At 42.9% G+C, this 71488-nt stretch overlaps 2 protein-coding genes across 5 annotated transcripts in view; one reads left to right on the forward strand and one right to left on the reverse strand.

The window, feature by feature from the left end:
- The first annotated feature begins 3651 nt into the window (after nt 1-3651).
- On the forward strand, nt 3652-30315 carry ZNF217 (zinc finger protein 217). Of its 3 annotated transcripts, none has more exons than XM_042884937.1 (6): nt 3652-3737; nt 16947-18733; nt 20801-20926; nt 21699-23291; nt 26802-26930; nt 28244-30315. In XM_042884937.1, exons 2-5 carry the CDS (start codon nt 17335-17337, stop codon nt 26909-26911), a joined length of 3228 nt encoding a protein of 1075 aa, XP_042740871.1. In that variant the 5' UTR covers nt 3652-3737; nt 16947-17334; the 3' UTR covers nt 26912-26930; nt 28244-30315. The 3 variants fall into 3 exon arrangements, with proteins under 3 accessions (XP_042740871.1, XP_042740873.1, XP_042740870.1); XM_042884939.1 differs by lacking the exon at nt 3652-3737 and adding an exon at nt 3989-4009; XM_042884936.1 differs by lacking the exon at nt 3652-3737 and adding an exon at nt 4025-4158.
- Nucleotides 30316-37626: 7311 nt separating this feature from the next.
- TSHZ2 (teashirt zinc finger homeobox 2) overlaps nt 37627-71488 on the reverse strand; it is a 211825-nt gene continuing 177963 nt past the window's right edge. The window contains exon 3 of one of the 2 annotated variants that reach the window (XM_042884890.1): nt 37627-46340. The gene's annotated coding sequence lies outside the window, so the exon portion shown is untranslated. Of the gene's footprint in view, nt 46341-68181; nt 68204-71488 lie in introns of those variants that run through there. The other variant, XM_042884892.1, reaches the window with a different exon arrangement.

Below are 71488 nucleotides of genomic sequence, written 5' to 3' on the forward strand. Positions count from 1 at the left end.
CAAAAACAAGCCACAGAACACTGATAAAGCTTTCTCATCAGTCTGTCTCTTTTCTACTCTCAGCTGAATATCTCACAAACAATTTATGAATAGTTTTGTAAGCAAAGAAGTAAAATGATCCCGATTTTACAAATAAAAACTGTGGTGCATAAATGAATACCGTAGAATTTTGTATTCAAACTCATGGCACAAAATCATCTAACAAAACACTTCTGAAATTTGTTCTCTAGCTTTGAGCCATTAAAGGTTACTCTCCGAGCATGGTTTTGAGCTTATCTCCTTAGAAGCAAAAACACTGCATATTTACTTTATTTATCCATTCATGCCAGCATATGGAGAGTTTCATATAATGGTTTGATTGCTCAAGCAGGGCTTTTCTTTTCTTTTTTTTTAAACCTGCCCGATTTTCTGTGCTTGTGAGACAACTTGCCCAAGATCACACAGACAGTCTGTGGCCACACTGGGACAGAGCCCAGATCCCCAAAATCCCGTTCGTGCCCTAACCACACTGCAGTCCATATTTAATAGCTGCTTACATGTGATTCTAAAATTGAGAGCCCCCGTGCAAAAGAACGAAGCTTGACTGATCTCCTGCTCCCAGGTATTGCCTGGATATTTTGCTGCTCAGATCAGTAATTTTAAACAAACACCCATGGTAACTCTCGGAAGACTTAATTTTAGGTAAAGGTTTCCTGTTGCTTGGTCAGCTCTGTTTTCATTCTGTCTGACAGCAGCGTTTTCTGATGTGCAGTAGAGCAGGGCTTGAACAAGTTTACAAGACTTTCAGCACGATTTTTTTTAAAGAATGTAAATTTACATAATGTAATTCAAAAGAACATAAATGCAAATTTAAGTACATTAGGAGTTTTGGGACTGAAACTAAACATTTCAACTTTCAGCAATGTTATTTTATTTTTTTTCTGCTGTTACGGAGGAGATTATCACAACTTTGGGCTTGCTGCCTGGTTCCAAAGTCTAGTTTGGAGTTGGGTTTAATATTGCAGACTGTGTAGTAACATACAGTGCAATACAGTAAACACAGGTCTGTCAGCCTTTCCTGTGTGTTTGCTGTCAAATTTTTTACACCATACATAATGTACCAAGTGCTGAAGATTCTCCAGAAAAGCAGCAAATGTCCCCAGCACAAAAAAAACTCAGGGAGAAAATATGAGATTTATTTTTACAAGTTGGCCCTTGCCTCATATCAAACATCTCCAGTGCCATGTGCATAAATCATGGGGGTCATTGTGGCTAATCTGTAAAAATAAATTGGATGTTTTCAGTTCAGTCATGTGATATGATGTTATATGATGCATTTTGAGGGGAAAAAAAAAAGCTTAAAGATATGCTGAGCCTCTCATTTTTTTCCTGAAACAATCCTTTTACCTTCTTATGTTTTCCATGGTGGTATCATATCTCAGTGGATAAAAAACACACGGCTTCTGTGTTCTCTGTTCAATCATGTTTATGGTCACCCAGAGGCCTGGCTCCAGTGGAACACCCCGTGGCTTTAAGGAGGTCAGCATACTTTACCTGGACGAGCAGATTATTTCAAAAAGGGGTGAAAAATGAAAGGGGAAAAGAGATGAGTGTTAGCATGTCATGAGAACAATATATATTGTAAAATGTGACTCAGAGAGCTTTGCAGGAGGCAGAGTTGGAGGGTGAAAGGAAAGGCAGAAGAGTTTGTTTGTTTGTTTAAAGGTTTTGAGCACTGAACTTGTTTCAAGTCTTCATATAAGGACTTTTAAATGATAAAATCTGCACTTTTAGCAGTCATGACTTTTAAGGAGTCACATGACTCAGAACACCAAGTATAGCAAAACTAGCAACTCACACCCACCTTCACTGAAATTCGGCTTTGTTCTTTCTGCCTTGCTGCCAATGGAAAATAATCGATACTGAAACACACATGCAAGTCCCACTGAAGTTGCTGCTCTTGTGCTTCGCCCTGGGAGTGTTTGTGGAATCAGGTTTGGTTACATAGTACACATTAATGTGCAGCAACTTAGAAAGAAATGTGAAGCTCTTGCAAAAAAAGTGTAATATTTTGCATGTGTGCACAGACGTCTTGTTCAGACCCATCATTCTGCAAAAATCACACCTAAAAAGATCAACCAAAAATGCTCATTGTGCAACAGCCACTACAACAATTCCCTCCTGTATCAACCAGTGGGAGGGCCAAAACCTAATGCCTCAAACCTGTACAGAAGCAGACTAAGGCAAACCCCCCGGTCTCAGTTTGCACAGCAGATTCACAGAGGTATTTTTTAACCGTCAGGAAACTAGTATAAGGGCACACCGTCTCCCTGTATGACTAATTGAAGGTCACAGACAGAGAAATTCTAAAAGTTTGGCCTTATATGCTGTGGTCTTCTTTTCATTAAAAGAATTCCATTTCAAGTTGGTGTGATGCAAGATTCAAATTTACCAATAGAGATATTTCATCTTCCAGAATAGTGTGGTGAGTGTATTGCCACATTCGGAAAGTTCTTTGATTAATCTTTGTACGACATACGAGTGACCTCAATTTCAACCAGAGTAGTGTTGTTCATTTTGGGCTGGGAGAAGTTTGAGGGGAAAAAAAAAAAAAAAAAAAAAGGTAAAAAAGCAAAAATCCACCTACTTTTGGTTGTATTTCTTTGAGAAGTGTCCTCCATCGGGGCTGCTGGGTTTGATACCCGTGTGAGCTCACTAACATGAACCAAACCAACTGGAACAGGTCTTGGTGTGCCTTTGGGGGAGAAGCAGACACGTGGAAACCTCGTCTCTCTCATATCCCATTTACTTGAGGAAGGTGCTAACCTCAGGTCTAGCAGAGATTAAGCACTTTGCCAACAGCATTGTGGATTTAAGTCATCAAAGCTCCTCGTTTTCAACTGGAATAGCAAAAAAAAAAAAAAAGCTACAATTCTTCACCAGGTTCACTTAGGCCCAGTTTAGCATCCGCACCTTTATAGAAGTAGCGGTGCCAGCCCTTGGAGCTGAGTGCTCGTGTCAGAGCGGCACGGAGCACAGAACCGCCTGGCTGTGTTTGCTCTGTTCAGGGCACTTTTCCCAGCCATCCCATCCAGCGCAGCAGAGGCACGCCGCCATTTGCTCCTTTTCCCCTCATGGCATGGAGCATCCTCCGTGCGCTGCATACACGTGTGTGCGATGCTGTAGTTTATTGCCGTGATATTTATTTGGCTTATTGCCGTGACATTTATTTATCACCAAATGTAGTGCTGCACAGCACTCAGCGGCTCTTTGGGCTCCCTCAGTCCGCTTTGCTTCTGGAGGACCCACAGCGAGCACAGGATGAGGCTCCCGCGGCCTACGGCCAGACTGACACGTGCAAGGCGGCGGCGGCTCCTCTGGGGCCCGCATTCGGTGCCGGTGCCGCCCGTCCTCGCGGCACGCCGCCAACTCTGCCATACAAAGGCCGCCCTGCCCGCGCCGCACCGCACGGCCCCGGCCCAACGGCCCCGAGTCGCAGCCCGCCCCGCCGGCAGGGGGCGTTCCGGAGCCAGGCGCGGGGCGGGGCTGGCGGCGGCGGGGAGGGGGGGGGGAGGGGGCGGGGCGTTCGGCGGGGGCTGCCCGAGCAACAGCTGCGGCGGGAGCGGTTTACAAACAGTGCCCCGAGCGCTAGCGTCGCCGAGTCCGGGCTCCGGCGGCACCGCAGGCGGCCGCCCTCGCTTCCCTCCTCCCTCCTGCCCCACCTCAGGATGCCGGCCGGGGAGGCGGCTCAGGCACAGGTGAGGGAGGTCTGAGGGTCGGCTTCCAGCGGGGCCCCGGCCTCCCCCTCCACCCCCCCTCCCATCCCCCCTCCCTTTTCCTCCTCTTTCCCCTCACGCGGCGGCACCTGAGAGCCGTGTGGCTGGCGGGGCCCACGCGTGTGAGGCTGCGGGCGCCCAGCGGCAGCGCTGTCCCGGCCCCGGGGGGGCTGAGGAGGAGGAGGAGGAAGAGGAGGAGGAAGGGCGGGGGGCAGGTGAGCGGCCTCGCCCCTCCCTTGGCGGAGCAGCAGCAGGTAACGAGCCGCTCACCCGGCACGCAGCCCCGCTCCTCCCGGCCCCCCGTGCAGGTGTTCCCCCCCCGTCACCCCGGAGCGAGGCTGCGGGGCGCGGGAGGAGCTGAGCTCCTTTGTGAGCCGAGATGTGCCTGGAAGGAGGCTGTGTAGTAAGTGGCTCGTGGGGCGGGGGGGAGGGGGGGAGGGAAGGAAAAGTTTATCGATCCGTTTTGCCAGCTTTTTTTTGTGCCGTTTGCCTCCCTCCTCTGAAGGCTGAGCCGCGGCCGCGTCGTGGCATCTCGTTTCTCCTCTTATTTACCGCTCTCCGAGGGGAACCGTGAGTTTGGGGTAGAAATAAATAAGCTCCGACTGACTTCTGGAGCAACAAAAGACGTTGCCGAGCGAGGACAATAAAATTCTGGGATATCTGCGGGTTGGGTTTCACTCTGTTCCGTGATACCCACCGGACTTTCTGTTCTGGGTGTGGGGTTTTTGTTTGTTCCCCGCACAGAAACCTGCAGCAGGGTGAGCCCTGAGCTCTAATGAGCCGCCCCCAAACGTGCTGTGACTCCTGTAAGTATCTGAATTGGAGCGTAATAGTTTTGAAGTGGTGGCGAACAAAAATCTTTATGCTGTGTTATTGATCTGCTGCTGAAAGGCGTTTGGATTTGAAAAGGGTTTAGTCTGGGGGTTTTTGTGTGCTTAAAGGTGGTTTTTTTTTTTTTTTTTTTTTTTTTTAGGGCAACAACATTTTTCTGTTGTTGTTTCTGGAATGACCTTGAGAGCTTTAAAACTACCCCAGTTTCCAGCGGTGGGTTTGAGGGGGAGGCAGCAGCAGAAGCACGCAGTGAAAATCGAAAATAGAAATAGGAACCGAAGGAGGTGCAGCGAGATGTTTTCTTATAGAAGTATGTGAAAAAGGAAGTTTTTGTAAGAACGCGTGAAAAAAGAGGAGAGGGAAATAACGCAGTTTCAGATGCGGTTAGAAAGAGAACATATCATTCTTCACATTTTATTAGGCCCTGAAATGCAGCAGTGATATGATCTGGAAGACACAGAACTCAAACGCCTGACTACAAGTTGAATAGCAGGCATTGACTTGCTGACCAGTGCTTCCATGCTCGTGCTGGGGGGCTGGTTTTGTGTCTGCAAAGGTATCAGAGCTCGGTGCTATGACAATGGCTTGCAAATGCTTAAACGCCATGTTTTATTGCTCTTAGGAGCTCTTATTTACTGTAGGTTTGGGAATACGGCTAAGACTTTAATTTGTGATGTCCACACTAAGGTTTAAGCGTTTCCTTGGCTAATGCAGAAGGACGGTTTTAAATAAGTAGGATAAACTGCATTCTTTGGCAGGGGGAGGGCAGAGGGGAAGGGTGGAGGAGGTGTTTTTTCTTCCCCTTTAACTACTTCTGTAACAGAGTCAATATTTTAAGATCTGTGGCAGGAATGTGCCTTTGTGATCACTAACCTTTCTGTGATGTTTCTTTAAAAAAGGAGCAATACTGTAATTCTGTGTGAAGCGTCTGGGCTTTGCATCTTAACTGCTCGAGATCAGCACTGAGTTTGGAGATCCTGCTTGAAGTTTTTGGAGTGATGAATATGAAAAGAGAATAGCTTTAGAAACGTGGTTATTACAGTGATTATTGATTGGCTTGGCCCGCAGCCAAGCAACTCTTCTGCATGCATCAGAGTTGCTGATTTAAATTCTGTAGGTTCCCTTAAAATATGTGGGTCTTCCAGACTCGTTAAACGATATCTGGAGCTATTTAAGAACAGTAGATCAGTTTTTAGTTAAGGCTGTTCAATTATGTCTTCATCGCTTTGGAGTTGGTTGAATGACTTGACATGAGATTAAGCACAACAAAAGAAAAGGCAAGGGAACAACAGCTGCCTTCCAGTACCCGAGCAGCAGCGTTCTCAGAGGCTCAGCGTTTTACCTTCTAGTATTAGGTGGTGTCAGGTTTAAATGTTAATATTTATATGCGTATTTACAAGAACCTCGGGCGTTCTGATAACACATCAGGCACCCGAGTGCTGGCTATTCGTCTTTGGGGGTTGTTTGTCGCTTGCCTTTTTAGGAAAACTATCTTAAGATCTGATACTGAGGGGTGAATTGATCTCATTAACTTTTCAGACAAAAGTAGCGAACAGTCACCACTAGTTTGTACTTGTTTCGTTACTGTGTGGTAAGAACTTTAAGGTGTGTCCTTAATGGCAGTTGACGATTCTTGCTGCGAAGCCTTGTTTATTTTAGGTAGATGTTTTATACAGAATTTCCAGTGGGACAAATTACTCCACTGCCTGCACTCACCCTTTCTGAAGGCTGGCTGTGAGCAGAAGAGAATAATTCTGCCGTGCTGCAATCAGTATGTATTTTTAAATTGAAGTCATTAAGTTTTACTGTGTATTTTGAGGCTTTTCCTACTTCCTTTGTTTAAACATTCTCAAACAGTGCATATCATACATGAATTTGAAGCATTCATATGGCACTACTGAGGCGAATTTAAATTTAAAATGAGTACCTACATTCTCGCTGATCAAAATAGAAAAAGTATTTCTTTAAATAAGTGGATGTTTTCTGGTTTTGACTGTGGTGAGAGGGCTATATTTGTATCTTGTAAACAAAGTTTCACATTAAGTAGTCTTTACAGAATGGCTTCCAGGCTTTGGATTAGAGGTGTTTTTTTTCCCCCCCCCTTCATTTTAAGGGAATATGTCTTTCTTTGTTTAGGTAGCAGCTGGGGGGGGGGACGAGATGTAGGGTGGGGGCTAGGAAGAGGAAGCTAATAAACCTTAGCACCTTTGTCAGGCTGTCTTACAAAAGGTTACTTCATTTTGGTTTCCCCTTTCATGAGATCACATTTAAAAATTCCTTTTGAGTACTTCTAACCTTCAGAAAGTATCTTCCCCTCGCTGCTGAGCTTCCACTTAGAGCTGCGCTGATAGATCAGTATCACATTTTAAATGAACGGGAACCGTGAGTTTCACTTGACTTTCAAAATGGTGATTACAATAAGCTCTTAATTACAAACCCTCAGATTTTTTTTCTTTCTCTGTAGCTAAGGAGCTCTGGGGAAATGCGAAGTAAATTTTAACTTCCCTTTGTTCTTTGGGACTCTTTTGTCCCAACTCTTTCAACCTGAATCTTGATATGGAATTCATTGTCCTAGTAAAAGATTCCATGCACTGTATATGTAAATACACTCCCTCTTTCCTGTGTTATGAAATGTGTAACTAGTACTGGCATATGGGAAGAACGGCCCCGGCCCCCCTTCCCTTCCCTAAGGTAAAATGGGCTAAGCTTTCTTTTCTTTGCAAGCAGCTGAAAGAAGAGTTTGACCTTTGAACTCCCCCTCACACTTCCACACTGCTTTCAGGATGATTAAATAACCGAGGATATTTGCCTGTGTCTTATGCTTATTTATCTCACTTAAAATGTTCCAATACTTAACTGTTGAGGTATTGTCTTTAAATATAGCAAGATAGTGCATTTCGGTTGCAGCAGGGCTGCCATTTGCCAGCTCAGCCCTCTTATTTTTGAGACTCTGGATTTAGAACATCAGCATGCCAGTAAGATATTCTTTCCACATCTCATAATTACATTTATTTCAAACTGTTACTGACTTTTAACAGGCTCTGGGTCATTTCTGCTGACCCTTGACCCTCCTTTTTAAGGTAGCTCTAGTAACAAAAAAAAGTTGAGGAGAGTTTTTCTTTCTGGTGCGTTAATACGGGCGGGGGATTGTGCTGACTACTGTATGCATGCTTTTAGAGAGATGTGACTCATACCACAGGAGATTTGCAACTGAAGACAAAAGTAAGGAAAAGGATATGACCAAGCTATGTAAGATCCTCACTGCGTCGTAACTTTATTAAAAAACAAACCAAGAAAATGCTTTCCTAAGCTAACTTTGCTATTTTTTTCACCTACCTCCAAAATTAGGGCTACTCTGACAAAGGTTTGATTGTTTTTAACTTTTCAGGGGAATTTCCAAATAATCTTGCTTTATTGCTTTTACTGTTTTTATTCTTCTGCCAAACAAGAGGGAAATATATTAAAACTTCTACTGCTATGCTCTGACCAGAGTCACAAGATTATAGTTCATAGATCAGTTGCTTTTCTGATTCTTCCTCCTTTTTTTGTGTTCTTTTTTTTTCTTTCTTTTTGGGGCAGGGGAGGGAGGACAGGACAAACTATGTGCTGCGACAGGGACAGACATGAAATCACAAAGTAAACCAATGTAGGTGCTGAGGAGAATGAGGTATAAATCAAAAATCTGAGACTTACATTGTTTGTGCATACAATGTCTGAGTTCATGGCAGAAGTTTGAATTGTTTATCCGACTGCCTTGAGAATTTCAAAAGAAAGTACAAGAGGAAATGTGGTTAGAATACGCAGGAAAATCTATGTAGTGCTGCCTGACTTAAAGATTTGAGCAGAAACTCGTCCAAGTGAGTAACTGACTGGATAGGGATTTTCACACTCTGAAGATTTTATGCAACTGAAAGTATCAAAGTCTGAATTTGTTTATGTGCAATGAGTGTACTTGCATTTTTCTGTGTAATAGAGTGCAGTGTAGTTTCACATAACTGCTGAAGGGAGGTGAAGTCCCTTGTGCTTACGCTTCATTGCAGTGGTTCATGGGGCTGATGGGGTGAAGTCTTTGGTCAGCTTCTTTCTGCTGCGCAGGTAGGAAGAAGCAAACTAGATGTGCTCCAATTAGAACCATTAGGAGAATGGATATGAAGGTGGTCCAGGTAAGCCACAACTTCTGTTTAGCTCTAATGTTTGTTTCTAACCTTTTACTAGCGGCTGGAAAAAAAAAAAAAAAAAAAACTATACAAAACTTTTGCCTATTTCCTCTCTTTGGAGAGGTCCATTTCTTGTAGATGCTGGCTTTGCTTTCTAGGATAGCTTGAAGCCATGTGTTGGTCATCAGATGCATCCCTTCAATCTTAATGGAGGATAATTAAGGTAATGCTGGGCAATTAGAACTTTCTGAACCTCCATCAATTGGCACTGGTTTCTGGAAGAGCTCCCACCTGCATGGAAGAAATGTGTATTTCAAGCTCATTGCTATTTTTGTATCTTCAGATTTTGGGCCAGGGAAGGACTTAGTAGAAGTGTCTTTCCACCAGACTGTGTGCGTTTTTCCATCTTTCAGGACTGATTTCTGCCAATACGTAATTGTGGGTATGTTTGAAAGTGGCAGCTTCAAAGTCACTGCTCTGCAGAGGGGGGGGGAAATAGGAAGCTGCTGCTGCTTCTGCCAGCACACCGCTATGTTGGTAAGAGTTGGATTTGGAGTTGAAATCAGGTGAGAAGGCAAGGGAAGATGAATATCCTGGACAAAGTGAACTCTTCTCCTCTCCAATTCAGAAATAGAGAAGAATCTCTCTTCCTGTTATTTCACTTACGCTGCCCAAAGGGATGCAAGTTCCCCATAATTGCTTCAGAGGAACTCCTGCCTCTTGAGTAATAAGAAATTAAGTTTAATTTGGTAAACTCAAAGTTTACCACTTCTTTGTAGTGGTGGCTGTTGGAGAGATCTAACATCCCTCTGCCAAAAGATGGAGGGGGGGAGGGGGGGGTGTGAGGAGAGAATAATTTAATTTGCTGTTAAGGTCTCTGAAAATATCCTCTTTCAAATGGAAACCAAGACTAAACATAAGGCAGTTTATGTAAGGTGAAACTGATTCAACAGTAAAAACGTATCACTCACTTCGCTAGAAGTCTTTACCTGTTGTGGAGAGAACAATAAACTGTTTTGTAAGGTAAGGGGTCACTGCCAGTTTAAGTGCACGTAACTTCTTGATTTAATGAAGTTGCATCATCTTATAGCAGTGGTGAAACTTGTCCCAGACTTATTTGGAATAGGATTGCTCTTGTCTTTCAGCCTTTCCACAGCAGGTGTTGGCTGCTTCTTAGTGTCTACAGTCAGCTTTGGTTTTGTGGTCCCTGAGAAATTCTCTCCTACTCAGAGTGGGAGGGGGGGAAGGGGAGAAATCTGGAAAATGTGTTGGAGCAGTGCTTCTGAACTTTAAAAGTCAATACTTACTTGTAGCACTTCCTCCTTTCATGCCAGAAATTGGTCTCTTTTATATTTACTCTTGCTCAGTGGAGGAAAAACATGTGCAAAGTGATGCAAGCTTATATATTTTCTGCTTTGAAAGGAATAATTACATCTTTTGATAGAAGAGGCATTCAGTTCACTGAGGAGACGTGTTCATCTTATCCATCCTCTGCCAAAACAGACATATAGCCTTAAAGAAAAAGGGACTCTGCAGGAAAAGGTTTTTTAGAGAAAGGATATCCTTTGTTTCTGTCACTATAGATGTCTGAAATGGGGGGAGGGAGTTTTCCTAATATTGTTCATCATTAACTGCTAGTTATTTTCCACTGGTAATTAAATTCCTGGAGGAAAGTGATTTGCATATTTGTCTGTCTTATCTGACTACAAAAGAGCTTTAATTCAAAATCTTTCTGAAGCGTGTGTGGAGAAGTGCCTGGATAATAGCACTCCTGCACCCTGGGTGCGTCTGTTTCTTCAGATCTGTTTTTGTGAATTGTCTCAGTTGCGCTGCGTTGGAAAACTCTGTAGCTGCATTGCAAGGATCTGTAATGGAGGGGAAACAAAATAGCCTCTCTTCTAGAGGATAAAAAGAAACTCTGAAAACCTCTCTAAGAATCGAGGTTTAGAGTAACTTTGAAAACTTCAGGCCTGAAAGATGAAGACTAACAAGGGGCCTTGAGGATGTGCAGCATTTAGGGAGTGGAAATTCCAATTTGGGGTCATCTTTTATGTTCTCCTTTCAACCTGAACATCTTTGTTTTGATCTTTTCCTGCAACTGAAACAAACCAACTCTCTTCCTCCCCTTCCTCCCCCTAGGTCTCCATTTCCTTTATAAGTTTTCATGCTAGTTCTTTATCTGAATGAACTACTAACAAACTTCTATTTAAAAAGATTTTTCTATTTCAACACATGGCAGAAAAAAATATATGGATGAGAAGCTACATTAGGTGCACTCGTGCTACTCTGTTAACACAGAAACGAACTGGGAAGTTGTAAAATGATTTACAGTCACAAAGTTGAAGGGAGTTGTTCTTCCCTTCTCTAGAAGGCAACAGGACTCACAGTAATGGAGAGTCGGTTACTGGCTTTCTATAGCATTAAGAAGAAAAGCTGACTACTGCATTCTGCAAAATGAGGCTTTCTATGCCAGTGTTACAGCTTGCCAGTGCTCAGCTCAAGTCATTTGCAGATGGGCACTGGAGCATTTCAGAGATAAGGTCTCAGTCTATGGAACGAAAAATGTATTCCCTAGGTTTAGGGGCTGCTGTTCTTCAAATTGGGACAGGAAGACACCTTACTGTGTGAGATGTGATGTGCCTTTCTTAGAAAACGCCTAGAGATTGTGTGTTTGATGTATAGAAATCCAGGGCCTTGAAGAATCAAGCTTAACATTTCATGTTCTGGGTATCTGATAATTTGACTGATGTTTTGAAGCAGCGGGTGAATTAGAACCTCACAGTGACTTCTTGCTTTGCGTTCTGACTAAATGTGAACACATGGCACAGCAGTGCTGTTAACAGAGCTGTTGTCACTGCTGGGTTCTGCGAATGCTGCACACAGCCTTAGGACTCTGTAGGCACTGTCTCGAGAGTCTGCAGCTCTTGAATATTGTTAGCAGCCACTTGGGGATGTAATTCTGCCTTGTATCCTCTGTGCATGCCAGGTGTGGTGGAACTGCCTTAACTTTATGCACTGAGAGAGGGGGAAAGTGCTAAATAAAATAACCAAGCCTCAACTTAGTTTTTCCTTTAAAAAGAAACAATCTGATGCATTTATACATGAGCTATTCCGTGATCAGTATTGCCCCTGGATGTGGCTGTGCCCAGCTGAATTCAATAATCCCATAAGGTGTTTTTGATTTGCAAAGTGGGGATGTCTCAATAAGGAAAAAGTGATGTTAATTACTCTATGTTCACAAGGCAGAATGGGAGCAACTATTCTGCAAAAGCAAAACCTGTAGATAGAAATACAAAAGGTGCTTCAGTAAGTTGTCAATGGTTTCCCATTAACCAGCAGCAGAGTGTGATCTTTCATTAGCAGTGTTGAAGAGGAGGAACCTGTTCTGAGTGCAGACGTTTGAGGCTGAATATCTTTCTCCTCCTGAAACGCCTTGAAATGTGGGGCAAACTGAAGGAATATGCTGAAAATCAGTGGAGTTCTGTTATGTGGAAGTTTCTCAAGAGAAAGAAACGTGGTTACAAGAGCAAACAAACAAAGGCAGCTAAACTGCAGCAACTGGCTCCCTGAGATTTTGGGGTGGGAATATGTTCCTGACGGTGGGCTACGTGGGACTGGAGCTTCCACAGGATGCTGAAAGAAGTCCTGGGAACCAGTGCAACGTGAGAGCTTGCTGCTGGCCTTGGCTTAGCGGTCTGTTATGGGGTTGCTGGCTGGCTGTCGGAGTGCATCTTGTGTAGTAACTTATCTCTTAGTCGTAACTCTCTTCTAGTTTTCTCACTTCTGTTTTTAAGAAACTGTTGCAGGAACTAGGTGAACTTCTGTAATTGTTCCAGTTAGCTTTTTACAGTTGAACAACTGTTATTTCTGCCAGCACACAGCTAGTGAGGTGTAGTTGTTTTTCCTGCTCCCAGCTATGCAGCTCAGTCCCAGTGCTCCGTGGTGTCTGAAGCAAGAAGTTCAGTGGCTGGACTTTGCTATTCTCAGAAAGGTGTGTCTAGAATTTTTATTGCATATTCATGGAAATTTTGAAATGCAGGAAGTAGAAATGCAATACAATTAGCACTGATAGGTCATTTCCCAAAGAAATCTTTGAGACTGCAACTTGCATTCTTCAGTTGTGTAATTTAATGAAAGTAATTTAAACTTCTCTACAGGCACTTAATTAAAACTTAGCCTGTTCTAATAATCTATTTATATGCAACAGCTTTTTGGTGTGGTTATTAGGTTGTACGGCAAGCATGATGCAAACAAGATGTTCTCATCTGTTGAGTTCAGTTTTTTTATATACATTTTGTGGTGTTCATAAATATAATGGGTATTGCTGTGAACACATTGAAGCATTTGATTAAAGACCACATGGTCAAACATGACTTTTGTGAAGTAAAGCTTGCGAAGCACTCTGGGCTGCCAAAGGATGGAGTTCAGGCAGTGCTGTTAGTGGAGCAGAGCTGTCACGTCTGGCAGTGACCCCACAGGAGGCGTCTGGCGGGATCCCTGTGCTCACTGTTGTTGTTGGGACGCCTGTTGTCCACAGATGGTGGACAGGGACGTCAGAAGGCAGAATGTGAACTCCCTGAAATGTGGAGAGTCATCCTCTATTTTCAACTTTAAGGTTAATCTGTGGCAAACTTACAGCTTTCTCTTCAGATGTTGGAAGGAAGTGTTTCCTGTTTTAGTCTGCTGTTTTGCTTAAGGTCTCTGGCTGTCTATTACCGTGTTCCCATTCTTCTTTTTGTCCCTCCCTCTTTGTTTCCTGAAAGTGAAAGATGACAGAAGCTGCCCCAGGTACTGTGTGTTTGTTTGTGGGTTTTTTTGCCAGTATATAGGCTTCTAAGGCCCAGGTACTTACAGTGCTCTTCCAAACTACTGGTTTATCTGCTTTCAATACAATAATTATAGCAATAATACAGAATTATAGCAACTCTTGCTGTTTTACTGGTACCTACAGTGTTTTGAGGAACAGGAATGTAATTAATCAGCACTTCTGGTCCTCAGGTCCAAGTTAAAATATTATCTTCACTAGGCAGAAGGTGGTTTTCTCTTTAAACAATGGATAAAATCCTAGTACAGATACTTGGTTTATAGTTTAAGCATATATTAGCTAGTCTAAACAATGAGTGTAAAATACGCCCCACTTTAGAAAGCTGTTTGTCTAATCACAGTGAAGAATGAAATAGATAAGACTGCAGTTTTCCAGCTTGTTTTCTGACATTAATAGTAATGTCTTAATGCATTTGCAATTCTCTTCAGAAATTCTACCTGCAAGATTTCCTTTTTCAATCCATAGATGCTAACTCTTGGATAGAATAACATTTCCAAGAAAAATAGTTTCCTGAACTGCAGATAGGCCTTCTAGGTTCTAAGCCAGGAATATCTTGCTCTGCTTTGCAGTGCTGCCTAGAGGGTGAGCTGTGACCAGTCCTTCACAACTGCTGAGACCCTCCTATTGAAAACAGCAAAAGCCTGGCAAACATTCAGCAGCCAACACAGGTTGGTGGGTGTGTGCTCAGCTTTGGAGTGCCATGGGAGGATTCTCCAAAGGGCTTATTGAAATCTATTGATACCCAATAAATTCAGGCAGTTACAATTGACTGTTCTGTCAAACTCTTCTCGCAGTCCATGTGCAAGCTACATGCTGGGTAGTTGTAAGGACAGGTGTGGAGTTTTAGACAGTTAAGTAATTTTTCTACTCTGATGCATTGAAATGAGGTGCTGTTGAAGTAGACCAACTTCTCCCCTCATCTCAGGATGCTGAAATATTGGTCCTCATAGGGTGAGAGATGGTGTGGATTTCTGATGTTCTTCATCTGTGTTTTCACCACAGTGACATCTCTCCCGTTGCTCTGTTGATGTCATAATGCTGCGGGGGGGGGGGGGGCGTAGCAGGGTGGCAGTTGCCGTGCTCTTGGGCAGGAGTGAGGATACAACTGATGGATCTCAGCAGTTCAGTGCGAGGGACTGGGGGCACTTCCTTCCCAGCAGTGCCTGTGACCTTTGTGGGGTATGATTCTTATCCACTACTGCAGAGTATTTACCTGTGTAGGCAAAAGTAAATATGTTAGACTCTGTAAGCTCACTTCTAATGTTTTGCTTAGGCATTCCTTAGAGGCATTTAGAAATCCTTCAAAGCAGCTGTTCGTTTTAGTTTGCAAATAAATTATTTTCAGGCATATAGCCACCATTTAGGCACATGAGCTGTGCTGCAGCATGTTATCCTGCTGTGTAAAAATACCTCTTAAAACTACAGCAGAAATGGAACAAAACAGCAAGTTGAAACACGAAGTAAAACATGCTAAGCAATACCCTTTGATATGTTTTTCCTTACGCTTTATGAAAAAGGAAAGCTTTCTGAGTACTTCAGCTTCAAACTTTTGTTATAGCTTCCCCACCTGCCTATTTAGGGGTGCGTGAAAGCCAGAAAGCCAAAACTGACTGAAAGGATAGGGCAAGAGCAAAGGCTGCAGCAGAAGCAATTCAGAAGAGTCACACCGCAGGCTGAATCTGCCTGCTACAAAAGATTTTTGAGTCATTGGGAAAGGAGGAAGTGTTAATCATGACAGTGATTAAAGAAACAATTAAAAAAATGGGAATAAAATCCCCAGTTAGTGAAGGGATATTTTGGCTGCAGCAAATTCAGGTTTTGCTGTCACCTTCCTATCAGCCAGTGGTTTGGTCCCTCTTTCACTCTCTCTACCCCTCCACCCAACTTCCCCCTGTGCTTCCTGTTGACTTGTGACGTGAGCCTTTGGCGTAGTCTTTGAGTTTTAAGAAGCCAGAAGGGAGTACTCTGGTTTCCTGGTACTCAAATAAATTGTTGTCTAGCCCTTGGTTAGGTGACTGGACAGCAGTATTAGGTTCTGGTGTTGCAGGGAAAAGATAAACACAAGCAGCTGGCAGCTGTGTTGGCATTTGAGTAATTTTTTAAAAAAAATTATCTTTATTGTAGACTCCAGGATTTTCTTTTGTTAGTATAATGGCAGGAAAAGAAGCTGACTTTCAGTTTGGAACTAAAGAATATTCCTAGGACCCAAGAGTAGAGCAGTGCGAGGATAAGGGTTTGAGGTGCTCCATCTACTACTCCTGGCAATGTTTTGCTGTGCTTCCTTAAACTGAAGTGATTCAGAGATTTCATAACTGAAGACCACCCCTGCTGTCTGAATAGAAAAGCTGGAGCAGGTAACCTCAGGTGGGACCACAGCAGTGTAGCTGCTGCTCCAGCTGCTTGTTGTTTATAGCCTGATCTATTACAGGAGTTGTTTGGAATGGTTATCCTTTCTCTGGCTGGAATGAAGTGAAACGTTTCCATTTTCTCTTAAGTAAGAGAATTAATTTCTTTGCCCTAAGAGAGTTATTAATTAATTAATTGTTGCTAGTGGGCTTTTTAATTCTTATGAGTGGAACTTGTAATTAACTGTATCATAGCCCCTTTAAAACTTAGGGAATTTTAAACTTTCATTTTGGAGTATAATCAAACACACATTTGGTGTTGCATGCAGTTTGAAATGGGAAGCATTTCCTTTGCAAGTGCAATAGTTGGCCTCTTGGATGGTTTTTAAATACTAAACTAGTGCTCAAGCAACAGCATCATTAGACTGAAACTTTGAGATGATCTAATTGCGGCAGGGGTTGTAAATCTGCAGACATCAACAGCTCTGAGCAGTGGTATTAACAAAGTTCTTAATACACGGATTTGTACTTAATGCTTATTTTGTACTAGAACAGCGAGTGCTAATTCCAAGCTCTCTAGTCTTGGGTGGGAGAAAGAAGGGATTTTGCTCAACAGCCATTGCTGAACAAACAAAGTTTTACTGTGGCTCTAAATTCTGGTTTCACAAGTTCTTGGAAGGTTACTTTGGCTCGCTTCATTTACTTGGTAGGGGTTCAGTTGATGTACATATTGAAATATGGTTTAAGCAGTTTCATGCAGCTGGGTAAGAGCAGGTTTAGAACAGTTACTGAAGTATTGCTATTACATAGCAGTCTTGAAGCAGTAGCCTAGCTAATGGAATAGAGGAATGTTTAAGACAGCTGTTTATTTCCACTCTGGTATGTAGAAAATCACTGGAGTGTCTTTTAGTTGTCCCTCATTGATGCTTAGCAATGTATGCCTTCTCTGCTCGAAAGCATTCAACGGTTTTATTTGGGAGATATCTTCCTTTTCTTTTGAGAAGTCTTACGGATTGCTTTCTCTCTTCTTCAGGTGCTGGAGTTCTTTGTGGCACTGAACTTGCCCTCGAGTGCATTTTGCCCAATGCAACTATTTTAAGTTTTTGTACAGAAAAACTAAGTGTGACTGACTGTTTCTGCAGACTTGAAAAATCAGAAGACAATTCAAGAAACCTCATTCGTGTCACTGAGAGAAGCAGTGATGCACTTTCAGTGATGTGTTAACACAGGTAAAAATGGAAAAGAAATAATCTTTTGCTCCTGGAAAAAAATCTTTTTCTTGGCAGAAGACTTTGAACTTAGCAGACTTGCAAGCACATGTTGGAGAACTTTACAAGTGTCCTTATCGTGATCAGTGAACATCCCCCAGAGAACTGAAACCTGACATTAAAACACGTAATAGGGAACAGAACGTAGGAAACATGCCAACTCAGCCTCTCTTGGCATATATGGATGGACTGGATGGAATAGCCAGTACTGTTGGTGCACAGATGGAGAATAATGATGCCTCAATGACAATAAAAGGAACAAATACCATTTCTTACAAAAGCTTGCAAGAAAAATTTCTTATGCAAGCTGAAGGATGTATGCCTCTGGACTGCATGTTTTGTGATGAGACTTTTAAGCATCCTGAAGAACTTGGAAAGCATGTTTTAACTCAGCATAGGCCTACTCTTTGTGAACCAGCTGTCCTGCGTGTTGAAGCAGAGTATCTTAGTCCTCTAGATAAGTGTCAAGTAAGAACAAATTTGCCTTCACCAAACGATGAAAAGGACAGTGAAGAACTTAGTTGTGAAGTTTGTGGACAAACGTTTGATGAGGCTTTTGATGTTGAAGCACATATGAAAAAGCATAAAGATTCTTTCACATACTGGTGTAATGTATGTGGAAGAAGATTCAAAGAGCCATGGTTCCTCAAAAATCACATGAGAACACATACTGGGAAGCCTGGTTCTAGAAACAAGCTTCAACAAGGTTCTGAAAGCCCCATCACAATAAATGAGGTGGTGCAGGAGCATATAACTGAAAATGTAACATCGCCTTACAAAATCTGTATGGTCTGTGGCTTCCTATTTCTCAATAAAGAGACTCTACTTGAGCACAGTAAGGTGCACACCAAAGAATCAGTACCCAATGGCGAAAGCCCCCCGGTGACCGGTGATCCCAATCTGGAAGAAACATCTCACAGAGAAGAGTTTTTGCGATTTTTGAACTTAAGACCAAAAGTGGTTCTGGAAAATGACAAATCACAAAAACCTGTGAAATGGATTGCTGAGCTGGATCCGTTCAACACATATCAAGCATGGCAGCTGGCTACCAAAGGTAAAGTTGCAATTGGCCACGGCCAAACTAAAGAATCAGGACAAGAAGGAAGCACAGACAACGATGATTCATGTTCCGATAAAGAAGAACTTGGTGAAATTTGGAATGCAAATAAAGGTAGCCAGACTGAAACTACAGGGAAGTCAAAAGTAAATAAAAACAGCAGTTATACAGGGAATAGTAACTTATACCGACACAAACTGAAACATCCCAACAGTGAAGTGCCTTCTATGGAGATGGATTCTAAATTGTCCCAGAACAAAGAGAAACCAACACACTGTTCAGAGTGTGGCAAAGCCTTCAGAACATACCACCAGCTAGTCCTTCATTCTAGAGTGCATAAGAGAGACAGGAGGACAGATGGGGAGACTTCAGCTGCTTCAAGGTCGTGCTGTACTGATATAATTGCAAGCCTAGATGAAAATGGAACAGTGGAGCGAGTGGAAGGAGGATCTGAAGATGGCTCTGAAGACGGGCTTCCAGAAACACTGCATTTAGGTGAGCTGCATTTTGAGGCATGAGATTGAAATAACTGTTATTGTTTGGGAGCTGTTTAAAGCCAAACAATGCATCCTCTCTCTTGATGACCTTTTCCAAAACTTACATTGGAAATACGAAATAGTATGGTGGGGGAAGGGAAGAGGAGAGGAAGAACAGGAAAAGGAGAAATATTCTGACACAAGTATTTCCAGATCTTTGAATTTGTGTTGGGCCTTCTGGCAGGGGTGGTCTGGGTTTCTGGAATTATTGAAATACTTCCAATAACAATCTGTCTAGAAAAATTGTATTCCCCCCACCAAGACACATACTTCTACTGGGTATACTGCATATCATTGCATTCTTGTACAGCACATGTTTTTACAGGTAGTATTTCTGAACAAGTCATTGTGTGTTTCCCACTTGATTCTGCGTCTTGTAAGAAAGGGCAGGAAAACGTTCAATGCTCAAAATCAGTGGTTATTAGGATCCAAGAAGTAAAGAATAATTCCAAGGTTTTTCTGCCCATCCATAGGTCGTGTTTCTTTTGAATAGCTCACGTGGCAGGCCGAGTGTCAGGACCTGAAACTTCTAAATTAGTTGTTTAAGGATGTGCATATGGACTATTAATATGTGTATGCAAGGGGAATATACTTAACTCCTCTTCTTGGATAGAACAGATAAGCTGTATGTTACCCAGGGCCAATGCTGAGCCTCACTTTGCTAGCACATTTTTCTAAGGCAGTGCTGACTGATTCCTTAATTGAAAAGTTTGCATGTCTGTGGACAAAACGGAATAGCAAGAAGGCATGTAGCTAAACTCGCACTGCTGTGTGACATACTTCAAGTCTGCATTTAAAGAGCAGACACTTGCATAATCGCTAGAAAAGACAACGTACAGAATGTCCTGGCACACAAGACTGAGTTTTCTGTTTCTGGTAATGTGCTGCCCTTAATGTTGCCTCCAAAAACAAAGGAAAAAAAAATATTACCTAATGTTAGCTTGCTTGTTTTGTTTCACAGCGCCTTATCCAAAATGAGAACGGCCTTCATTGTGAGATGCTGAGTCATGCTTCTTGAGACATTATCTGTTTGTTTGAAACAGCTCTGGCTGCTCTTGGCCACGGTTTAGCCACACTTAGCATTTCCAGTATGGAAACTTTCCAATGCATAGTAACTTTGGAAAATCATTTTAAGCTGTCTATCATGTTTCTAACATCTTAGTTAAGCAAAACGTTTCCTTCACTTTCCCATTTTCTAGCTTTCTAGTTAGCTTTGATTTGGATACTTAAGTTGACTTGTTTGGCAGTTTGAGTTGTAAAAACATCAAGATGTTGATTTGAATGGCGTTTTGTGTGTGAGTTCTCCCCTTGTTAGGCATTGTGCTGTGCATGCCGCCCTCCAGTGGTAATCGCTATCGCTTGCACTTCAGTTTATCAGAGTTAGGAACCACGTGCTCTGCAGAACCAGCAACCCCTGCCACGTTCCTGTTCGTTAGAGCTTAAGCATTCACAGTTCTAGTGAAAGGTTACTTGTTGAAGCCAAGCTGGTGGTTCTGGGCATGACACTTCACTGACTGCAGATTAATATTGCAGTAAAGGTAAAAAAACAGGTGTCCTCTCCACTTTCCTTCTGCAGGACAACATCCTGTGTTGTCATGGTGCTCGAGGCAGGTTTCCAGTCCAAATAACCACGCTGTGCAAGTACTCCCCTTTATGATAAGAACACAGGTTTTAACAGATATGACTTTCATTCAGGCCATTCTCCAACAGTTTCTCGTAGTTTATTACAGAATTAAATATTTTTTCTATGAGGCCTCGTTTTACATCTTGTTTGTTCTGTGGGGCTGCTTCATTTCAGACACTAACCACATTGGTCCTTGGCACAGCTGGAAACCTTCTCAGCCATTTTGCTTTCTAAGTGTACATCAGTGCAGAACCAAAGATGCTCGCAGATTGCAGGAGTTGGCAACAGTTCTTCCTTTTGTTTTTTCCTTCATAAAGACAGCTAAGATAGTTGCTTGTGGTTTTGAAAGGGGCTACAGACTTGCATTTGCTCTTCATAATGTAGCTATATTTTCTCTCAAAGATAAAAATGAAGATGTTTTGGAAAGAGCAAAAGTTAAAAATCTTGGAGCCTCCAGAGAATGCAGCTATTGTGGAAAGTATTTTCGCTCAAACTATTACCTCAATATTCATCTCAGAACTCATACAGGTAAATGGGCTTCAGCTTTATGGGAGGGGAAGGAAGTGATGAATCCAATTGGATGGGATGTCTGGTTTTGGCTAAGTAAAACAAAAGTTGCCTTCAAAGTTATTGATTTTAAAAATAAAGATTAATCTTAATGCTGGGAAAAAGATCTGATGTTAATTTCTTGAAAGGAGTTTGTTATATACCTAAGTGTAAATCTCTTTGGGGCCAATTATATTGTACTCCTAACAATACTCATTTTAGACCTTAAAATTCTTTCTGCCTCTCATGGTGTAGTAAGAACACAGAAATACTTCCAAGTATGAAGTTTGTCTGTTAGTTGCTGCTACCTGGGGAAAGAGCTGTGTGTTCTTCAGTTAAACTTGCCTGTAGCCAAGCAAACTCATTCTACTTCTGTTAATGTATGTCCGTGTTTCTATTGAAACAGCTCTATCTATAGAACTGTAACATTTGTGTTGTTGATTAGCATACCTGCAATGTGATCAAGGGTTATGTATGCATTTTTGGAGTTGACCCACAGCTGTGCTTGCTTATTTCTGCCAAACAGAGCTACCACTCTGCATAGGGAGCTATCTTCTTCATAACCAGAAGATGTCACTGTAGTTAGCAAAAGCAGTAAGACAGTTTTTCGTGGTTTGGACTCTGGGGTTTAAGATTACATGAAAGGGGGAAGAAAAATCTATTTTATTGTTCTAAAGTCTAGATTATTTCCTTGTTTTTAATTGTACTCGAGACTTCAAATTGTATCAAACTTACTGATAAAACTGTGTTTCAGGTGAAAAACCATACAAATGTGAATTCTGTGAGTATGCTGCAGCACAGAAAACTTCACTGAGGTATCATTTAGAGAGGCATCACAAGGACAAGCAAGCTGATAGTGCAGCAGATGTGAAAGGTGACAGCAAAGCTTCATTGCAGAGTCAGGAGACGGAGCTGTTTCTGGTTGCTGATGGTGCTCAAGAAACCAAAAATTTGAAGAGGCTTTTTGATGGTGCCAAAGATGCTGAGGGCTGCCCACCCACAAAGCAGCAAAAGGAAATCCTGTCCTTGAATAATGCAACAGGCAGCACAGTCCTTGTAAGAATGAAAAATGATTCTAGGGAATCGATCAAACGCTCAGTTTGTAACAATTTGAATCAAATGCATGAGAATGGGTCCACTCCTTACTTGGAAAAACTAAAGTCTGAGAAGGAAACAAAGGAAGTTCAGCCCAGTGCTTCACATAAAAGAGAGAGAGAGGCTTCTGTGGAATCAGAGGGAGATGATGTCCAGTATGTTTGTGCTTTTAAGGATGGAAAAAATACAACTGATGTACGAGAGTGCTGTGAGAACTCCAAACACAAACATGTGGTGGATGCTCAAGAAATGCCCTTGAACTTATCTATTGGGACTTCACAAGAATGTTCAGTGGTTTCAACTACTAGAGGCCTAGTACCCAGCACCTGCCCGTTTTGTACCTACAGAACATTCTACCCAGAAGTCCTAATGATGCACCAGAGGCTGATGCATAAATATAACCCTGACACCGTTAACAAAAATGGCTATAGAAACAAGGCTCTAGCTAAAGCCAGACGCACTGGATGCCCTCCTGCCCTGCTTGGTAAAGATGTGCTTCCTCTGTCCTTTAATCCTAACAAAAGTAAGGCCTCCCCATCTATTCCACAAAAACTGTTGCAAACGGGGAAATCCAAGCAGTGTCATCCTCCCCAGAACAAAGTCTCTCTTTTTGCAATGGCTGATTCAAGCAGCGCAGCCCCGAGTAACCTCAAGTTTCATAAACAGCAAAGTAGTATTGGAGCTCAGGCAAATAATTATAGACAACCTCAGCAAGAAATGCACTCCAGTTCCAGTGGCTCTCCGGTACTGGACAGAGTAAAAAGAGCTGAATCTAAAATGAAAGCTCTGAATGTCACAGTGTCTCAGTCTGGTGCAGTAAGCAGCAGTATGAATGGGGCTCTTGACTCTCACCTAAACGAATCTGCCTGGTCTTGTCATCGAGGAAGAGACTATCTTTGTAGTAAATCTGTGGGCAATGCAAATCTAGAATATGGTGAAACGTCATCTAAAAGAATGAAACATAGTGTGGTAGTTATTGAACAAAGTGACTGTGCAGTGGCTAATTACAGAAGATATGAAACGAGCAGATTTCGTGTTGCAAACAGATATGCAAATCTGCTACCTCAGGAATGTTCTCGCACCAAACCTGCATCCTCTGTTTTGCCAACCAAACAAGGGCTTCTGAATTCGGATGATGCTGATCCTCCTAAAGTACTGACTGTTCTCAAACCTTATGAGCCATATAGCTCTGGATCACTTTACAGTTCTTGTGGATCTAGCAATGGCCAAGTCACCAGCTCTACAGTAGAAGGTACTGTATCTCCATCCTAGTTCAGTTAGATGTCTTTGAACTTTGTGAAGAAAGGTGTATGAAATAATAAATGCACAGCTACAATAAAATAATAGAGAAAATCAACTGCTGTTAACATTTCGTCAAGTGCAGTCAGTGCCTGGATTTTAAATGTAAAATCCAGGTTCAGCAAACTCCCGTCTTGGGGAACTAGGCAGGTAAGGTGTGAATTTTAAAGAGAGGTTTAAAATTCAAGTTCCACCTCCCTGCCTACAGTCTCTAATATCAAGCATGTACTGTTTGCTCATTAGAGCGCTCAAGACATGCTAACTAATCCAGGATATAGAACAGGCCTTTCTGCTTAATTTACAAGAAGTCTTGGACCATCTGGAATATTAATAGAAAAAAAAAAAATAGCTCTCGTAGGTAATTGTTTCATTCAGTTACAGAAAAAGATGTATTAAAACCATAAACTATGACGTAAATATCATACTTCTGTTGCTCAGTGGGCTTTTGTAATGTTTAGGAACAGAATGCTTAAGACAACAGAGTTCTGCTATTCTATTATGGCATCACTGCACTAAGTAGTGAGGCTTTACTGTGGAAAACTCTTAATGTAGTGAATAGTTTGTGATGTATTTGGAAAACCTTCGTGCTTTGTTTCTTAGTCAATGTTTTCAAAAGCTTGAGGAGGCCAAGGTTAAAAGATGCTAGGTGATGCTTAAGCAGTTGTCTGACTTTCTAGAAGGTTTGTGACTGTCAGCTGAGGACCAATATAGGCTTAGCCTCAAATATAGGAATTTGAATTTTGAAAGGAAGATTCTGTTGTAGGAATGAACAGTATGGATATGCATGCTCTGTAGCCTTAGGGTATCTACTAAACTCTGAATATTCTTGTTCTCTAGAACAGCAAGGTCATTTCTGAGATAACAAGCAGAGTTATGCTACCTTAGGTCAGAGCAAAGTGAGAGACACTAAACCTGTGTTTTGTTATGTGGGGAAAAGTCTATGCACCAGCTCTGTTCTGTGTGTGTAAAGGCTGGGGGCTTACTAGTGAGTTATGGAAAAATGAAGGCAAGTGAAGGAAGCTCTGCTTCCAGACTGGGTCAGGAAAGGACATAGGCAAAGTTAGCATCACTTTGGACTTATTGAAACAGTTGTGAAAGCATTAACTCCTAGTTTCATCAGGTGTCATCTGTATCAGATGACCTGTGCCATTAATTGCCTTGAGGAATGTGCAATGAGCACTGGGTCACACATAGAATACACAGGGCTGGGCCCAAGGACAAATGTTACTGCTGCCTCTTGATGTTCCTAGTGATCTGAGGGGATGAAATACTCTTTTCTTATCTGGGTGCAGAAGTGGTGCAGAAGTCATTCATGCAGTTGTGGAATATATAAATAACCACTGATTAAAAAGCCTGGCAGAATGCTAGTCCTTAAGGACCAAGTAGAATGCTAGTTTGCATACAAGCCAACTGACTGAGGACTTGTGCTTTGTGACATGGCTACCTGATGAGCAGAGGACATTCAGGATTTTTAGAGAATTCTCTTGATACTGTATAAAGGCATGTTAATTTGAGTTTAAAATAAGAAGGGGAAAATAAAACCTTGTAGCTTCAGCTGTCTTGATAAGTCTGTACCTTCATGCACTGGACATGAAGGGTCAGTATCTCTCTTCTCTCCAGCATTATCTTGAGGATAGAAGAATTTCTTCTCAAGGCAGCACTCTTAGAGAGGTTGGCCTGTGGAATTGACAATTGCTGCAATACCATTTTTAAACAGTGACTTCATTGGAATCCACCTTGTTCTTCTTCTGAAAGCTACACCTGTCAATCAGAAAAAATCTGTGGTAGGCTCTTCCTCTTTTATGGTACGAGCTTGGAGACAGCAGCTTGTAGTCAAAATTATAGTCGTTGTTTCTTGTGATTTAGAGCACTCGAAGCTGTACCTACAATCATTAGACAGCGTAATTGTCATAGAAATAAAGATTTCACTGCTGGTTATGCAGAGCCATCTCAAGGCAACTTTTCATGGTTGTTACTGATGTTGGGAAGACTTGTGAAATAAGACCCTTTTGATGGGGGGTTTTCTTACAAACTTCCAGAAATGGCTTGTGCAATGAAACATTGGCTCTTAGGTCTAATTGCCTCTCTTTCCAACCATTCTGCCCAGAAGTACATGAATGAAATCAAACCTTGATGATTTTGAAAAGGTTAAGGCAAGGGAATTTCTCAGCATTAGACTTCTAATATGGTTGGAGACAGAAGAGCTTCTGCAAATTCTTATTTCTTCAGTTTAACAAAAAAAAAATACAACTTGGGTACAACTGTTTGCCTAAGAGTTGCAATTCCATGGAGGTACTTGGTATTATATGCAATTTAGGTATTATATGCAATTTACTACATGTTTCTGTAGTCTTAATCAGCCCTGGTGATATTATAAGAGCACGTCAAAAATCTTTCTCTAAGGACCTGTGTGCTTATGGCAACATTATTTAGGTCCTATGAACATGTTATGTTGCATGTTAAATGCAGGATCAAGTTGTCATGAGAATGTGTTCCACTTGGCAAGCTTGATTAAAGCATGATGCCTTCTATTACTGCTTGTAAGCTGTGCCACTCTGTATTGCCCTGAAGAGACAGAAACGTTCTGAAACCACTCAGTTTGTGTTATTTTCAAATTACTTGCCTTTGCAATGGCAACATGCTATCAAGGATAACCTGTTGGCTGATTGATCTGGCAGAGACTGCAAATTAAAGACAATTGCTCATGACACACTCCAATGGCTTTGTAGATTCTGTTGAAATATTAATTTAGCTTTGCCATTTTAATTTAATTAAAGCTTGCTAGGTTTTTTCAATGCTGCATTTAAAGCTTTCATGGAATATGGATGGCAGTTGGGCTTTTTGTATCCTGGGAGGGAAAATGATCCTTGACTTTCCCTTCATTTTATGAAGTACTTCTTGACTGCTTACTTAAGCTACAAAGACTTGGTTTGGAGCAGGCATTGATTTCACACATATAAATCTGAATGAATGATTGTGGGTAAATATAAAATTACCAGTGTACTACACTGAAAACTGCTTAACAAAATCATTCATGTTACATCATGTTAACTATGTTAACTAAGGTAATAATGTAGTACCCCTGTCTTCATTTCATGTTCTATTTTCAAACAGATGCAGGAAATGAATATGTAGGATTCATATGGTATGAGGTATTCACTTCTGAAAGTGGACCCTACTGTATGATGAGTTGAGCACAGATATCTTTTGCAAATTACACCAGCAAAACCTGGCATGATACGTGCATGCAAACAGCTTAGAACAAGGTTCTTAAATTACAGCTTTTCTTGTTCTAGTTCTGGGTACTGTATTTCCCATAGCTTCTAAGAGGACAAGGGACAGCTATGCACCTTGAGCCTTGCTTGTGAGCTGTGTTCTGGGTGCTGACAGAGACCTGCTTCCAGCTGAATGTCTGACCAATCAGATTATCAGGAAATAACTCGTCTGAATTTATTTTTGTCAGGAAAAAGATCAGTGTCATACCAACACCTATCTAGCAGTGTGCTGCAAAAGCGAAGTTATGAGAGTTTCATTGGCAATGCACGCTTTCGACCAAATGACAAGAAGACTTGATGGTTTACTTCAGGAAACGGTAAACAAACCTTTTGAACTAACTGTTACTTAAATATTGCATCAGGTACTCATAACATCAAACGTTGCTGCTTGAGTGTGATGAGAGGTTATGAGAGCCTGAACCAGAACATCTGAAAATGCAAACTCTCCCTTTTAGAAAGTGAAGCAAATATTCATGTAGCATTAGTTATTTTGAATACCCGTAATGGCATAATTTGTGTTTTAAAAAATAATGCCTAGATGCTTCCTTCCTAAAAGAAATTGAGGTTCTAAAAAAGATCACTGTATCAATTAGATACAGTGCCAGTGGGAAGTGTTCACCAAAGGGCTTTCCCCTTGTGTCAGTATACGGGGGTGGGGGAACAATGTGGGGAACTAGAAATGGGAGGACATCCCTGTTATCATAGCTTGTGAATCCTCTGCTAGTTCTTGAGAGGTTGTGTTGGTCAGTTCTTCCTGAAAATGGAGGCGTTACTCATTTTACAACTTCAGAAGATTTTGCCTCTAACAAGACTGCTGCTGGATTATTTCATAGAGAAGTAAGGGTTTCCTGATAGCTCCTTGACAGTTTATCCTTGTGTGCTGGTGAGGTTGTTCCAAGTAGCTTTTCCTTTGTTTGGCAGAGGGATGGGTGTAGCCTCTGAGGGGAAATAAGTCAAGTGAAAAGAATTAGCCTGGTGTGCTGAATTCCTGTGCTTCATCTCTTCAGTTTGTAGCTGAATCTCAGAACTTCACAATTCCATTGTGTTCACAACATTCTTAGCTGCTAAGGAGATAAGCAGTGAGTAAGTCTATAAATAAATATATCCGTGTGCTCTTTCTAAGCTGGAGCCACGGATCATTTTCCTTGTTGAAACTTAAGCAGATACTTCTTGAATGCTACAGCACCTGGGCCAGTGTGCAGTCTTTTCTAAAAAGATACTTACATTCTAGGGAAGCAGAGCTGTCTGACCTCTAGCTGACAGCTTTTAAAATACTTTGCTGTTTTTCTTGATAGTCTTCTAATTTTGCTGCTTTTATTGTCCCCACTAAGCGTTTTTTTGCCTGGTTCTGCTTTTTTGGGGGGGGGAAAAAAAAAGCTAACTCAATTTCAGTGTCTCAATGTCTGCCTGTACTCCTGCTTGGAGTTTGAGTGTTCAGAAGGAGACTTGATTGCCAGTTTTAATTTGTAATGAAAAACAGGATAGACTGTATATGGCAATAATAATTTCTAAGTACATTTATGCAAGAGTGAAGATTATCTTCTTTCTTTTTAAGGATGCCTTCTCCCTCACAAAAAGTGTTATGCTATTTTCTAGTTCTATGCAAAACCCTATTTTTGATTTGTTCCAGGTCTTAAGGACACAAGTGCATGTTCTATGGAGTTATACCTGCAGTTCATCCCTTGAGGAAAATGAATGGTGAAAGCTACTGAACTAAGCTGTGATTGTACTGTATATAAAAACACTACAGTTCTATAATATTGGTTCTGTTAACATTTTAATACCAAATAGCCATAAAAGGTAGTCTAAACAATGGGTTATGAAGGTGTGTGGGGAATGTACGTCTTGACATTGACTTGGAGTATTTTTCATTAGATTAATTGACCAAATATTAGGTAGGAATTATATTTTTACATACTTGAGCGCTGCTGAAAAGAGTTTCTTTGAAAGAATATATAGTCCTTGCACCTCAGGTAAACTGTAAATACAGAAGTTGAAATCCTGTTGGTTTAATGCTCCTTTTTCATAAGGGTGAAAGTTTCTCATATGCTGTTTTTCCTGTTTAAACAACTTCCAAATAAACTGTCTGAAACTGTCCAGTTCATAAATGTTGTGAACATCAAAGCAGTGGTGCTGACATTATGCTATCTGCCTTGTATGTGCTGAGATCACACTGTGTGCTTCCACAAGAAGTACAGCGATCTGCTCTTCTGGAGCTGCTTCCAGCTTTATTCAAAAGCGTGGATGAGGCGATGCTTGACATTGAGTCTGTCAGTGTGGTGTTCCCGAAACACGGTTGGGTTCTTGGTTTGGCATTGGTTGCTGCTGTTCAGAGAAGCTTCTTAAATGAACCTCTATAGCAGAAAGTGCTTAGGACTTGCATGAGACGCGATACTAATCTAAATGTTTCAAATGTTGAGTTTTCTACTAAACTGCATTTAGAGGAAAACTACTTTGCACCTTTGTCCAAACTTTACAGTCACAAACAGGCTTGCAATATGAATACAGGATCCACAGACTTCAAAAAGGGATGTGGCTATGGTGTGGCCTGCTTGACTCTGCTTGAAAGCTTCTTAATGTTGGTTTTTAGCATCTGCTGGGTGTTTAAACAGAGTAAGGAATAAACTGTTAATGGGAGAATATCTCCTTTTATTTTTTTGTGAAGACAACAAGAGTTTTTTCTAATGCACATGCAGTTTATTTTTTTGTAAAGGGAAGATGGCCAGTTACCAGCCAGTAAAGCAGAACTGTTGTGTATTTTGACCTTCATTCCTAGTTACTTCTCATAAAGCCTGTAGTAAAGAGTTAATTTCTTCTGTATCTGGCTTTGACTTCCATATATTTTTACTAAAACAAACAAAAAAAAAGAATTTGCACTGCTTGTTTTGCTCTCTTCCCTCAAACAGCAAAATGTAAAATAGCAAAACCTAGAAACTCTTGTTTTTTCATTATGCAACTTGAGATGTTCCAGTTGTATGTCTTAGTTCCTCAATATGGGACCTTATTTTAACGTCGCTGTAAACTGGCAATGTAATGAAGTGCTGTGTATCAGGAAATTGTACACTATTTTACCTTTCTTCTGTTCATAAGCTGAGCCATATGTACATAATCTAGATTTGTTTTCCTAGTTTTGCACTTTTATAGCCTATTTTTTGAAGACTGATTCACTTGGAAAATGGTTAATCTATTTTTTTGCGTGATCTTTCCAATGAGTCTTATAGAATGCATGCTGTAACTATCATCTATGTACCTTACAAGGTTCTGTGGTTAAAACACGTACAGGGCTGTATTAAGATGTCTGAGTAAAAAGACCTAAGATGTTTTTAATCTCTCTTCATGCTGGTACAGTTTTCTTCAAGATTTTTTGGTAGAGATCTTGAGGGTTAAATGGAAAAATGACCGTGGAGGCTTATTTCATGGCAGCACAGCCCTGTACTTCGGAATACACTTTGCCCATCAGTATTAACTACTGGGATACTACTGGTTTTGTATGATTCTTTGGAGGTAACAGTGCATATATGGAGGTACAAATTGTTGATTTTTCTTTCTATGTATTTATTTCATTCCATTTTGTTTTAATTGTTGAAACCGGAAGTTGTCAAGCAGTAGGAACACATTACTCATTTAATTTATAATGTATTTCACCTTAGTTGAGTATATTATTACATGTGGATGTAAATATAGACTTGGTGTTTTGCAAAACTGGTTTCTGTGTCTTGCTTTTAAAGGTTGAAATTAGCTGGCTGGAACTTCGTATTCCTTTGACTTTTCCATCGTATTCAGACCCCCGTGGGAAGGGGAGAAGGAGGACCTGCCAGTAACCAAACCCAAGCTCATGTCTGTTCAGTTGCTCTTATGAAAATACTGAGTCACTTCCCAGAAACTCTGGCTGAAGCATAGAGAAGTCTTAAAATAATGAAGAAATCTTTTGTTTCTTCCCTTTGAAGGAAAACAACAGAGAAGAAATGGAGTTTTTGTATGCATTCATTATGGTAATAAGTGGTGAGGGCATTAAAACTTTTTAAGCAATATTTTTTAAAAACTTTAGGATTTGTAAGGGCTTAAATGTTCTGGAAAGAAATAATTCTTGGTCTGACGTGTTCTTGGAAGCTGAGTAAGATGTCATACCTCAGTAACTCCACTGACAACATCTGAAAACCAGATTGAACTGGGGGGGGGAGGGTGAGATAGATGGAAAAGGGTTGTCAAAGGCAATTTGTCCTGAAGAGAGCTCATCAGGTAGGCTCCCCTATATAAATAAACTGCAGTTGAGGGCACGTATCTGACTGACCAGTGCCTTGCTGGCCTCACAGTTGGAGCTTTTGAGACTTGTGTTGGAACTGGCACTCGTGGCTGTGGTCAAGTTTGTAGAGAGAGCCTAGACTAATGCCTTGACTTGGTGAAAGCATTGCTGGTAGGCAGAACAAGAACTTCAAAGTGTGCTCTTAACAAAACTGTCATCTGTGGATTGCTTTGAGAATGGTGAGTTCTGTCTGTGGTGTACAAAAGAGGCTCGTGGAGCCTGGCTTTTAAAGGCGTTCAATGGGCTGAGGGTAACAGTGCTGCTGAGAAACTTCTGAGCAGTGCTGAATGAAGCGTGGCAGGGGGTGTAAGCACAGATGTGAGCTTTGCAAGTCATCTTTACCATTAACTATGCTTTTCCTTGGTGTTCCAAGTATGCTTTTGTTCCCTGTTAGTAGTTTCAGGTAAGCTTTCAGGTATCAAATGCCTACCATTTTCTGAGCTACCCCAGATGCCAAATGGAAAGTAAAACTTGAGAGCAAATCTCACTTGCTGCCTGAAGAGGGGATCTCTTAAAGATGTGGAACTGGTGCTTCAAGTCTGTTTCATCTTTAAATGGTGAGGGATTTTGGAGACTTTTCCAGTGTTAGTATGCTTCGTTTGTTTATGACTAGTGAACTTCAGCGTTGCTAAAACATTTCCCCATTCCTCTGAGATGTTACACCCAGTGTAAGTTGGATTAATTGAAAAAGGTTGAGGCTATTTTTTGGCGAGCGAAGGCCAAAACAGTCAAAAAAGAGATGGTGAGTAAGTCTAGAGAGTATTCTCACTATTGGTGTCGAATGAAGCTGCTCTAGTTGGGGGGCTGCAGAGTAGTGCTTCTGATTGGTCTGCTCTCATCTCTGTCCTTGTGCCATGGGGAATCTCATGGTCGCTGGTTTTGTGTGATATCCTGCTCAGTGCTGTTGGTTTCCTCCAAGCAGTGTCACTGGAGGACTTCAGCTACTGTCTAAAATGCCTGAATGCATAACTGAGGAACGGTGTTTCTCTACAGTGTAACCTGTCCAGATTGGCTGGGTGGTAGCTCTAATTATAGACGTATGAGGGACTTTCCTTCTCTACTTTTAATGAGTTAACAGTAAAAATACACTCAGACAACTAAATGTCTTGAAACTGAGGAAGCAAATTTAATTTTTTCATACAAGGAAGATCTAATATTAAATCACAAGGCAGTTCCTTGTTCCCCTTTTTAGCAAAAGAGGAAAATATGCAAGTGTGTTACTGAGCAGATTTCTCTGTTCATTTGCACACACTTAAGAAAAGTGCATTTAATTAGGATTAGCAAGTCTCTAAATTGCAGATGGTTCTCAGGGGAAAAAATAGTTATGAGTGTGTTCATGACATTAAAATCAGTACATTTAATTCAATTTCATCTTAATATTAATTCATAACATCTAAAGTAGTAACTCCTACAGAAGATGTTCATGTGATTTTAGGATTAGTGGAGAAAATGAGATCTAGCATTTCCAAACATGTAACAGCATGATTGCTCTGTGCAATTATGCAGATTGAGTACATGCCAATTACAAGAGTGCCCATCTTGACGTGCACTGTTATCTGTGACAAGGGCTGTTGTATGAAATGTGGCTTTCTTAGTTAGGGGTTCATTACCAGTAGATAATCTGAGGCCAAGACTGGCTGGTGAGAAGTGCTGCAGAAATCAGTAGTTAATAGGAACTGCTGGTGTGTAACTCCAGAGAGCTGTCTGGGTTGGGGATGGTATTACACAACAAGATATTTTGTCCTTAATGCTTTTTTAGACTGCCACACTGATCCTGTTCTGATCGCAGACTCAGAAGTACAGCATCTCTTCATTTAAAGAGAGAAATGTAAGGCTGTGGTATCTTCCCTCATCACTTCTTCTCAGGTTTATTACTGTACTTACTATCAGTGAGCTGTATCTTTTAGCACAGGTGCATCAGCTTCACATTTGTTCTGCATGTGTTGAATATGAAAGCAAAATATATTTCAGTCCTGCTTGGTCCAGAACTGAAAGAACCAAAGTGTGGAACAGAAAATCCTGGATTTTGATAATACTGCTCCTTCTGGAGTTTTCCCCCTTCTGTTTCTGTGGAGGCTAGCTCTAGTTTGCAATACTCAGTACTGTGGCTATCAGCTCTCAGGCTCAGCTGGGCTCTGCGGCTCCGAACTCTTCACAAGCCTTGAAACTGGTGATGGAAGCGTGTGCAGAGGCCCCATCTCGAGCCAACAGTCTGGGCCTGCTTTGGCACGGATGGTCAACTTTTTGCTTGACGAGGAAGTTTTTACTACGACAAAGTTCTGGGCTTCTCCAAAGAGGATGTACTTTCCAGGTTCTTCACTCTTCAAAATCCCCAGCTCTTTAACGTCGCCGGGGCTCAGTGCAAACAAACCAGTAAACTTCTTGCTCTGCTCTCAGTCCCAAAGCTGCATCACCTTCCATTAGAGGAAGAGGCCTCGCACCTTCTATGAGAGCCCTTCACCCTGGGTGGTGTCTCCTGGAAACATTCATTATTACTCCCCTGGCTTGTTCTTATTAACAGTGGTAGAAGCTCTAGAATGGATGAAGGGATGGCTTTCAACAGCATTTTGACTAAGGTAACAATGTGTGAAAGACAATCTTGTTTCCTCCTCATGAGAGCTCAGTGTTTGAGCATTAGATGGCAGTGTTAGCAAGGAGGAGATGCTGAAATAAGCTTAACGAGAGCTCAGACAGCAGACAGACAAGCCAGCTAGGATGGAAGTGTTACGTGTCCTAAGGACAAGTTTACTTTGGATTCCTAAATTAATTAGCAGTTACACAAAAGTAGGTGGAAATAAAACAAATGAAGATGCCCTGAAAAATGCCACACACTGAGGAAGATGTTGACCTATTTAAGTAGTTCATGTAGCACGAGTGTCAGTGTCACCTGCACACTTCACCAATGAATGAGACGAACCAAAGAAAATCTGCAGATGTGTAAGTGTTGTCTCTGACTTTCTCTTCTCACCCTATCAATATTTACTGAAATGTGCAGATCTCTATGCAGCAGATTTAGAGCACAGTTTAGCTGCTGGCTACCATTATTTTTGACTGCTCTTATAATTAAATGATGCATTTTATAGCAGGGTACACATCACTGAGACATTTGTCTGGGTGAATCTTTAATATAGAAATATTTTCATGAGCAAATCTGGTCTAATAATTGTGCAATACTTTGACATTTAAAACTAATTTTGCACATATGAAATGTCTTCATTCATCCTCCATGAATGCAATGACCTAATGCAATTACTGATTCTTCATCCTGTGAATAATCGCTTGCAAGGAACCTTGTGTGACTTCATTCCTGCAACTGGGGAAGCGGCGGCAGGAGGAGCCTCACCTGCATGGCTGCGGGCTGCCTGCTGTCCTGGCAGCTCTGGAAAAGCAGGAGATGGTTTTGGTGTAAAGCAGAAAGTGCCCTTCAAGTTGTAAAAACAGTTTTCATTTCGTCAGGAGTGATGACATTTCAGTTTAGAGTTCTGATCTATATATGTATGTATAGATCTTTGCACAAAAAGTTAATTAAAAACATTTCTAAATAAAGCAATTTTTAGCAAACTCAGTGACATTTTAATGTCAGAGTTGAGCATAAATTGTTCAGGAAAATAGAAGGTCAGAGCAACTAAATGAAATTAGAATTAATTCAGAATAACACTTTCACCAAAGTCAGATTTTTTTCCTCCTGTGTTCTTTCCATAACCTCCATGCAGTCCCAAAGCATTTCTGCCAGCAGAGAGAGTTACTTTCACGTCTGTTTTGCGTTCTGTTAAATGAGGAGAAATGGCTCTGCTCTGCAGTTATCCTTACTGTATAAATCACGTTTTCCAGCCTCAATTTTTTATGTAAACATTTCAGATCGCCCTCTAACTGAAGCCCTGTCACGGTGCCCCTGTGCTGCTCATGTTTGTTTGCTCTGGGCCTCAAACAAAGGTGGACTCACTAAGATTTCGCGTTTCTTCACTTCTGTTTCTTTTTGATCGATGTTCATTGTTATGTTTACATTTCTTTTCTCCCTTCCTCTGCAGCTGATACTTGAAGTTACAAGGTAATTGAGCTCAACGTGTCTATTCAAATTGGATCTTGTAAAACTCTCTTTTAGCAGAAACTAAATGTGGGGCTTGGACCTTTGACAGAGTTTATTTTAAGATTGAAACAGTTCTTTCCCAACAAGAACTGTTGTTTTCCTATTCAACTCCAAAAGCCTTCGCTGATCATCTTTAAAGCATTAGCACAATTGTTTACAGATGGACTTGTATATCAAGTGTTGGCTTTTCCCTTTCCCTAACCCCGCAGTACTGCTGCTTGTCTGAGCTGAGGGGCTGCTCATTTTCCTTATTTAATCACAGTCAATTCTGGGATGAGGGTAATGCAGACCTATCGATATTTCATTAGTTACTGCAGAGGAACAAGCCAACAAACTTCTCCAACGCTTGTAATGCTGTTCAGTTCCTGTGAACTAAGTGGAAGTACTTGACTGTCCTGTTACAAATAAGGGTTTGGTTTTTTTTTGTAATAGCAAGTGATTTGTGGCTCTGCAATTATAAAGCTCAGTTTGGGACACAGCAGTGATTATACTGCCTGCTGAACCCGCACTGCAAAAGCCAGATTCAGTAACTGGCTGAGTGCTTTATAAATAAAGATCAGTGATAGTCAGCCACCCAAAAGCGCTGTGTCCATTAAATCCTGCTCATAGCCTGCCCTGTGTCACACAAAACCTGGGCTGCCTCAGGCATGTGCTCCATCAGCAGTGGTTGTAGCACTGGAAGGGCTGTGGGCCTGGTGGCCCCTGCTGGCATGCTGGAGCTGGCCAAGCGCTGCTCGGTGCCTGGACTTCGCTGTCAGCCCATCTTTACGTTATAAAGCATATAAATATATATATAAATAAAGGGGAGATGGGATTAAATTTATTCCTGAATTGTTGAATAATGTAATATACGTGTTGTACATAAAAGGATCGCAAACCACCTCGCCTGATTCTCCTATGAAAACGCTTAACTTTTATTAAATCCAGACAGTTTTAAGGAGCGGCAGAAATGAAAGCAAAAACAGCCACTGAAACAGCTTTCAAAGGTGCCCTGTAGCCAAAAGAGCCACCTGAGAAGCTGAAGGGTTGATTTTGTTTGCTTGTTCTGTTGGAGCGTATCACCAATAATTAAAAGGAAAGATCCAAGTTCAAACTCAGGATAACTCAGCGCTGTCTCCATGCATACGGAGCCCTGCCCTGCTCAGGGGGCGCAGCCCCCAGCATGGACGAGGTCTGGCCCCTGGTTGCCTGTGGGCTCACCCTGCAGCTGGGTGCTGGGTGCTGTTCGGGAGCTGGGGTGCATTCCTGCAGGGCTGGCGCTTCACGGAGCTGTAAACATATTTGCAGGCAGTGCACCGTGCAGGTGAGACTCCCCTCAGGCAAGGAGTTGGCCCCAAACCTATCAAAGATGCCTAAAGCATTAACTGTGCTTCACAGGAAGGCAAGTGGCAGAGGACCCTGCGTGCTGGAGTTAAGTCAGAAAGGCGAGACAAAGCCCCGGGGAGCGGTCTGCAGGGAACAAACCTGTATTGGCAGACAGCAAGATAAATTGGATGATCTAATAGTCCTTTTCCATCTCTAAGTTTTATGATTCATTTGTTATTTTAGCCATCTATATATATTTTTTTATTTTACCCTAGAGGGGTTTCTTGAGATGTGTGCAGTATATTCCTTTAAAAAAAATAAAAATCACAACAACAACCCATACTGCAGAATCCGAGGCACTGGCTCGTAACTGCTCTTGCTAATGACTGACCCAGAGGGCAGGAGTGGGAGAGTGGCCCTCGTCCTTTGGTGCCTGGGTGCAGGATGGGCCTTGGGGCTGCAAATGGGAATGTGATGGGGCAGCAGTACTTGGCTCTGAGCGCTGAGGGTCGGAGGCTGGGCAGGAAGGGAAGGATGGTGCTGGCTGGGTATCCCTGAGCAGGGCTTGGGGTCAGGAGCAGTGCCCGGGGCCGTGCCGCTGCCTCCGCACAGCTGGCTCCAGGTCGTCTCCTGTTTCATCACCCCAAGGAGGAGCGATGGCAATTGCACGCAGCCAACAGGTGATATGTACCCATGATGTACCCATCACAATTTAATGCGTGCAAGTCTTGGGAGTCTCTGCCGCGGCTGGCCTGGCCTCATCTGCAGTAAATAACAGGAGATGGCTCGTGCGGCATCGGCGCGAGCTGCGGAGCTGCGGTGTGAGGCATCGCCCGCGTCGGAGGAGCGTTACGGGGAGCAAGGGAGTGCTTAGGGAAACTAAGTGTTAAACAGAGCCATCCGTCTGAGGTGGAGCAGTTGAGAGAAGGGTATTTGGTATCTCAATCATGCCTGCTTTATGGCTGGCGAGCCCTGGATTTGTGTGACAGCGGCCCAATGCCTCGCTGTAGATTACATCATAAATAACCCAGGCATGGAGTGGTCAGAGGAGCCAGATGAGGGAAGGAGAAGGATGTGCAGAAACAAACTCAGGATGGTGTCGCTAGATTTTCCTTTTCCTTTTTTTTTTCTTATTTAAGATTATCATCTAAGGGAAGGGAGGCTGCTCTGCACCATTGGTGAGTTGCACTAAAACGGGCACATTCCTGTGGTTTTCACTCCCGCTGCCTCTCCAGGTCAGTCCTTTTCTTCTCCGTACAGAAAGAAGGGAGGGAGGGAAGAAAGAGAGAAAAGAAAAACCCACACAAAAATCAATCCATCAAATGTCATTACAGATTTATTAAGCCTGATGTAGAAAGACTTTTAACAGTAACATCTTCAGAAAGCATAAAAAGAGCACTTCTGTTCAGTCTTGTGCTTTGAAAATCTAAATATATTTTTATCATATAAATAATTCTTTTCATGTTTTAAGTGCATCTGTTTTTTTCCTTTTCAAATTTCCATTTTACAATTGGCCAAAACTGAAGTCTGCATCGACTGAAATGAAGCCATTTGCAAAGCTAATGATGTTGTGAAGCATGTCTATGGTGAACCGTATCAGCTAGATTTCAGAAAGGTAGTTCAATGAGTGCAGCATTAAAATGAGGGACAGCCTCCAGCAAAATCATAATTGAACACACCCAAGTCCTTAATGTCTGCAGTTGGGTTTCCTGATGCAAATTATGATAACATTTCAGATGTGAGCAGTCGCTTTCCAATAGCTGCAGTGGAAAAGAGACATTTTATGCCACAAAGGAAAGAATTACCATGTTTAAAAATGTAAATAATATATGTATAGAAACCTTTTTTATGGAAATGAGGCATTCAGGATTATGTGAACAGTTTGGGCTATTTTTTTTTTCCTTTTAAACACAACAGATAAAGATGTGTGATCTATTATTCAGGGCTTTAATTACAGTTCTAAAACTGCAGTGATTTTACTTAAAAAAATAAAAATAAAAATCCCTGGGCATAAAAAGTAACGTTTTCTGTGGTAAAGTTGAGGGATTCTTTTTTTTTAACACCCATTTGCCACGATAAAAATACAGGACACGAAATCACTATTGGGAGATTCCGACGCTTGGGAACCATCCACACAAATACTTCCTAAACACGCTGGAATCCAGGCGTCCTGCACATCAGCAAAGGCCTTCGCTCAGTAGGTTTGCCCTGATTTAAATTTAATGAGATACGTGGTCCTGATTGTTAATAATCGGTCTGGGGGAACCCAAAACAATAAAAGCGGTAATCTCCTCTCGTATAAATTATACAAATTTACGGAGCAATCAACCAGATATATATTAAAAAAAATATATATGTATCATTAACATTTTCAATTTGCTTCGTTTACGTCGGTGGCAATAAGCAAGCAGTCGGAAGCAGCGCTGGCAGCAGGCCGGGCGCTGTGCGGAGCTGCACCGCTAGGTGGGACGGTGCTCCAGCACTGCGCTGCTCCGACCGCTGGTAGCGTCGGAACGGAGTGAAACATGGTTTTGATTAAAGCAGCCTGTTGGCTCAACGATCTCAGTCATTTTAAAAACATCCTTAATGTGGAAGAGGAACGCTGCGATGTCAGGAACGGCCTTGGGGCCCATTATAAACAGCAACAAAATAAATAAGGGGGAGAAATGAGAGGTCATGAAAACGAAATTAAGCTAATGTTTCAAATTTTGACAATTATGAATAGTTCCTCCAAGAAGACATTAAAAAAAAATAATATTCAGGCACTATTAGATAAAATACAAAGAGAATAATTGTACGTGTATGAGTTTTCCCATGGGACAAAGCATGCTTTAAAAGCAAAACTTGAGTGAGCTTTCCCCTCTCCCCCCACCCCCCCGGTACAGCCAGCAGTTGGGCAGCTCTCATGCAAACACAGCCTTGCTTCTCTCAGTTCCTCCAAAAAACCCATCCCTAATTCCTGTTTGAGCCATTAAAGGTGACGACCAAGAAGAGAAACAAACAAAAATTACAAGCATATTTTCTAGAGAAAAAAATAAAAATAAAAATCCCCTGCTATGGACCAATGTTTGTAGGAAACAGAAACAAGCAGATATAACAAAATCTGTGTTCAGAACATGGCAATATAGTTAATATATACAAATATGTACAGTATAAAAATGCATCGAAGGTGTAACTTTCCATCCCAACAAGCTGCAGTGCACCACGAAGAGCAGCTTGCCCCTCCGCCCAGGGACGCAGGCAATGTATTCTGTACAGCATGCGCTCGTCTCAAAATCAGTGCAGCAGCACTGCAACATTCTACGCAGAAGTCCCCATCAGTCCTCCTTGAAAGGAATCCCGTTTGCGTTGCTCGTATAAAAAATGCCTTTAATCTTTCATTTTGCAATTTGTTTTATATATACACTTCTTTTTTAAAGAGAAATAAGCTCTTGATTCATTTTATTATTATTATTTTAAACAAAATGCTAGAACTAACACCACGGGTCATGTATGTAACCTGAAGATGCTGCCAATAGGGAACGTACCACACACCGCAAGCACTGGGGCACAGCAAACCTGAGAGGTTCACCATGATGGCCATCTATGCTCTGATTTAAAACCAGGTTGGATCTCTTACGGTTTGTGCTGACGTATTCAAGATAATAAAAGACAAAACAAATGCTCCAGAAAAAACAAACAAACAAACAACAAAACACCAAAAAGACCCTAAGAAAGGAAAGGACAAATAAGAGTGCCTGAGCACCGGGCGGGAGGGAATCTCGTACCGGAGACATACGACAGTTAAGTACCCTGAGCCAAATAAGAACTGTTTAGCTTGTCAGCTTTTGCAACCTGTATTGCACATTCCAGCATTTGCTGTGCTCTAAAGCCAAAACATTGCTTCGTCTATCCTGAAGAGATCTGCAGCTTCGCTCGGTGCTGAGTGCAGGTGGGCACAGCTATGGAGGGACCCAGCGGGGCGGAGCGCCATGGCTGCGCTGCTGCACTCAGCGAGGTTTTATTTCCATTTGCGTTTTAAAACGTCCATCTTTATTTCCTGCTTTCTCATCTGAGATGTCTATGGAGAGAATTTGTCGTCTTTACTCGGAGGAAAGCTAGGTGGTGTGACCTCAGCAGAGCCACCCGACCTGCTTGGGGTGAGCGTGTGAAGTCCAGCAGGGCTTTCTACAAAGGCCTGAAGCCGTTTCATCAGCTGTGAGTGAGGACAAACTGGAGGTTTATGACTGCGGTTGGGCCCAGAGGTACCATTGCTTTAATCTTTAAAATACTCTCCAAGAAAATATTGTACAGACACTTTGGTACCAAAAAGAGCAGCGCCAGCTTAAACTTCTATCTACTCTTAATATTTTTGCCAAAAAACACCGAGCTGCCAAAGCGCAGGCTGAAGTGTACTGGGATAGAAGTGCTTCTGCTGCTGTAAGTCGTCCAGCAATGCAACACGGGCTGCACTGCTGTCTAGTGCTACAACTGGCTTCACACTGGGATTCCTACCAGTGTAGTCACCTCGACAAGAAGTTTTTGCAGTCACTTCCCTGACATAACTGTACAACTTCTAAGTGCAGACTGTGCCTTAGATTTAATCTGCGCCAACCCAGAGACTGTTTGCTGAAGCTGTTTTCAGAACCCTCTAAACACGTGAGGAGTCCGAGGTGAGGACTGCTCGGACTGCGCTTGGCTCTTGTGAATAAACCGAACCCAAAGGAAGGAGTTACTCTGGATTTACACCACACAGCTGCATTCAGAATGTGACCACGGCTCCTGGCACACGGTCACTTGCGAAGGTCTGACTGCAGCTTCTGCTGTCCCCGCTTTTGTATTCCCTCGTTTCCCCTCCAAAGACATTTGGAGAACAAAACCCTGCACTCTGTACTTGTGGTGTGCTGCCATTACTGCAGGAAACTGCTTTAAGAAAAGAAGGAAAAGGAAACTGCAGGCAGCATTTCTTTCTGTGGTGGGTATTTATTCAGTGCCATCAACAGAAAGGAGTGTGTTGGCTTCAGGTGCTGATGAAGCAGCTCCTTAATTTGGTGACACATGACTTGAAATCTACCGTTAGATGCATGTAGTTTTATCCCTTACAAAATCTGCAATGTTTCTGTCTGTGGCCCAGAGTGTCATACATAAAAAAGACTCAGTTTGTACCTCCTGGTGCCCGACTGAAACTGTTCAGCAGTGTTCCTGAAAAGTCATTTGTTTTAGAGAAATTCAGTAATGCCTGGAGGATCATTTCCTACAGCAGATGGGGTGGGAAGAAGGGAAGAGGCAGCAGGTGGCTCACGTGTGAGGGCAGCAGGAAAAGCAGCCAGCAAAGTCGCCATGGACCCCATAGTGACTTTGTAGCCCGAAGAGAAGCTGTCCCCTGTCACTTTGTGTGGGGCAGGCAAGAGGAATTACAGCTATGCAGCTCCCAACCACCTCTTCCTGGGAGCAAAAATGATGCATCGGGATGTGCAGGAGGATGGGCACACAACAGTAGTGGTTTTTCAAAAAATATAGAGGTGGTTATATCAGTTCTTTTGCTTGGGGACAGATGGCCCTTAAAGCCTGTTGTAATTGCAATGTATTGATTGGGAATCTGTGATCAATACTGTCTTTATGGAGAGAATTTTAAATATAAATTGCATCGTATATCTGTTTGAGAAGACAAAGGCTCTGTGTGACAGAGAGCCACCTCCACGTCGCAGGAACACTTGGACCAGCTGGAGAGTTACATTGGGGATGGGGACACGGCCTCAGCCCAGCCTGTCCCCAAGCACTGAGCAGAGCCCCACTGTGCTGGGAAGAAACGTCCATGGAAACCTCTGTCTGCCACCTTTGGCCATCTATTTCCTCAGTGGGTTTGGCTGCAGTGTCTTCTTCCTGCAGGACTCATCGCAGGGCCAGCTGGCACTGGGGACAGACTGCAGGCAGGGTCAGGCCGTTGGTAATTAGCAGGAAGAAGCACCCTAACAGCAAATCCCTCTGGGTAGCACTTACCCAAGGGCTGCCCCGAACCCCATTGTTTTTCCTGCCTTTTCTGTACTCAGCCCTTCTATCACAGATTGCTGTTTGTTTTCTGTGCAAAGCCCATCTGTGCCTGCACACCTCATCGGGGATCTGCCCAAGGGGCAGAGGGCACAGAGGATCAGTGGCAAACAGGGCGCTTTGTCACAATGTGATGGATGAAAGAATTGAGACTAAAACTTAGGAAAACAGCGATTGCCCTGCAGAGGTGTGAGCAGGCACCACAGCCTGCAAAGATGGCTTGGAAGGCCTCAACCCCTATTGTGTTAATATATAATTATTGATTTTAAACACGACTTCCTATATCCTCCGTGATCTCTAAAAAAGCTCGGGAGGTCAGTCCTGTAAATACTTTCACAAGTAGGTAATAAAAATCATGATGAAGTTGCACTGACAAGTAATTACTAGGTAGGTTTGTTAGTGGATTCTCAAAGATTTTTTTAAACCGACAATTATTATTGCACTAATGACAGCCATTTTTAAAGTTAAGTGTCCTCCTTCTCAACTGAAATAATAAAGGCCCGGAAAAACACCTGAGACTGATACACTGGAATTCTTATATATTAGGTTCCAAAGAGATGCTAATTTTGTCTCCCCCTTTTAAAATAAAATATATATTTTTAAGGTGATATGGCTTTTTTTGACACGTATGGGGGCAGGAAGGGAGTTCTGGTTTCTGAATAAATCTCTCAAAGCAGTGTACAGAGGTAACAATTCTTGCTGCTTTATTGCAGTGCAAGAGCATAAACAGCTTGGATACGTGGTGTATCAATATGCCACTTGTTAATAAGCAAGGACGTGAATCATAAATATTCGGCTGTTTGATCACCAGGCTTTTAATTAATGTTTTGATGATCTCCAATAAGAATAAAAGTCAGAGCGATAGATATTGAGTAGATACGACAGAGAAAAGATGCAATGATTTTCTATGTTACCTGATTTATATGACAGATAAACTATCAACTCTTCCAGTTTCATACAGAGAAAGAGAGAGGAGAGACGTACATTTTCTTTTTTTATATCTTATTGTAAAAAAAAAAAATAATCACTTAATTCAAATGTGTATATAAAATGTTCCCAGAGGACAGCGATGCAGGCAAAATAATCAAGGTTTAGCACTGTGTAATAAAGGTTTGTGGCCAGATTTTAAATGAAGTAGCTGTCCCTGCACTTGCCTGTGCCAGAGCAAAGCTTCTTGAGCAAAACAAGGCGTGGGGCGAGCCAGCCCTCCCTCGGTGGGATCAGCCCCGGATCCACCGTGCTTCCAGCCCTGACAGCCAGAAAGCCCTCTCAAATGAGGCGGTGATGGATGCTGGCCCCCCTCCTCACCATGAGCACAACCACAGCCTGCTGCAGACACGGGAGCACCTCTCTTCTGCCAAAGGTGAGCAGCAGGTGCCCTGCACAGCCCCGATGCTTGGGCTGGGGGTGCCCTCCTGCAGCTCCGGGTCACATTTCTGTCACGGCGGAACTGCAGGACACCAACCAGTGGGCGCAGGAGTCGGTGGGATTTTCATCCATCGAGGGCCAGAATGAGGCCAGCAGTGTTCTAACACCTACAAAAGCTCAGGAGAGGAGCGGGGATGGAGCCATGCTGGCAGTTTCTCCCAGGTGGCGTTTTATTGCGGCGCTGCTTTTGGGTCTGTGCTGCGGGCCCTCACCTTGTGTAACTTCACTTAATAACTCTGAACTGGGCTGTGCAATTTAACAGCTTCTGCAGAGCTCGATGCTAATGCATTGATTTTGCTTTAATAGAATTTTGTTGTCAATGGACGGCACTCAGCACGGCGCAGGCTTCAATCTTAACCCATCTGAAGGCTCTGCTCGTTTCCAGTTGAGCTCCGTTCATTTCCAGTTGAATAGGTTAAGCAAAGACAGACCTCACTGTTCTCAATTCACTTTATGATCCTCCCATCATAAAAAATAATATCAGCACCTTGCTTTTCATGTCAGAACTACATTTGAGCTGCTATTCCCTATGCCCATGAGTAAATCCCATAAAAGCCGCCCCGTTGTACTGTCGCTATTTTTCCTTGTGGATGATTGATTGATGGATGAGTGCTGACACTTCAATGAAGCTATTTCGACTGCCATCTCAATCCGATGATGTGAGGGGTATATTTTCTGTCCATGCCTCATTACTTCAGAATGACATTCCTGGAACTTCATTTACTTTTTCCCTCCTTCCCTCAAGCGCCATATTTTTTCCCATCTAGGTTATGCATGCCATAAAAAAAGCAATTTGCTATTATATGTGGCATAAGGGCAACTCTTTCCCTAGGAGGTAAATAAGAAGGGCCTTTTTTTTCTCCTCCATGTCGAATTTAGGGATCATGTCAAAATTTCCCAAACATCTCCAAAAGAGGCCCACGCGCAAAAGCAAGGGGGGATACAGTAAACACATTCAGTCCGACGTTGTGAATGCTGCACTCGAATTTTATCCTTGAATGTCTAAAATATAATAGTAGAAGACAGCCCAAAGCCCTCTCTCTTGCATGAGAAAAATCCAATTCTCAAATTGTGCCCAGCGTACTTTGAATATTTCATTCGCGACAGAGTAACGGTTTGCAACTGGATCCAGGCACATCTTGCCTTTGAGACTCAGGAAAGCTCATTGTTAAACGCAGAGATGGATTTGTCTGCTGCAGGTTGCTCCAGTTGCCAGGAAAAGCTCGGCTGGAGCAAGCAGGGCTCTGCAGGCAGTGCGTCGGGTCGCGCTGGTGGCATCAGCACACCCAGCCAGCTCTTGTGAGTTGACTCGGGACCCGATTTTAATCTGTGTGATACAGTATTCCCGTTAATAATAATGTATAATTAAGACATCCGTTAAAAATCCATAACGTTAATTTAATGGAGAAAATCTAATACAGTTCTATTGGAATTTTTACGTTAAATTAACTTTAACGGGCTTTTAATGGATGTCTTAATTAGATCTCATTATTAACGTGAATATTCCACAAATTAAAATCGGGAGCTCAAAGTTTTAATGAAAAAAGTTAGGATTTGAAGTTGCCATCCTCAGCCCTTCCCCCGGGCCGGGCCGGCAGCCCTGACCTCCAAGCAGGCCGTGAACCCAACGGGGCTCCATTGGCTCCGACTCAGAGATCTGGATTTGCACGCACCTAACTGAGAAAGGACTTGCACTGTGTTATCTTATATCTATATATAGATATGTGCACAGTGATATTTATATATAGATATACCTACGCTCACATAACGCTCAGCAATCTAACAATAGTACTTCTCTCTAAAAACCACTCCATCGCACGTCCCGTCATAAACCGTAACGGAGATTTAAATATATATATATATATATCTGAGGAATAGAACAAACTGACAATAATCCATTTCAAACAAATCTTTGGCAGCAACATGGTTAAGCGTAACTATTTGAACAACTTGCACAGAAGATTAACATTGTTCAGAGGTTTTTTGGCTCAGAATCTGTTTTAACTTAATAATTCTTGTACTTACTGTGATGTATTGATCCCTAGTGCAATGACTGGATTGGGCAACCCAGGTGCAACAGTAATAGCTGCACTGAATAGAAACATTTCCTTTAGACAAACTATCCCAAAGGGGTTATAAATAGGAAATGGACATTACCATGAAAAGTAAAGCTTCCAATGTGACTGCATCTTGTGTAGAACAGTTGGACATTAAACTATGAAGAATTTTTTTTTTCCTGTCAAGTGTTACAAATTGACGAAATAAGTACATCAATGTTCTCAGTCATTATCTTACTTCAGTGGCACTTTGTTTTAGTGACAGCAAAAAGGGACAGTGGAGACCAGACAGCCCCAGTGCAGTTTATCAATGAAAATCTAATATCGTCCATAAGCAGGAGAGTGGAAATCAATACTTCATTACCAAATTGTTAGTGAGGATGAAGAAGAATAGCTGGAGATTTTTTGGCAGTCTTCTCGGTCCGGGTTGCTGTGAGTTCAATGTCAGGATTGGGGTGATGCGCAGAGACGGGCTGGGTGTGGGAGCCTGGGCTGGAGAGCTGGAGCTAAGGCATTCGTCCTGCAAGCAGAGCAAGAGGAACCAGCGTTACCAAGATTTTAACCACATGCCCAGATTTGATCGAATGCGTATTTTATTCAGTGAAATTGTAGAATGAAGCTTTGCTTTATGCCATGCACCCATAGGCTCACAAAAAGGCAAGGACATGGAGCTCACAGGGCTCCGAGCACCCAACTGAGCTGCAAACGTCCCTGTTCACTGCAGGGCAGTTGGACCAGATGACCCTTGAAGGTCCCCTCCAACTCAAACGATTCTGATTCTCTTCTGTGACCCACAAGTCCTCGAGTCAGTGTGCCAGCTCTGCCAGGTGCTCTGAGCACATTGCTCTCTGCTGCTCTCTCTGTTAGGTTTTAACTTGGCTCAACATGAAGAGTTTCATCTTACAGCTGGTCAAGGTCATGCTCTAAAATCCTCGCGGTGACCTGGACACCTTGGTGTCCACCTTGTGCTTCAGTTACTGGGCTATCCCTGAGCTGTTTCTGCTTGTGCACCTCCCCTCCCCAGCATCCACCTTTCCTTTTCTGCATTGCCTAAAAGTGCTAAGTGGCTCTCCTTGTGACGTTACTTCCATGTGGAGATGGAGGAGGCTTGCCTTACTTAATCCAAGATGAGGGTTTAAAAGTTCAGCTCGTAGCTGAGTTCTGTTTTGCTCATAACCTGGGAGAAAAATACTGAGAAAAGCAGTAGGGAAAAAAAAAAAAGAAGGAAAAATAGGGTGAGAAATGAGGCAAGCAATAAGTGGAGTGAAAGTCAATCTGGAGAGAGAGCACAAGAAAGAAAAAAACAGACCAGTAGCGGGCAAAGAGAAATATGTCACTGAAAAATATATCTGTTCAAGGGCGTGCACACTTCAGCAGACACAACTCAAATCCTGAGGTGCGTTCCATGTATTCCAGCTAAATCAACTGGAAATTCAGTAGCAGCTTTTATGTAAGTAAAACAAACTGAGCTTTACAAAAAAATTCCAGGTGAAAACGAAAAAAATCCATTGAGTCCATGCTAATTAGTTAATAATTTGGTTTGTCTCACAATATCCTTACACCTTCAGTTCTCACAGAGATGCTGTTTTGCACTGGCAACCCAGATCTTCAGTGGAGAAACTGGAAGGAAAGAAGAGGCGTTGGCAGCTAAATTTGAGATTTTGGGCACCTGAGAATTCACGGAAGTCCATTTGAAGCTGAATACCTCAGATCATTATTCCCTCTTACACACACCAAAAGCAGTGCGTGCTGCTGCTTTAAAATGCTGCCAGTAGGTTTCAGAGGTAACGCTCCAGAGTGTTCACACTTAGCAAAGTCATGACTTGCACTGCGCAAGGCTCTGAGCGCAGCCTGCAGAGGTGCCACAGGCATTTGACTTTTTACCTTTCCAAGTGGGTTTTGCAGCCCATGGCATGAAGGAACACTGCCATAACACGGCGCCCAGCTCCTGTCCCGGGCTGCAGCACAAACTGTGGGCTGGTCCTGCACAGTGATGTGAGGGCCGTGCTGAACCAGAGCTGTGTGCGAGCAGTAACTGCTGGTTAATTCTGTTCTGCCTCTGGAACGTCGTTAGGACAATTAAGCAGCATGTAGTAATAGTGAAAGTGCTCGTGTGGGAAGGAGACTTGGTTTGAAGCAAAGTAACTGCAGCACGATGGCTCCCTGCCAGTGGGAAATATTTATCAAGAGCTTTGATTGGAAAACTGAACAGCCTGCCTCCTGCTGCCTCTGCTCTTCAGTTTGTCCAGAGGAAGGTCCTGAGGCTCTGGGGTCAGACCTGCTGTACAATCAGCTTGCTCGCAGTGCAGGGCTGGGATGGCACGGCCCATGGATGGGGCATGCAGAGCATCCAGTGGGTCCTGCTGTCCAAGAGCTAACACAGGGCAGTGTGTACTGCCTGCACACGGGCTGCTGTGCCTCAGTGCTGCTCTCACAGCCACCTGCAGCTCTTGTAGGAACTTGGTGGCTTCTGTGCACCTGACTGATGGCAACGTCCATGCGTGACTAAAATTGACGGGGAGTGGGCACTGATTTCAGTGGGATAACTGTTCCACCCTTTGGTCTTTTGCCCAACCCAGGTCTCCATCCTTGGTTTTGTTTCTTTTCTCTTTTCTCTTTTTTTTTTTTTTTTTTTTTTTTTTGCATTGATGTCACTGCAGGCTGGGATGGGACTTTGAGAAATTAATTAGTGCGAGCCCTAATCGATAAGGGTCATAGTTTGTGTATTTCATTATCAAGTGTCTCAGAGATTCAGGCAGTATGCGGGGAGTTTGTCACCCGCACTGTGGGGCACCGCGGGCTGGCGCTCAAACAGCACTCGATGCACAAAGTTTGTTGCTTCCTGGGCATTTTGTGTAATGCAGTTCAACACCGTGAGAAAACTCTATCACTGAAATTACAGTGTGAAAATGTGATAGAGGGACTTCATTATGCCAGTCTTGTGCAGCACAGGCTAAATATCGGATGGAGATATTGAAGTTTAGCTTTTCTTTAATAATAATTACCAAGCCATCAACACATATATATAAATATTTTATTATTTGTTAATTTCCAGATCTTTGCTAATAGCATCTTATCATCCTGTGTTGGTTTAGAGGGATATATGAAATGACAATGTGTGTATAAATAATCTGTGATCCACCCACCAAAGTCCATGGGAGCCTATGGCTCAAACCCTTTTCCTGCTGCAGCTGTCCCAGCAGTAATAAACTGTTGGACTCCTAAAAAGGCCAAAGAGAAAGACACACACAGTCCCTTTGTGGTTACCAAACACGTTATCTCTAGATGTTATTTCTGACCTACTTTTGCTAGATTTTTACAGCAGCAGAAAATCTATTCCTTAAAGAATCATCCTCATGTTCACAATAACGAGAGAGGGAGAAAAAGTGAATCTGGGTGTATTTGATTTCATTTAGGACCTCTCCCACCATGAATTACAATATTACAGGCTCTAAATGCTTTCTCGTTACCCATAATTATAACTAAAATTATATCAGTCTAAACAGTAACTACTCAAATGATTCATCCTGATTGTAAAGAGCATGCTCTCTAAGTTGTGCCTGCCCATCCATTTTAAAGCCTTGCAGCAGGAACAGCTTTCCAGAAGGTCATTTAACAGCACATTAAATAAATAAATAGAACATATTCATTTCAGCAAACGCATTCTATTCGGAAAGGAGAGCATTTTGGGAGAGGTAAGGAGAACCCTTGTGAATCCTAATCCTGGTGCTTCTTTGTTCTCACAGGGCGCAGCGCAGAGCCCAGGTGCTGCCAGCATGGAGCAGCTGCCCCCGTGCTGTGCAAGGAGGAGCAGCCAGCTGCCAGCACAGCCCACCGTGCTCACTGCAGGGCCCTGGGCACTCCTGTCCCTGCACAGTGCACTGCTATACGTTGTGATGCTGGCCCCTGAGCTCAGCTTGTGAGAATGCGGGACAAGACAGTGGGAAAGCAATGCTGGCTCCAGCTCAGATGTTCCCGGGGTGTGTCTGCAGAGTACAGAACAACACCAGGTGCTGGGGGTTAGAGATTGCCTGGGATGGTGGAAAATGCATTTAATAAAAACCAGAGGCCACTGAGCTGTATTTGTCTCAGAAAACTCTCTGCTGAAGGTACTTTGCTGAGAGCTGAACGCCAGAAAGAGACCTCCAGAGTTCAGTAGCCCTGAGATGATCAGAGCTCCTATCTGCAGCTGTTGCAGAGCACCTCCCTGCAGAATGTCAGAGCAGCAGTGTGACCGACCCAGCTGGGCTGGCCCAGCGGTGTGGGGGTGAGAGCCAAATCTCACCGAAATCTGACAAAAGAAAACTCTGGCATTTTCCAAGGTTTTTCATTTGAGAAGTTTCTGATGTCTGTGCAGGTAGCTTTGTATGCCTTCAGTTCCTCAGCTGTGACCCAGGTTGAGGAAAACTGTTAAGCACATGGCAATGTGCAGGGAGCACCGTGCAGTGAGTGCAGGGATGGAAGCCACCCTGCAAGCACTGCATGGGGCTCGGAAATGCTGCCATGTGGGGCTGTGTGCGCATGTGAACCACTGATGCCACCTGGGACCTCAGAGAGATGTGTGAACTCCTCTGCATACACATTATATTCTATGTAGTAATATAAAAGGATATACTTTGAAATGGGAGAGTGTATACATATCTCCAGACAAGAAGGAGCGCTGTTGGAGCCACTGAGTGCGCAGCAATGCCTGGGGTTTGCAGACATCCCTGAGCAAATACAGCCAGATCCTCTAAATCCACCTGAACAGCACTGGGAGTGCTGACATCTGTCAGCCTGAGCCCTCCCAGGTGGACAGGCTCTGCAAAGTGCTGGGAGAGGATCTGGGAGTCTCAGTGAGATGCATCCCCCAAAAGGTCCCCAGGTTTTCACAGATGTGCAGGGAAACCCTGGCCTTGGGGAAAGCGTGAGGTTTTTGCTACTTGTGCTGAGAGAGAGCAGGGTTGTACCCTGAGCTCACCTCAGTCCTCAAGATGACATGAGGTACACACGTGTTGAGCAGCAAAGAGGAGCACACAGGAACTGGATGGGTACAGAGCAGCACCCTGACATGGAACTAACTCCTGTGCACACAGACCAACTCCATGTGGGGGTACCAGGAAGACCACGGCCTTGGGAAGGGAAAACAGAGAGAGAACATTTATGTTTTTGTTTTCTGCTTTCCTATAAATAAAATACAGTCATCAAATCACAATGTATTTGAGAGCACATGTTATTGACAGCCTATTCTTGGAGGGGAAAAAATGCGGATTTTTTGGCAAAGTTTCTCTATTTGCTAAAGATTAAATTGTTCATTGTACAGGGCACCATCTGCCCTTGGAGAGAGATTTAGTTGATGGCAGCTGCAACCAAAGTGTGGAAGATAGAGCTGAATTTCTGGTTTCTTTTCAACTAGCAACTGTCATTACAGGTCACATGCAAACTGTGTCATTTTCTGTGACAAGCAGGTTCTGCAGACTAGGGTGCTCGCTACATTTTAAAATGCCACCTGTATGGATCCCAGAAGAGAAATAGCTTTTGTAATGCACCTTGAGAAAGGCGAATTTACAGCAGATGAGACAAAGCAGGTACGGCTCTGCCGGCCGCGTGCCTGCAGTGGGATGCACGGCAGCACTGCCCAGGGCTGCGTGGGGCTGGCCGGTGTCAGGCTGTGCTGATGGGTGGTGGGGAAGCTGCCCCAGCTGGTCTGGGATGGGCAGATGCTCAGCTGTCTCTTCAGCTCTAAAGAGAATTTCTCAGTGATCAAACTGGGGGCAGCTGTGGGTGGCCCCAATCATCGAGCTGCACCATTCCTGTTTCTAGATTCAGTTCACAAGCAAGGGGAGCTGGGAGGTGCTGAGTTCCCGTCTTTGCTCTCAGAACTGTTTCCCACAGCTTGTTGCTGTAGGAAGGACCTGATACCTCAGCCCCTCACACCGTTCCTGCTCTGCAGGAGACCTGCGTTCCCTTTCTGAACAGAATGGGAGGGGAGAAGTTAGGAGCGCACCACTATGTTTTATTAGGACAAAGACACAAAGCAAAACAAAAAAGCAAACTCAAACCTCTTTCCTTTCATCCTTGCCTAGCTATGAAAGTGCCTTCACATTTCCAGGCTTGCTGACAATATCTCAGAATGGTACATCACACACAGCCTCCTCTGGAACAGCAGACATTGTCAGCGCTGCGAGACAACTGCTTTCTGGAATGTACTTCACAAAGATTCTCTATAAAGCACTTCTATAGAAAAAAGGGTATTTGAAATTTCTGAGCCTCAGCCTTTCAGACAAGGATGAGTTCTGGTTAATTTTCTTCTGATGACTTCCACATTTTCTGCAAGAAAAACAACAGTTACTATTGCCTTAAGACAGACTGAACCAGTTGAAACATGCCGAGATAGAAGAAAAAGATTTCATGCGAAAGAATTTGCAGGACATAAATTCGTTCTCATGTTTATTCTGTTCAAGTTTAACTTTTGGTCTTCTAGAACATTTTGTCATGGTAAAACTGGATCGTGTTTTGAAGCAGAAACTGATAGTGCTGGCAAATCTTTAGTAAGTCTGGTCTGATTACATCGACATTTTTGGATAGGAGCACAGATTTTAATGGGAAGACGGTTCGCCTTTCCAGCAAAACACTGAGCTGTTGGTGCACCTGCCCAATGCAGACCTCCTTCCTTGCAGGGCCCTGCTCTGTGCCTTGCTCCCACAGAGCAGGAGCACTGCAGGCTTCAGGCCGGCTGCAGGCAGCTGCTCCCCTCGACCCAGAGATTGCTGAGCACTTTTGGGATCAAGGCCTTTCAGCGAATGCTGAGAAAAAAACATCAGAGACTCTGCCTGTTTGGGTGATGTTCTGCAGAGAGCATGGATTGGTAGGAGAGGAGGGCAGCTCTGTGGATCAGCGCACAGTGTGCCGGCTTCCTCTTTCTGTGTGAGGAACCATTTACAACAAAATCCCATCTGAAAACCCAAGCAGTGTGCCTGCTGCCCGAAGCGTAAATCTCCGCCGCGGTGCTGGAGCTGCACGTGCTCTTCTGTCACTGATTTATGTACAGAATCTATCACACACCAGTTACTTGAATTAGGACCACGGGGAAATGGGAATCATTAGAGAGTCGTGGAAACTCCAAAGCATAAAGAAAACTTCTCTGTTTGTCTCCTCGTGATGGCTGTTCTATTTCCCCTTCGTGCACCGACAGCACTGATGAAGCAATGGATGCTGTAATCCGAAGCAATTGCTACTGGGGGCAGCATCATTAGGGACACAAGCGTTGTGTGCAGCACTAGCTGTGGATCTCCTGGTTGGTGCAATGTGTTCAGCAGTGCTGGGAGGCAGCCAGCACAGCCCGGATCAGGGATCGCACTCCTGGTTGTGCTGCCTTGCTATCAGGGCGCCTCGACGAGCCAGGTAAATTAGACTTGGAGAGAGGGACGCTGCATCTTTGAGTAATGAGGCTGGGAAACAGGGAACACATTTTCCACTAGCTCATGTCTCACTGTATGGCATTCCGATTTCGTGACACTTCATAATAAATCATTGCTTATCACTCACATGGGAACATAACATGGTTCAAGTTAAGATTCGTTAGTGATTGTAAAGAAGAAACATGAATTGCTCTATATCAGGGCTTTTTGATCATCTTTCTGTCCACTGCAGGCATTTTTTTTATCATAATATTTACAGTAACTGTTGTTTAAAACATAAATAAAAAGGAAAAGAAAGGGCAAAAAATGTGAATAATGAAAATAAATTTGTCTTATTTATGTGTTTATGTAAGCATTTGGCAATTACTTTGCACAGCAGCTTGTATTCAGTGTCACAGGCTGCTGCACCAACATAAGTTTCCAAAGCCAGGATTTTAAATATATATATGTATGCGCACATATAAAAAAACTCGGAATGCCAATGTATTCATGTTCTGGAGGAGAAGGTTCTAGCAGAACAGGAGATCCGGGAACCAATTAGCTTTACCACAACTATCAGGGGTGGAGGGCTCTGATGCCTCCCTGCAGGGCTGCTCCCCAGGGCTGGCAGCACAGGGCTGGGACCTGGTGACACTGCAGTGGAGATGAGGGCTGGACTCAGGGTGAATCTGCAGCATTTCTGGTCAGCCTGGTGCCAGGAAACTGGTCAGCGTATGGGAGAGCTGAGAGGCAGGGCAGCATCGGGCATCCCTGCTTCTGCCCTGTGAGATCAGGGCTGGCAAGGCGTGGGTTGGAAGGGGCAGATTTAGTGGCTGTCTGACTGGACATTCAGAGCCTGCCTTTGTCCTTCCCTGAGCATCACAGCACTGTCATGGCAAGTCAGGCCGGAAGGTGGAAAACTGACGGTGTCACAGCTGACATCAGCAGTGCTTTGGGAGAGAGTAAGCTTGGTATAAACAGACTGACCAGCAGAAGGAAATGAGAGCTCCCTAATGTAAAGAACTACTGCAAATATGCAGAAATCCTTCACCAATAAGAAGATAAAAACACAACCATGATCTTCTTCTCTTCCATTACAAACAGTTTTCTTTCTGCTTGGTTTTTTTTTTTTTTTTTTTTGACCTTTTCTGGTTGATTATGGAGGGGTACATAAAGCTGGGACCAACAGATAGACAAGCATTAAGTCTTGACCAAGGAAAAAAAGATGCATTTTTTCTAATGTATAAGATAGAGTCTTAATTTGATCTTATTTGAAGTGGTGCAGTGAATGGGATTATTCACCATTTATTTTGGCTTATACTAAATTGGAATTTTTACCCCAGAAGCTTCCTGTAATTTTTGTGAGTGGAACTGCCTTTGTCAGCGTTCTTAATATTTCCCTATGGAAATGGTATTAAAAAGCTTGTCCTACAATCTCAGGTTTTATCCTTGAGAAATCAGAATTTAAGTTAGATTTTTTGTTACTGCTCCCTTTTCTGTAGGAAAACAGCCAGATAATAACCTCAAGTGGAGCCCAGAACAACACAGAGCATCTTCAAAATGTTAATTCTAACTGCAAACCACGCCTGGGTTAAAAACAGATATTGAAACTGGGGAATAAATATTTGACAATGCTGTTAAGGCAACTTTGCTAACGATTTTTGAACAACCTCCAACCGAGGTCTAAATGTCTGCAATATCCATAAACAACTCTATACTATCCAATTAGGGAGACAAAGACATAGAGTCCTGTCAGGAAGATTTGCATGGCTAAGTGTCTGAGATCACAGAGACGATGAGGGATCGTTCGGAGTGATGGGGGATGCGCAGAACGGATGACTATCATTACGATATTACAGAGGCTTACACCTTCCCAATTACTGGCAGGATTCATTAATTACTGCTGCACTTCCCTAATAGAATCCTCTCTCTTTGGCTTATCGCTACCTTCCCTCTGTCTACGTAAACCCACAACTCAGCAGTCGATCACCTATGAAAAATTAGGCGGCGTAGCTTCTCGTGGCCTATTTAAAATGAAAAGGCTACCGCAGAAGAAATAAGGAACGCAGAAAATAGGGCTGTAACGCAGCTGTGCGGGAGCCACAGAAGCGGCCTCCAATGGGTTGGGAATGCTCTTTTTATTCAACTGTTTGAGAATCAGTGGCAGCTGCAGAGAGAAGCATCGTGGTAGGTTCAAAAGCACGGTGAAAGCATTTTCCACAGACACACACAGACACAAACTATAGGCAGATTGCAGAGTGACAATTACTTCAGGCCTGCTAGGCTGAAGTTTCACAACTAAGATTGGTGAATATTACACGGGCTCGATGCTGTTGCAATTGACTCAGCCCCATTAAAGATAATGGTGTGAGCATTTCCATGCTGTCATCATGTTACTATCAACAGCATTATCGGTATCAACTGCTTTTACAATTATGCACAATGGCTCTCCCTGCACAAAGACTTAGCAACCACCAAACTGGCTTTCTTTTTAAATACACTGAAAAGAGCGTAGATTTCAATCCTTCATCTGTTCACTGATGAAACAACATTTCCAAATCATCACTGATAGCATTTTTTTCCTCCCATTCTAAGGACGGCCAACTGTTCTCAGCGATTTCTATTACATTTCCTACCTATTATTTCATGTAATGGCATTCCTTAAATTTTAAATTAGCTTTGAAGAATAAAAATAATTGAATTCCTGCTGTTTTGTGTACATAGAGGGTGACAGGAGCTAATGTGATAATTTAAACTGTAAATGAGTCTTCACTTTGTGTTCATTAATTACAGCTAATTACTGAATTACAAACCTTCTTGGTTAGGCACTGTTATGTATTCATGTAGCATGTTGGATTTCCAGCTGGTAGAAAACCGTTTTATAGACTTACAATCTGACACACCAAGCTACCACCAAAACAATTCAGTCTGAAAAATAAAGGCGGGGAGGGGGGCACGGATCTGCTCTCGCTCTTTGAATTGAGTGAGTGATGAGAAACAGCGTGCAAACCCCAACCCCAGGTGAGCAAGCATCTCGTGTGTGTAATCATGAAACACACACAGCACCTGGCACGGGGAGACAACGATTCTGAGCTGCCGCTTCGGGTGGAGAGCACAACTCTGCTCTGCTCACTGCTGCTTTACACCAGCACTGGTTCCTTGTTTCAAGCAGAATTACTCTCTTTATAAATAGCAGTGAGGCAGAAACGAGGCCCTTGCAAATGGGGCCAGTGCTCCCAGCACCATTGCTTCAAGAACAGCAGGGCTGTAATATGGAACTGAGCACCCAACAGATACGCTCTGCATTCCGCATGTGAGCGCTTATTGTTCCTTTCTGAAGGGCTGTGTGCAGTGCCATAGGGCTGCCTTCAGCATTTACTCAACATTTTCTGCACTGAATTGTTCTGTCCAAACCTCTCCTCTGGATACTTTTGTCTGCTGATGTTTTGTATTGAAGCTGAATGCACCAGTTGAAGTCTCTCTCTCTCTGCAAAGTGAGCGTGAGGAGTCCCACAATGACAACAGCAGCCACGTTTGCATTTTACATGCTACAAGGCTCAGTGCCCAGAGAGAGAACAGTGGCAGGTGGCAAAGCAGAAACCAAAAAATTCACCTACATTCCTGACAAAGACATCGACTGAAGGTACAGAGGTTTCCCTTTTATCAGCACTTGCCTTTTCCACTGGTTTCATACGCTCTGCTCTCTTAGCACAAGGAACAGCCACCCTCTGTGCTCATCCCTGTGCCCACGCAGTGACATTTGTGGCAAAGCCCCCCCAGCCAGAGGTGAGCAAAGCATTGCTGCTTGCTCAGAGCAGCAGAGATAGTGAGAAACTATTGAATCAACTAATTCAATTAAAACTCTTCAATTAAATTACTGTCTGACCCAAATGGTCTTTCAAACCTGGAATTGAGAAGACCCAGATGACAGGTCCTGTCCCACGGGGCTGACGTTGGGTTGGAAAGCAGATCCTTCTTGGAAGAGTTCCGTGTTTTCTATGGCCAGGGCTGCAATAGTTTCACTCAGTAACAAATAAATAGCAAGAATGGAAGAGCCGGATTCTCAGCTGATGTAAAACTCTGTAGCATCATTAATTCCAGAAGAGTTATGTCGATTCACAGCAGCTGAGGATACGGCTCAATAGGTTTGTAATAACAAAGACTTTGATGAGAGGCCCCTGAAAGCAGTAACACTAATGTGTGACTGCTCACATAAACACCAGCTCAATGACAAGGCTTTTCTGCCTAAGAACCAGTCTGTGTCTTCAGGTTTAATGATAAGTACGAGTCTTTTGTCCTCAAATAATCGTTTTCATCTGTAGAATGGCAAAGTGACTTGTTCTAACACCAACAGAAATTCAGTAGTAGTCTTAGCAATGGGATTCATGCCATGTCCTATTCCCTCATCACCTTCTCCTGCTGTGTCTTCTCTTTTGGGGTACAAAAAGACATGGAGAAACCAGGGGAGAGAAGATGTGCAAGCAGGAGTTCCTTCTTTTCCTGTGGATAGTAGCTCTCTGCTACCTCATAATGATAATGACTTTCATTAATCTTCTGTAGGTCTTTCATCAAAGGGTTCTTTTTACTCCACATAGGCAGAGGCCACTTAAATGTGACTATATATGAAGTAAAAATGAGAATTCTTGATATCACATTTAAAAAGTGAAATAAGAAGGAACACCACACAGTACGGTACCAGCAGGGGCTCAACACGACTGAGGAGGTAAGTCATCGACACGACTGTTCAGTAAGTCATCAGCCACCACTTCTAGGCAGTCTCTCACCCAACTTGTTTTCATGTCTCACTCCTTTTTAATCTGACAGTTTCCAGCATGCAAATTTGCACTAAAAGCAAGCATTTCAAATGTGCCAGAGAGAAGCAGGGGCCTCACACCTATTGGGAGATTAATGCGCCTAATGCCCTTTGGCTATTTTATTTTTATTTTTAAACATAAAGGCTGATTACTCCATTAGTTGAACAACTTGGAAGAAATGACAAGGAACTAACAAGAGAGTAACACTGTATTTTCTATTTATTTTCTTCCGTTGCAGCCGTGCTAATTAGGAGTAGTTCTTGATACAGAGCTTTGGGGAATGCTGATGAGAAGCACACAGAAGGCTGAAGTGCCTCTTCTGTGCATCTCGGGATGAAGCAAAACACAGCACCCTCTCAATTGTCATCACCCCAATCTCCCACACTATCTCAGCACTTGGAACACCACAGCACTGGCGTGGCAGAGGCTGGGAAGCCCGGCCTTTTGAAGCCTAAACCCTCACTTTGAGGTGAGTCACATCATATTAACTCGCAGCTTATCATTACAAAAAGATGTGGTTTTCAAACAGAAATATCAAACCTACTTGGTGGTGGGAGATGGGAGGGAATGGGAACGTGTCTCACGAGGGGACAGGAGCTCAGAGCTGCTGCACATCCTGTGCCCGCAGGGAATGGGCTGCACTTGTGGGAGCCATTTCTCATCATCTGTCATGGAAAATTCTGCCTCTCCGTAGCCTGCTCCATTTCAGCTCTTCAGATGGGCCAGCTCCAGACCTGGGGAAAAAGGGAGAGGGGGAGACGGCCCCAGCTTCCTCAATGCCACGGGCAGCTTTTCCTTCAAAGATTTTCTCCTGCTCTCGGACTCGGGAAGAGGTCGTGGGGATGAGGGATCCGAGGGTGGAGCGGCACCTCTTTCCCATTCACCAAGGTTTGATTCTCTTTATGAGCATGATCCGCCAATCCGTAATCAAGGGTTAATTTCACAGCTCACTGCTTCATCTAGCATAATATCCATTCAGACTAATTAAATCTGTCTAATAATGTGAGTGTCTTTGTCTTTGTTCTTTCCATTCTTTGTTTTACACCCTTCACATCTCATCTCCAGAACTACACGCCATCACACTCTGCTTGACAAGCAGAATCCATCCCTAAAATTAAAACATTCCTGACCTATCTGCGATGACAAGGCAAGCAAGCTTCACAGCGCTGCGGCCCATGAAGGGAGCTGACACATTTGTTTTTAATTTCAAAAGAGTAGAAAGTGAAGATCTGACCCTGTCAATCAGGCCCTGTGACAAGTTTAATCATTGCTGCCCCACAAAAATCACGGCTAAATAGGAATGCAAATAATGTATCACAGGGCTCTTATAAATGCTAATCAAGGAGAAGTAATCAACTGACAATTTCACTGATCTCCTTTCTGAAGAAGTCAGTCAACGCACTGTCTCTGGACCACAAAGAGAAGAAAAGACAAAAGGCATAGATGCCGTTTCCCAAAAAAACCTATCCTTTTTCAGGGCTTTCTTTTTCTTTTTTTACAGAGAAAAACAGAGAATTCACTCTTTTTGATCCTCTACCGAACTTTAAAGCAAAGCTGTTTCTCAGGAACTTGAACAGTTATATGTCAAGTGTACTTTATTAACAGTACCCTCCCAACCCAGAGACAGCACTTGGAAACTTCTGCTAAAATAAAAATCTTCATTTGTCTTTGTCATTCATCCATCTTCAAAATTCTTTCCCATCTTAACAGCTTCTGTCCTCTACGGGCAATATATTTAGTGATAGATGAAGTTTTACAAGTGGAAAGCTAATAGTTGAGCTCACATTTTTTTTTCTAGCTGTTCCTCTGTCTGCTAAAAGATAGAAAAAAAAAAATCCTACTTGGAATTTATTTCAGCATAAAGGCTGTCTTCAGTACCAGGATTTTCTAACTGACTATCCTTTTACGACCTTTTAATGTGGTAAAGAACAGACACTGCAGGCGCGATGCCAGCCTCTCACACATGAATTCTGCATGGCAAGAAGTCAGGGCTGAACCCACGTATGGAATGGAGAAGGAAGCAGGACAGACAGATGCACAAGATTTGTAATGCTGTTTACTGTTACAATTTCACTGTGGTTTGCTATGGTAAGCTGTGGTTCACTGTGGTAGGTCCTGATGGAGCCCATCAAGTGTTAGAGTCACTGTATTGGCACAGAACAAAAGGATATGGTTTGGCCAATGAAACTCAATGCAGGGAGATGTGAGTAGTATGAAACTCAATGCAGGGAGATGTGAGTAGTATGAAGACTGCTGCAAGAGGTAAAGTTCAAAGAATCTAGTTGTTTGAAGATATTTGTTTATTCATTTATTTATTTATTATTAAACTACTTCCCCACACTGAGCCAATAGATAAAATAACTTGAGAGGAGCTTCGGCAAAGAGACAGCTACCAGCAGGGCATTGTAAATAGAAGTCTTCCACAACAAAACCTGCAGCTTTACAGCCCACGACAGTCAGCCACAGCATGAACATAGCAGTGAGAGCAGCTATGTCAAAACATAGGTTCCATCTGCAGGGCTGAGCTGCAGGGCCCAAGGGCTGGCAGTGCCCCTGCCCATTTGAGCTGATGGCTCTGCTTTGCTGTGTATGGAGAGCACTGTTATACATGATTGCAGATATCACCAAGCCCACATCATCCCAGCCACTAAATCACCCTGATTTACAACTGAACGAAGAAAGATGGGGACACTCTTTGGTCACTCCCAAGTTTGCAACTGCAAGAAGCTTTGGGGCAGGCACAGCAGCTTCTGTGCCACTTCTGTGAGCACTGTGATCCGGGCTCTGTCACACAGAGCGCGCTGCTAGACGGAGATGTTCCCAGCCGCTAGCTCTCCGTAAAGGATGTATGAGGAAGGTGGGAGTAGAAAACAGAAAAAGAAATTGTAAAGCACTTTGCAGTGTCATGTCACTTAGCAACAACCTTTTCTACTTCACATCAACACTGGTGCAGTAGAGAGACTGCACAAAGCACCCGTACTGAAATCTGGAGTAAGCAGCAAGTGTAGGAGGGCAGCAAGGAGCTCAGTGCGAGCTAGCCACAGAGAGCTCTTATTTAGCATTTGAGAGGTATTTTACTTAGCCTCCTTGAGCTAGGTTTTCTCCTGAAGAGCCTACAGAATCTAGCGATGTCTAGTATCCAGAGGTAGCAGAAATTCCATCAGGTGCACCACTGATTGAAGGCAGGGCCAACCCAGGGGAACTCAGCTGCATGCAATGTACCTGAGTGACCAGAAGGGCTGGAGCCAGGATCCACCCCTTCCCAGCCCTCATTTAAGGGTCGGCAGTGAAGGTGAGAGGATCTCACTGGAGATCTCTGCATACCTGAGGCCTTCCCAAGGTAAGCAAACCTTTTTTTCTTTGTTTCTGCATCCACAGCTGCTGTATTTGGGCTTGTCCTCATTTGCTACAGCCAAAGATTTTGCCACCCTCCTGTTATTTCTATACTTTCTGTCACACTGTAGTGTTACACTAGGCATTGTTAATCTTCTGAATAATATTGCGAAGCAAGTCATACAAACAATCCTGGGGATGGAAACCAAAACTCAGCCAGCTGTTTCCCAAACATCCTCCTCATATTTGATCTCCTTTCTCCTCTCTGTAGGCTCAGTCTTAGATGAATGTCAGTATTTGTCTTGCTTGCTTCAATTTCCCAGCTTCTTCCCTGTAGGATTCCCCCTCTTCTCTCCCTTTGCTTGGTTAATGTTAATAATAAGGTCCAGACTCCCAATAGTTCCTACAGAATGTCACTGGATGGCTGCTTCTGGCTTATTACCAGGCATCTGCATCAGGTGTAGAGCTCTTCTGGGCCCTGACAAATGGAAGAGTGGATGCCTTTCCTGTGAGGTGAAGTGGCCAAAATTAAAAGAATGGAGAGAATCCTCCTTGGAGAACCCAAGGAGACACCCTGCAAGTTCTAAAGGGGATGATGTTAGGCTCCTCTCTACTTGATTATATCACTGGTCATCATTTGTCTGGCTTCAAAGAGTTATTAGCTGTTCCCACCCTACTAAGTGCCATCTGACTGGCTGAAGGGCTGATCCTCAAGAAAATATAAGGAAACTCATTGTCTGATTAAGGAATTCACAGAGCTACTACTCTCTTACTCAGGAAAATAATGAAATTGCAGGAGTAAATTTGAATATTTGCAGGGCTTATGGTTGTTCTTTTAAACATAAAACTCTTGCAAACTCCACAAAATGTTATATAAATAGAGCATCATTTTGCGTCAAATTAGTAACATGCATTATCTAGCAGCCAAGCAGTGATGCTTATTGTACAATTCTAAATCATCCTAATGGGAAGAAAAAAACAGAATCCATCACTTTGTGGCTGATTTCCTCTCCTTGCAATTGCAAAGAAAACAATAACAAACCAATGTGACTTTTGCACAGTGAAAGCTGGGCATTGCCAAGTGACCAAAGCACATCATGGCATCAGGAGCTCCTGAGCACTGCTCCTGCTGTGTGTCCAAAGAGTGGTGTGTGGCTGAAAGCAACCATGATGTTATTCCCATATTCCTTACTTTAGGGTTGGAGAGTGACAGCTTGGTGGTTTTTTTTCTCTTTCCTGCAGTTTATTAGACATCATCATATACACACACATGCTATACCTTAATTTTAACCAAGCATTCAGCACTTGTGAGCATGTAGGAATATAATTGGTGCTAAACACATGTTCAGACTAAACTGCTAATCAAGTCTGCCTTCATCCTGCCCCAGAACACATGCGCACACAGACACTTGAACTCTGAAGGAATCTTGCCAACTAGAGAAGAGACTTATTTCTTACAGCTGGGTTTCATTTTTGCAGCTGCCAAGTAGCAAAGGAAAGTAATGCTGGTGACCAGGCCAGAGTCTGTGCCCTATGTGCAAGACTCCTGGGAAGGAGGGACAGCAGTACTGTGTGCAGCCTTCTCTGTGCCAGGATGGAGAGAATCAGAGCATCATGAGCTGCCAGGTACCCATACAGAAACAAATCCAGGCCTAGGCTCAGCAATAAACAATTGCTGCTCTGGGACGGCTCTCACTGAAAGCTCTTTTGGGTGTGAAGCCGTGTTGGGAACCCACCCACTGCATGTGCTTGCATTGTGTCATTTCATATCACCATCAAAATCGACATAGGCCAACAAATGGCACCAGGCTTTGAAACAACCTCTCGTTGCAGTCAGTGCCCATTTTAGGTGGGCTTAGGTCTGCTCAGTGCCACAGTGCTCCCATGGGTGCCCAGCAGCTGACCTGGGGCACTGGGACTCCAGAAGATGATCACAAAGGTAGAGGTGCTGCTGCTTTATTGTCTTCCTTTGGCAGCCTGTGTGTGACCTTATTTACTCTGTTATCAACTTCTGGACGTGGAAGTGATGATGAGAACAGAAATCCTCTTTGTTGTTTCCAGCCCAAAACAGAAACTTGTCTGAGAGGGGACATGAGGGCTGGCACAGCTCATTGCAGTGAAGGGAGTGCAGCATTAGATATTGACATCCATCATCTGGCCTGAAAAAGGAAATTCTGCAGTAAAAACCCAAGTGCAGTTAGCAGCATATCTCAAGCAAACAAATGCTATTATCCTACATGGAGAATACATTAATACAGATGACCGTTACATAACACACATTGACACAGCATAATAATATATTTACTCCAAGTAGGCATGTTTTGACATTGCACAAGCTGTGTACAGATGCCTGGAGAACTGAGAATTTTTATATTTTTATGGACTGTCTTTAAAACTTAATTTTGAAAAAAGAGGCGGCATTGAAGGGAAGTCATTCAGCCCATAAGACAGAAGACGTCGGTTCAGTTCTGACAACTTCAAGGGAAATTCAGAGGTGCTTTGCTCCTGTGTCTAGAGTAATTGAGCCATCATCTCTGTGTCTGTCAGATGTCAGTCATTTAACTTGTGCCTCAGCTGTGTGTGATGAATTGCACAATGAGCCAACGCCACCATCTCACGATCCGTGTTCTAGCTGTGTGCTCCGTATGGGAGCAGGAGGGGTATCCTCAAATGAGTCTGCATAGTTTCTAGCATGAAAAAGACTAAGTCTTGATTATGGTCACTAAGCACAACGAGTCATTTTTGCTATTTAGGGCGTTGAGCTGTTTATTCTTGAACTACTTATTCTAAATTCAATGGAAGGAAATTAATATTAAAAAAAAAAAATAAAATCTCTCCTATATTGCCCTATGGGAAACTCATTTACTGTAAAAATCCATTGCTAGAACAAAAGCTTGATAATGCCCAAGTGAGAGTCAAATCAACTAATTCCATAATAAAATAAAATGAGGGAAAAAAATGAGACAGGAAAAACAGCAAACATGGTGAAAAATGATCTCAGCGCTTGGTAAAACCAGCCTTGTTCATTACTGCTTTCCTGTAATGCTCAACTTTACGCTGCAAATCTATCTTTCGAGACTAGAGTCACTTTTCACAGAAGCCTGTCTGGTGCCATTCAGTATTTGGTGCGCTCTGAAGAACGCTGCAGTGAGCGATGCTGGGGGGGCTTGGGGGGATTGTGCTCCTCCATGTACAGCAGGTCTCCTCCTCCAGAAATCTCAGGTTAAGGGACCAATCTAATCCCTGTAGTTCTAAATCACAGCCCAGAATGCTAGCATGCTGTAAACCAACATTTCTTTATCAAAACAACACACCAAAAGCAACCTTGTCCTCCTTTTTTCTCTTACTTTAAGCTGATTAGAAAGTTCTGTAGTTGATTAAGTTCTGCAGAAATTGGGCTTGTGATGAATCATTAAACAAAGACATTTTTTGTACAGCATTAAAGCCTCAAATGATTAATTAAGGGCACAATGCCAAAACAAGTGTCTTTGTTTAAAACGCAGTGGACAAGACAGGCTTGGGAAAGTTGATGTCTTAAGTAGACGCCACAACATGTTTTTAATTATGTTCAGGAAGAAGAACAAGAATGGGAATTGCCAACTGTTTGGAAAGATAACTTTTTTTTTTTTTTTTTTTTTTTAGAAGAAAGATTAGAATAAAAAAAAACCAACAAACAGAGCATTATTGATTTAACACAAATGCCATTTGTTGGGCCTTTTGTAATTTCCTTATTAGTGTCATCATTCTGGAGTTCATATGCTCCCTTCTGTTATAGCATTTGGCACACGTTCAGCTCCCAGCAATATGATACAGTAAACATTCAGCGACTGCTCATATTAAAATGTTTTATTTGTTGTAACTGTACCAATGATCAGGCAGCGCAAGCCCTAAATTACCCCAACTGTTCCACGAGATAATTGGGCAGGGAGGATCTAGTGACCATTCCTGCATACACATGTGGCACACACACATGCACACAGTGCGGAGTGGTGCTCTTGGCTGGAAACAAAACAAGGAGTTCATGCAATGTCGACTCTCCACAGCTCCCTGTCAATGCATGCAGACTGCTCAGACATAAGCTCGAATCAGTGCCTGCTCGCTCTGACAGATTTCATTACATCACTCTGCTTGGGGAGATCCCAAATATTTTTCTGGATTCTATTTGCTAAGAGCTCTCTGAATGGGTTTTATTCAAGAGATTGCTTCAAATGTGTTCTGAATTCATGAAACACACTAATCTTATGTTTTTAGATATGGAAAATGGTTTTGGACTCTCCACTGAAGAGGAGCTTGGAAAGGATTGTGGTGGATGGACAAAGAACACCACCCAGAAGTCTGCTTACTGCCAGGAAGAAAATAAAAGAAGTAGTGACCACAGTGGCAAAGAGTGTGAAGGGATGTAGTTATAGCAAGGCTGACACAAGGATCCCTTAAGACTCTCCAGGTAACCTTGGGATTGCTGCTGCCTCCTCTCCTTCTGTGTGTCCAGTTGTTACCTGAATATACACAAGCAAGGCAAGGATCTCTGTAGCCCAAAGAAAGCCATATATTGAATGCCTTTTTTCCACACTGAGCAATATCAGGTATACCAGGAGCCTCTCATAGAAGAGCTTCTTCATTTCTTAGGAGTCTTGTTCCAGCCCTGATCTTTATGCAAACCTCCCAGTACCCTCAGCAGGAGATGCTGTGGATCAAGAGTAGTGTGTGACCCTGATGCTGTAGTGCAAGTCCCTGGATCATAATTAAACACATAATTTGGCCCTCTCCACAGAACAGGCCTTGACACCTCTGGGGAAGATGTGTGACCTTATGTGCCTCTCCATCCCTTGTTTGTCCCTTTAGAAATGGCACATGTGTAGGCATGTAATCAGCCTGCAATTACGTGGCCAACGTTGGAATAGAGACTGCTCCTCATCCTCTTTATGAGCAGATGTAAATATTAACTACTATTAACACCTGTTAGCCTTAATGAGACAAATCATGAAAGCCTTATAGGCGGGTAAGTAGGAGAGCAGATCTCTCAATTGCTTCTTTGGTCCTCAGCCAGTATGGCGACTGTCAATAAAAAGCGAGGGAGTTATTTCTACTGAGCATCCCATTACTTCGTACACCTGTGGGTGTATGATAAAGGGAAGGCTTTGTCTTCCTTTTTTTCTCCTCCTCTCTCCCCCTCAAAAAAAGAATTTCTTTTAAAGTTAAAGCCAGAGGCAATGCTGGTGAAGGAGCGCAGGAGAGGCTGGGCAGTGACATTTCTGTCATGAGTTGTGGGGAATGCAGTGGGCTGCAGAGTGATGCAACTCAGGACAGAAGCCAAATGCTAGTTCTGCTACCAGACCTCTCCCTGAGGCCTGGGCCAGCCCCAGGTGTTTGTTCCGTGCCCAGGGCGTTGAGTAAACACCACAACTAATCAGATGCAGCAAGTTGTCAGGTCTATATGGATGCTATAAAACTTATAAGGATCCCCTCAGGCAATAATAATAGCTGTCTGTGTAAATTCTGTACGTAGCAAAGCAGAATAGATCCTAATGGGCTTCAGTAAAAGCAAAGAAAACACGCATGACATTTATAGCAAGGGGAGTGTGTACAAGCAAGATGAAGTTTTGTCTGTTGTCTCATATTTCTCTGCACCTCTGTAAAAGCTGGAAACTCCTCAAAAAGCCCTGGAGGTGTTGGGCTTTTCCAACAGAGGTCTGCCAGTGCTGAGCTCAGCTGCAGGTGCAACAAGTAATGTAAAAATAAGTAGCATTAGAAAGGTTTGTTAATTTTTTCCAAGAACCTGTTATATGGGACTACATTAATTGCAGCAGCAGTATTCTTTGCAGTGTGATGTGACATCAAATTTGATTCCTAATGCTTCTACAAGGGATGAAAGAGTTCCAAAAGCCCTCAGCAGGCTTTAGAACGGCAGCTGCTCCAAGTGGTGAGGAGGTGGACTGGGTCAGAAGTGAATCCTGGGGAGCACAAGTCTCAGCCCAGAGCCACAAGGATGCTGGGTGCTGCATCCCCCACCCTGAGCTCACTCTCCTTCGACAGCCAAATGTCCTTCGTGGCACGTCTGTTTAATGAGGTCATTTTATGTTTCTTGTAAGATAACTGATATTGGGTTTATTCACTCTGCACAGCCCCTACATAGGTTCAAAGAGGGCCGAGCTGTGTTTGACATCACAGGTGCCATAGGGTGACCCATGCTACAGAATGTGCCTGCCAGCATGAAACTTTTACAGCAGTTATTGCTGTGCCTCTGAGCAAGTTCCTTGCTGCTTCCATCACTTCTTAAAGGCAGGAAAATTTCCCCCCTGCTCGCTGTCGTGGTTACTCAGCTGTACTACTTTGCTGTGGCCTTATGTGAACTGCAGCAAATGAACCATCAGCTCTGGTCCTCCTCCCTGTTTCATTACAGAAAGCTATTTGCCTTTTTAAATTGAAGTCTGAGAAATAAGTGTGCAAGTGGGTTAGAAGCCTAATGTCACCTGGAGGTAGTTACTGTGGTTGCTTCTTTTGAAGGCAGGAATGTCCAATTGAAAGGCAAAACTGTATGAGGGAACCTGCAGCTTACAGAGAGGTGTTTTTTCCCTCATGGGTACAAAATCATTAACTTTCAATAAGTCCTCCTTAATCTCCTGAGCCATGCAAACAAACAAACAGATAGAAAAAAACCAATGCAATGTTTTCCCTCTGCCTTTCAAAAGCACAAACAGCGCCGTGTGTGCCAGATGGATGCTTTCAGAGGGAGCACACGCGTGGAGAAGGCGGATGGCTGGGCAGCATTGCTGGTGGGGAACGGCGAGGGAGCTCTGAAGTCTTGGGGCACTTTGAGGAGTTCCATAACACATTGCTACAGCGTCTGCCTCGCAGCCCTGTGGGAGTGGAGCGCGGTATATTTGGTGATAAAATGCAGAATGATTTTCAGCACGTTGCAATGCTCCATTATATGAGCAGGAACAAATAATGTCCATTAAGATGAAAACATGAAAAAAAAAACATGGAGAAAAAAAAAAAAAACCACCAGAATTCCTAGTACACATTATGTAGGAGAACATATAAGTGAGATGATAAAGTCTGTCCTATATTTTTAATACGTATACAAATTTATGGCAATCTCTTTGAATTCCTTTACATTTCACCATGTTGAGACCCCGCCAAGCTGCTGAGGAATGCTGGGTGGCACACAGTCGGAGGGGATGTAAACATGCAGAACTTAGGAACAATTCTGCAAGCACATGCAAAGTCAGTGGCAGCACTGAGTTCTCACCTAATGCCATGTAGATGCAAATTGGCATTCATAATTTAAACAAGTCCTTTCTCTGCACCCCGGCAACACAAGCCGGATGCAAGAGGAAAACGGAAGACTTTCTCCGGATACGGAGAGGATCAAGCAGAATCTCATTAAGGACCACTTCAAAGATCAGTTCTTCATTTCCATACAAACAAGTTTAAATTATCTTGTGCGAATCTGCTGTTAGCTGTTGCACTGTTCCATTATGCATGATTCTTGACTGCTTGTATCATGAAAATCTGCACAGTGCTCCATTAGTGATTTTCAGTGTTATGCTAAAGCTTGCAAGTGGTCATGTTATTAGGTTAAAGTACTACGTTTTGCATATTTATTCTGCCTTGCCACATTTATTACTTCTGATAGTGGCCCGGCAGAGTTCCTCGTGCATTTGACCACCTACATTTCATGAACTGCGTGTGATTGCGAGTACAAACACAGCAGATAGCTGAACACAAACAGACCGACAGATGATTGCCTCTTTGCTCACACTTCCACCAGGGTTTTGATCTGCTTCAGAAAGAAACATACACAACTCCTGCAGAAAGACACATCGGGTCTATTTACACAATTCATCCTTTTAAACAACTCAAACTATGTGACAAATTTTGTTATGGCAGAAATTAGTGTCTTCATTACGAAGGACTTCTTTTTACACATAGGTAATTTAAAGAAGCTTTTCCCAGGATTTTCTTCTATGAATATAAAAATGATATCAGCTGGTTGGTATGCCTTCATATTTGCCTTACTTCTGGGATGCACTATACTGTTAACTTTCACAGAATATATTCTGTTCCCAAATTACTGAAATCATCTTGCTTTCCTTGGAGACATTTATAGTAGGAGAGAGACCTGTTACAAAAATCAGGAGCACATCTGGCATGTTACAAAGACAAATATTCGTTATATTTTTAAGAGAAAACAATAATTCTTCCTTCATACATTGGTTATTCTTTAAAGTCTTGGGGTCACTTGAACACATAAAGCACAAAGCCTTCTCCTTTGTGAGAAGTGAAAACGTGTTTTAATTTTCTAAAAGACACCAATAGTTTTCCTTCTGCTTTCCCAAGATGACACATTCCAGTAAAAACCAATGGTGAATAATGGTCCCTGCCAGCAAACTCCTCCGGCTAAGAACTGCAGCGAGCGGGCAGGAGGTTGGGAAGAGGCAGGAGGAAAGCCCCGTGTTTTGTACAGCAATCACTGCTGCTGTAGCTGCCCATAAGCATGGATGTGCTCAAGTGGTGATCAGATGCAGCCCTGGAAGGCTGTGGAACGGAGGGCCACAAAATGCAGCCGGATGCCATGAAAGCGCTGCAGGAAACCTGCACTGGATAATGATGTGCTGGGGTTGTTTGAAGTTCATCTGGACACACAGCACTTCTCCAGTTTCATCTGGGTGGATGCAGATGATGCAGGACAGCACAGAAATAACAGGAATAATACGCGGTGCCTGAACAGACACTTCTGAAAGGCTTATTATGTTGAGATGCGTCTGAACCAAAATACTTTTTCCAAACAGTTTTGAAGATGGGGAGTGATTGACATTTGAAACCAAATCATGAGCCACGTTTTGAAAGAAATTATTTCTTTTTTCATGAGGGGCCAAGCAAAATCCCTGAATATCAGCCTACCCATCCGTCTATCGCCTCTGTATGGGGCTATTCAAATCCATATCCAAAATTTTAGGCTTCATCTGATCTCTGATAATAGATTGTCAGCTGTGATGCTTTATCCCCATAAATTGTAGGCTGACACACGTTCTTTCTCAGGTAGTTCATTCATCTTAAAGCGTTTTGTGCTTCTAATTTGTCATTTTTCTCCCTGCATCCCTGCTGACCACAAATTACAGATGCTATCTCATCATGGGGCACCATAACAACAATAAAAGCCTCAACAAAATAGTCAGGATCTGATCCTGAGTGGAACTGAATGCCTTCAATTTTCCCGGGTGCATCTGGGAGCAGAGAAATACCAATGGTGCCCAGGAGCACCTCGGCTGGTTCCCAGGGATCCCTGCTGTGGGCCCAGGTTCTCTTTTTCACATAAGGATCAATAAAAGCACAGCCCACTGTGCAGTGCTATCAGCTGTGTATGAAGCACAGAGATGGCACCAATTCCAAAGGAGCTTGCTATGAAGATATGAAACTACAGACAAGAGAAAACAACGGATTTGAGTCATGGACACAATGGAATAACATACACAGCAGAAAAGGATGAGGTCTCAGCAAAGTCCCAGCTGACCGCTACCAGGCTGAATCAGCTATTTTCTGTTTCTTTCCTTTTCAGTTTCTACTAGGCTGTAACTTTAAGGACTAATATTCATTTTCTGCGCCCTTCTGTTCCTTTTTTTCCCCCCTTCCAGACAGGTTTTGCAATAACCCTGCTGAAGCTAAAGCCAGGGTTACTAAAAGCGATCCAAGTTTGAAGATATTGCCATTTTGCAAGGCTGACTGGGTGTGGATAACAAAATTAAGAATCAGCCTTATTGTGAATTGGCATGGAAAGAAAAGAGATCTGAACTGTTCACACGCCTTCCCACACTTTGCTCCAAAACATTACAGAATTCTGTTCCTGGAAAGATAAAAAAATCACTGGCAGGTTTCAGTACCTGCATCTGCAGTTAGTGCACAATTACCATCCTCCTATAGGCAGGTGCAATTAATTAGCTACATTTACAATTACAGCAGCTGTGTACAGACACAATAGGAGAGAAGCAGCTCCTTCACACTCAGCCTTCCAGTTTCCACGTGCCTGCAGACACCTGTCCCTTCACTCTCACCTTTTGTGTCGTACTTACGTGCAGGAGCTGCAATATTAAAGCAAAAACCGCCTACATCACATTTTTAAGGCATCGGGAGTCTTTTCT

Source organism: Lagopus leucura, unplaced genomic scaffold (genome assembly GCF_019238085.1).
Source record: "Lagopus leucura isolate 7727_CA_CO unplaced genomic scaffold, USGS_WTPT01 Super-Scaffold_100047, whole genome shotgun sequence".
In the NCBI taxonomy this organism is placed as follows: domain Eukaryota; kingdom Metazoa; phylum Chordata; class Aves; order Galliformes; family Phasianidae; genus Lagopus; species Lagopus leucura.

What these genes read in the sequence shown, in the direction of transcription:
- ZNF217 (XM_042884937.1), top strand. Translation starts at nt 17,335, where the DNA reads ATGCCAACTCAGCCTCTCTTGGCATATATGGATGGACTGGATGGAATA. An exon ending in TCATCTCAGAACTCATACAG is followed by an intron (nt 20,927 to 21,698) that starts GTAAATGGGCTT and finishes ACTGTGTTTCAG; the next exon opens with GTGAAAAACCATACAAATGT. An exon ending in CACCAGCTCTACAGTAGAAG is followed by an intron (nt 23,292 to 26,801) that starts GTACTGTATCTC and finishes TATTTTTGTCAG; the next exon opens with GAAAAAGATCAGTGTCATAC.